Source organism: Lolium rigidum, chromosome 1 (assembly GCF_022539505.1).
Source record: "Lolium rigidum isolate FL_2022 chromosome 1, APGP_CSIRO_Lrig_0.1, whole genome shotgun sequence".
NCBI classification, from domain to species: Eukaryota; Viridiplantae; Streptophyta; class Magnoliopsida; order Poales; family Poaceae; genus Lolium; species Lolium rigidum.
The window spans coordinates 266,142,595-266,214,683 of record NC_061508.1 but is presented as its reverse complement, the minus strand read 5'-3'; the positions used below and the strand labels follow the sequence as shown (position 1 = coordinate 266,214,683).

Genomic DNA, 72,089 nt, shown 5'->3' with positions numbered 1-72,089 from the left:
AATTTAAGATGTTTAGTATCCTGTTTAGAGCAACAGTTTATATCATGGCGTTTAAGCAAGATTTTAGCAATTGTATTCAGTTTTTCTATCACAACACTCATAACTTTTCCCGTTCTTGATTCTCTATAATTATTATATAATTCTATAAGCTCCAAATAGGTTGTAGGTTCTCCCATAATAGCAGTTTTTAATTTTTTGGTTTTTCAAATTTTTATGGATTTTTGGGTATATAGGGAAAATAAAACAAGACAAAAAGAAACTAGACAAAAATAAACTAAGGAAAATGATACTAGACAGAAATAAACTAAGCACAAATAAACTAAACAAAAGTAAACTAAGCAAAACAAAATAAAATAAAATAGAGAGAGAGGTGGAGTGTACTCCCCAGGTGAACTTATGAGTAGAGCTATGCCTCCCCGGCAACGGCGCCAGAAAATAGTCTTGATGACCCACAAGTATAGGGGATCGCAATAGTCTTCGAGGGAAGTAAAACCCAAATTTATTGATTCGACACAAGGGGAGGTAAAGAATACTTATAAGCCTTAACAACTGAGTTGTCAATTCAGCTGCACCTGGAAAAGCACTAGTAACAGGGGTGATGTGAAAGCAACTAGTAATATGAGAGCAGTAGTAACGAGTAACACAGACAGCGATAGCAGTAATATGAGAGCAATGGCACCAGAAAATAGTTGATACTACTTCCAATGGCATATAGAAACGAGTATATGATGATGAGAGATGGACCGGGGTTCCCAGTTATCTACACTAGTGGTAACTCTCCAATAACAAGTGTTGGGTGAACAAATTACAGTTGGGCAATTGATAGGATTGAAATAGCATTAAGACAGAACATCAAGATTATTAATCATGTAGGCATGTTTTCCATATATAGTCATACGTGCTCGCAATGAGAAACCTGTACAACCTCTTTTGTCCTACCAGCCGGTGGCAGCCGGGCCTCGAGGGAATCTAATGGAAATTAAGGTACTCCTTTTAATAGAGCACCAGAGCAAAGCATTAACACTCCGTGAAAACATGTGATCCTCATATCTAAGCCTTCCCCTCCAGTTGTCCCAATTTCTGTCACTTTGGGGCCTTTGGTTCCGGACATAGACATGTGCATACAACTTGTAGATACAATATAAGCAATAAGTATAGAGCTTAAATCTAAGATCATGCCACTCGGGCCCTAGTGACAAGCATTAAACACAACAAGATTGTAGCAACAATTACTTCACAAACTTTATAGATAGACAATCATAATGTAACAATCCATCGGATCCCGACAAACACAACACCGATTACATCAGATGAATCTCAATCATGTAAGGCAGCTCATGAGATCATTGTATTGAAGTACATGGGGGAGAGAATACCAACTAGCTATAGCTAGAACCCGTAGTCCATGGGGGAACTACTCACGGAGCATGATGGAGGCGGTGGCGTTGATGGAGATGGCTTCCGGGGGCACTTCCCCGTCCCGGCAGGGTGTCGGAACAGAGACTTCTGTCCCCCGAAATGGAGTTTCGCGATGGTGGCGGCGCCCCTGGAGTCTTTCTGGAGTTTCGTCAATTGGTCTCGCGTTTTTAGGTCTCCAGGGCTTAAATAGGCGAAGAGTCGGAGTCGGAGGGGCCACGGGGCCACCTCACACTAGGGCGGCGCGCCCCCCTCCTGGGCCGCGCCGGCCACACGTGTGGGGCCCCCAGGGCTCCCCTCTGGTCCCCCTTTGACTTTCTGGAAGGTTGCGCGCCGGCCACACGTGTGGGGCCCCCAGGGCTCCCCTCTGGTCCCCCTTTGACTTTCTGGAAGGTTCCGGGAAAAATAAGATGCTAGGTCTTCGTTTCGTCGAATTCCGAGAATATTGCCCGAACAGCCTTTACGGAACCAAAAACAACGAAAACAGCAAGCTGGCCCTTCGGCATCTCGTTAATAGGTTAGTTCCGGAAAACGCATAAAAACATTATAAAGTGCAAGCAAAACATGTAAGTATTGTCATAAAACAAGCATGGAACATCAGAAATTATAGGTACGTTGGAGACGTATCAGACACCGCCTTTCCTGGACTACCTCATCGATCAGAAGTTGCCAGAGGACGAGGTCCTCGCACGACAGATCATCAGACGAGCAAGATCCTATACAATTGTTGACGGACAGCTCTACAAACGAAGTGCAACCGGAGTATTTCTCAAATGCGTCTCCAATCAAGATGGCATTGAAATCCTCAGAGAGATCCACGCAGGGGATTGCGGGCATCACGCCGCCCCCAGGTCCCTCGTTGCCAAAGCTTTCCGGCTTGGATTTTACTGGCTCACAGCTAAAGAAGATGCTGACAAGCTGGTAAAAACCTGCCGAGGTTGCCAGTACTACGCTACTCAACCAAACGCTCCAGCTCAAGAGCTGAAGACCATACCTATCACCTGGCCATTTGCGGTCTGGGGGCTCGATATGGTTGGTAAACTAAAGAAATCATCTCCTGGCGGTTTTGAGTACCTCCTGGTCGCTGTTGATAAACTCAGCAAGTGGATCGAGGCCAAGCCTGTGAGAAAAGCCGACGGTGCTACGGCACTAAAATTCGTCTGCAGCCTCGTGATGAGATTCGGCATCCCACACAGCATAATCACAGATAATGGCACAAACTTCGCACAAGGAGAATTGAAGGATTATTGCTATGACGTAGGGATCCGGCTTGACCTTGCATCTGTGGCTCATCCACAGTCCAACGGTCTGGTCGAAAGAGCCAACGGACTCATCCTATCCGGAATTAAGCCACGCCTTGAAGAACCACTGCGTCGTGCAGCCGGAGCTTGGGCTGAGGAGTTAGATTCCGTCCTGTGGAGTTTACGAACTACCCCTAACAGGTCAACCGGATTCACCCCATTCTTCCTGGTATACGGATCCGAAGCTGTGCTCCCCTCCGACATCATCCACGATTCACCGCGAGTTTCCGCCTACAATGAAGAAACTGCTGACGAGGCCAGACAGCTATCTGTGGACCTGATCGAAGAAGCTCGGAATTTAGCAGACCAACGTTCCACCATCTACCAGCAGAAGCTCCGACGTTATCACAGTCGTCGAGTCCGGAATCGCTCGTTCATGGCCGGAGACTTGGTCCTCCGTCTTCGCCAGGTTAAAGACCATAAGTTGCAATCTCCATGGGAAGGACCCTTCGTCGTTAGCAAAGTGCTTCACAACGGATCATACTACCTTGTCGATTTCCGAGAGCTAAAGGATAGACCTGCTAACTGGTACCGGAAACGCAAGCGAGAGGACCCGGATGACATATACGATGAAACAGAACGTCCTTGGAACATTGCACAGCTACGTCCTTTCCACACTTAGCATAGAATTACATACCTTGTAATAGTTATACATGATCAATGAAATAAAGCATTTGGTTCACTCTTTGAGTCTTTTACCTCCTTTACTTGTTCATTTTTAGATCATGTATGTTTTTTCCAACTAAAACCGCAGAGCTGGATGTTTCCGCCTAGGCGCGTATGAAAGTTGTGATTTTCCAAAATCGTCCTTTAGGACGTAAGTTTAAGTTTTCTGGCGGAAATATCTTCTGTTGCAAACTCATGGATTCCTGGTAGCGACTTCCGGCACCTGGGCTGGGGGCTTGTTTCCGCGGTTATTGACGGACTGCCACTGGGCTTCGTCGCCGCTGGCGAGCGTTTCCGGCTAGAGGTTTTCCGGCTCGTGGAAGGTCAAATGGACAAGCCGGAAAATATAAAACCAGCACTTGCTTTTCATAAACGAAACATGCAAAATAATATTTAAACGGATAGCAGGATAAGTGTTTTCCGCCCATGCATAAGTGTTTCGTCCCTAGCTACTTAAGAATTTAAGTTATGTTACAAACCCACTCCGGGGCCAAAATGATACATCTGTTCCATTGTTCTACAGGGTTCATTCGGAGGATTGATCCTCATCTGAAGCAACGTAGGCGGAGCCATCGCCAGAGTCGTCGCCGGAGTTCTCCTCGAAATGATCAGCACTTGACCCGGAGCCCTCCCCGTCGCCCTCCTCAGCAGATTCTTCTTCTTCATCCTCCGCGTCAGTGAAACCCTCGGGAAGATCGTGCTTGTTGTACTAGAACGAGTGGTTAACTCGTCCGACAAATAGCCGCTCATATCCTTGGGTCTCCGCGAGAAGAGTTCGCATGTTGGTGCCCTTGGGTGCTCCGCGTGCAACATTGATGGCGTGTACAGCACACGTCCGTTGGGAACCCCAAGAGGAAGGTATGATGCGCACAGTAGCAAGTTTTCCCTCAGAAAGAAACCAAGGTTTATCGAACCAGGAGGAGCCAAGAAGCACGTTGAAGGTTGATGGCGGCGAGATGTAGTGCGGCGCAACACCGGGGATTCCGGCGCCAACGTGGAACCTGCACAACACAACCAAAGTACTTTGCCCCAACGAAACGGTGAGGTTGTCAATCTCACCGGCTTGCTTTGTAACAAAGGATTAGATGTATAGTGTGGATGATGATTGTTTGCGAGAAAACGGTAGAACAAGTATTGCAGCAGGTTGTATTTGATATAAAAGAATGGACCGGGGTCCACGGTTCACTAGAGGTGTCTCTCCCATAAGATAAATAGCATGTTGGGTGAACAAATTACAGTCGGGCAATTGACAAATAGAGAGGGCATGACCATGCACATACATGATATGAAAAGTATAGTGAGATTTAATTGGGCATTACGACAAAGTACATAGACCGCTATCCAGCATGCATCTATGCCTAAAAAGTCCACCTTCAGGTTATCATCCGAACCCCTTCCGGTATTAAGTTGTAAACAACGGACAATTGCATTAAGTATGGTGCGTAATGTAATCAATAACTACATCCTTAGACATAGCATCAATGTTTTATCCCTAGTGGCAACGGCACATCCACAACCTTAGAACTTTACGTCCATTGTCCCGGATTTAATGGAGGCATGAACCCACTATCGAGCATAAATACTCCCTCTTGGAGTTAAGAGCAAAAACTTGGCCAGAGCCTCTACTAATAACGGAGAGCATGCAAGATCATAAACAACACATAGGTAATAGATTGATAATCAACATAACATAGTATTCTCTATCCATCGGATCCCGACAAACACAACATATAGCATTACGGATAGATGATCTTGATCATGTTAGGCAGCTCACAAGATCCAACAATGAAGCACATAAGGAGAAGACAACCATCTAGCTACTGCTATGGACCCATAGTCCGAGGGGTGAACTACTCACTCATCACTCCGGAGGCGACCATGGCGGTGAAGAGTCCTCCGGGAGACGATTCCCCTCTCCGGCGAGGTGCGGAGGCGATCTCCCAGAATCCCCAGAGATGGGATTGGCGGCGGCGGCGTCTCAGTAAGGTTTTCCGTATCGTGGCTCTCGGTACTGGGGGTTTCGCGACGAAGGCTTTAAGTAGGCGGAAGGGCAACGCGGGGGGCCACACGAGGGCCCCACACGCCTGGGCCGCGCTGCCAGCTCCTGGGCCGCGCCGCCCTGCTGTGGTGGCGCCTCATGGCCCCACTTCCTTTCCCCCTCGGTCTTCTGGAAGCTTCGTGCAAAAATAGGACCCTGGGCGTTGATTTCGTCCAATTCCGAGAATATTTCCTTACTAGGATTTCTGAAACCAAAAACAGCGAGAAAACGACAGCTGGCTCTTCGGCATCTCGTTAATAGGTTAGTGCCGGAAAATGCATAAATACGACATATAATGTGTATAAAACATGTAGATATCATCAATAATGTGGCATGGAACATAAGAAATTATCGATACGTCGGAGACGTATCAGCATCCCCAAGCTTAGTTCCTGCTCGTCCCGAGCAGGTAAACGATAACAAAGATAATTTGAGTGACATGCCATCATAACCTTGATCATACTATTGTAAGCATATGTAATGAATGCAGCGATCAAAACAATGGTAATGACATGAGTAAACAAATGAATCATAAAGCAAAGACTTTTCATGAATAGTACTTCAAGACGAGCATCAATAAGTCTTGCATAAGAGTTAACTCATAAAGCAATAAATCAAAGTAAAGGTATTGAAGCAACACAAAGGAAGATTAAGTTTCAGCGGTTGCTTTCAACTTATAACATGTATATCTCATGGATATTGTCAATGTAAAGTAATATAACAAGTGCAATATGCAAATATGTAGGAATCAATGCACAGTTCACACAAGTGTTTGCTTCTTGAGGTGGAGAGGAATAGGTGAACTGACTCAACATAAAAGTAAAAGAATGGTCCTTCAAAGAGGAAAGCATCGATTGCTATATTTGTGCTAGAGCTTTGGTTTTGAAAACTGAAACAATTTTGTCAACGGTAGTAATAAAGCATATGTATCATGTAAATTATATCTTACAAGTTGCAAGCCTCATGCATAGTATACTAATAGTGCCCGCACCTTGTCCTAATTAGCTTGGATTACCGGGATTATCATTGCAATACACATGTTTTAACCAAGTGTCACAAAGGGGTACCTCTATGCCGCTTTGTACAAAGGTCTAAGGAGAAAGCTCACATTTGGATTTCTCGCTTTTGATTATTCTCAACTTAGACATCCATACCGGGACAACATAGACAACAGATAATGGACTCCTCTTTTATGCATAAGCATGTAGCAACAATTAATGTTCTCATATGAGATTGAGGATATTTGTCCAAAGCTGAAACTTCCACCATGATTCATGGCTTTAGTTAGCGGCCCAATGTTCTTCTCTAACAATATGCATGCTCTAACCATTTAAATGAGTGGTAAATCTCCCTTACTTCAGACAAGACGGACATGCATAGCAACTCACATGATATTCAACAAAGAGTAGTTGATGGCGTCCCCAGAAACATGGTTATCGCACAACAAGCAACTTAATAAGAGATAAAGTGCATAAGTACATATTCAATACCACAATAGTTTTTAAGCTATTTGTCCCATGAGCTATATATTGCAAATTCGAATGATGGAAATTTTAAAGATAGCACTCAAGCAATTTACTTTGGAATGGCGGAGAAATACCATGTAGTAGGTAGGTATGGTGGACACAAATGGCATAGTGGTTGGCTCAAGGATTTTGGATGCATGAGAAGTATTCCCTCTCGATACAAGGTTTATGCTAGCAAGGTTATTTGAAACAAACACAAGGATGAACCGGTGCAGCAAAACTCACATAAAAGACATATTGTAAACATTATAAGACTCTACACCATCTTCCTTGTTGTTCAAAACTCAATACTAGAAATTATCTAGACTTTAGAGAGACCAAATATGCAAACCAAATTTTAGCAAGCTCTATGTATTTCTTCATTAACAGGTGCAAAGTATATGATGCAAGAGCTTAAACATGAGCACAACAATTGCTAAGTATCAAATTATTCAAGACATTTTAGAATTACTACATGTAGCATTTCCCAATTCCAACCATATAACAATTTAACGAAGAAGATTCAACCTTCGCCATGAATACTATGAGTAAAGCCTAAGGACATATTTGTCCATATGCAACAGCGGAGCGTGTCTCTCTCCCACACAATGAATGCTAGGATCCATTTTATTCAAACAAAAACAAAAACAAAAATAAACCGACGCTCCAAGCAAAGTACATAAGATGTGATGGAATAAAAATATAGTTTCGGGGGAGGAACCCGATAATGTTGTCGATGAAGAAGGGGATGCCTTGGGCATCCCCAAGTTTAGACGCTTGAGTCTTCTTAATATATGCAGGGGTGAACCACCGGGGCATCCCCAAGCTTAGAGCTTTCACTCTCCTTGATCATATTGCATCATTTCCCTCTCTTGATCCTTGAAAACTTCCTCCACACCAAACTCGAAACAACTCATTAGAGGGTTAGTGCATAATAAAAATTTATATGTTCAGAGGTGACATAATCATTCTTAACACTTCTGGACATTGCATAAAGCTACTTGGACATTAATGGATCAAAGAAATTCATCCAACATAGCAAAAGAGGCAATGCGAAATAAAAGGCAGAATCTGTCAAAACAGAACAGTTCGTAAAGACGAATTTTAAAATGGCACCAGACTTGCTCAAATGAAAATGCCCAAATTGAATGAAAGTTGCGTACATATCTGAGGATCACGCACGTAAATTGGCATATTTTTCTGAGCTACCTACAGAGAGGCAGGTCGAAATTCGTGACAGCAAAGAAATCTGTTACTGCGCAGTAATCCAAATCTAGTATGAACCTTACTATCAAAGACTTTACTTGGCACAACAATGCATAAAACTAAGATAAGGAGAGGTTGCTACAGTAGTAAACAACTTCCAAGACTCAAATATAAAATAAAGGTACTGTAGTAAAAACATGGGTTGTCTCCCATAAGCGCTTTTCTTTAACGCCTTTCAGCTAGGCGCAGAAAGTGTGTATCAAGTATTATCAAGAGATGAAACATCAACATCATAACCAGGGGTGTTGGGAGTTTTCTCAACTATACATTGTATCTTATCTATGTAAGTTTCAGAGGCTCCCTTTTCATTAGTCTTAGGCTTGCTATTCTCATCAAACAAATTTTCGGGAACAAGCCAAGCATAATTATTTTCTAGTGCCTCGCACATTCCTAAGAGTTTGCACGGTATTGAGGTTTTAATATCCCCCTCATAATTAACTTGATTAGTATACTTTTATCTATCTTTTTCCATTTTTTCAAGGGTACTGGCAAAATTGGTATAAGAGCCTAGCATATTATATTTAGTGAAGACTTTTCTAGCTTCTCTTGCTACTCCCCCAAATTCTTTAAGAAGGGTTTCTAATACAAAATCTTTCTTTTCCCCTTCTTCCATATCACCAAGCGTGAGAAACATGTGTTGGATTATAGGATTAAGATTAACAAATTTAGTTTCCAACATGTGAACTAAAGAAGCAACAGCAATTTCATAAGTAGGAGGAAGTTCTACCAAGTGTCTATCTTCAAAATCTTCAGTGGTACTAACATGAGTGAAAAAATCTTCTATATTATCTTTTCCAATTATAGACCCTTGTCCCACAGGTATATCTTTTGCAGTAAAATTAAAAGGAAACATGTTGAAATAAACTAAAGGAAAATAAAGTAAATGCAAGTAACTAATTTTTTTGTGTTTTTGATATAGAGTGCAAGACAGTAAATAAAGTAAAACTAGCAACTAATTTTTTTGTGTTTTGATTTAGTGCAGCAAACAAAGTAGTAAATAAAATAAAGCAAGACAAAAACAAAGTAAAGAGATTGGATTGTGGAGACTCCCCTTGCAGCGTGTCTTGATCTCCCCGGCAACGGCGCCAGAAAATATGCTGTTGCCGTGGGAGTTGGCAATTTCCGTGGTGTAGCTTTTCTTCAGTTCCCTGGCAACGGCGCCAGAAAAAATGCTTGATGGCGTGTACAGCACACGTCCGTTGGGAACCCCAAGAGGAAGGTATGATGCGCACAGTAGCAAGTTTTCCCTCAGAAAGAAACCAATGTTTATCGAACCGGGAGGAGCCAAGAAGCACGTTGAAGGTTGATGGCGGCGAGATGTAGTGCGGCGCAACACCAGGGATTCCGGCGCCAACGTGGAACCTGCACAACACAACCAAAGTACTTTGCCCCAACGAAACAGTGAGGTTGTCAATCTCACCGGCTTGCTGTAACAAAGGATTAGATGTATAGTGTGGATGATGATTGTTTGCGAGAAAACAGTAGAACAAGTATTGCAGCGAGATTGTATTTGATATAAAAGAATGGACCGGGGTCCACAGTTCACTAGAGGTGTCTCTCCCATAAGATAAATAGCATGTTGGGTGAACAAATTACAGTCGGGCAATTGACAAATAGAGAGGGCATGACCATGCACATACATGATATGAAAAGTATAGTGAGATTTAATTGGGTATTACGACAAAGTACATAGACCGCTATCCAGCATGCATCTATGCCTAAAAAGTCCACCTTCAGGTTATCATCCGAACCCCTTCCAGTATTAAGTTGTAAACAACAGATAATTGCATTAAGTATGGTGCGTAATGTAATCAATAACTACATCCTTAGACATAGCATCAATGTTTTATCCCTAGTGGCAACAACACATCCACAACCTTAGAACTTTACTGTCATCTGTCCCAGATTTAATGGAGGCATGAACCCACTATCGAGCATAAATACTCCCTCTTGGAGTTAAGAGCAAAAACTTGGCCAGAGCCTCTACTAATAACGGAGAGCATGCAAGATCATAAACAACACATAGGTAATAGATTGATAATCAACATAACATAGTATTCTCTATCCATCGGATCCCGACAAACACAACATATAGCATTACGGATAGATGATCTTGATCATGTTAGGCAGCTCACAAGATCCAACAATGAAGCACATAAGGAGAAGACAACCATCTAGCTACTGCTATGGACCCATAGTACAGGGGTGAACTACTCACTCATCACTCCGGAGGCGACCATGGCGGTGAAGAGTCCTCCGGGAGACGATTCCCCTCTCCGGCAGGGTGCCGGAGGCGATCTCCAGAATCCCCCAAGATGGGATTGGCGGCAGCGGCGTCTCGGTGGGTTTTCCGTATCGTGGCTCTCGGTGCCGGGGGTTTCGCGACGAAGGCTTTAAGTAGGCGGAAGGGCAACGCGGGGGCCACACGAGGGCCCCACACGCCAGGGCCACGCGGCCAGCTCCGGGCCGCGCCGCCTCGCTGTGGCGGCGCCTCGTGGCCCCACTTCCTTTCCCCTCGGTCTTCGGAAGCTTCGTGCAAAAATAGGACCACAGGCGTTGATTTCGTCCAATTCCGAGAATATTTCCTTACTAGGATTTCTGAAACCAAAAACAGCGAGAAAACGACAAGCGGCTCTTCGGCATCTCGTTAATAGGTTAGTGCCAGAAAATGCATAAATACGACATATAATGTGTATAAAATATGTAGATATCATCAATAATGTGGCATGGAACATAAGAAATTATCGATACGTCGGAGACGTATCAAACATCTGCAAAGTTCATGGTTGGGAAGCGCGCTTTGCACGTCGCCAACACAAGGGAGGCAACTCCCCGGGCGGAAGACTCCTGCCAATCCTTGATGAGCTCTGGCACCTGCTTTATAAGCTTGGTCATGGTGTCCATCACCGCAGTTCCGGCTCTCTTCAGGGAAAGCGATTTGGCGACCCCACGACATGCCTCGAAGAGGTTATCAATGGAACTCTGCACCTCCTCATATGCTTCAGTTCTTTTGAGGGTCGACTCTTTGGTCCACTCGAAGCCAAGGCTCGCTGTGAAGAGCATCATCAGTTTCTTCCGCAGACAAAAGCAAAGTATGAGGAAGCCGGAGTCAAAACAAAGTAAAGGTCCTTACAGAAAATCATCTTGTCGATAGCCGCTGCCTCCGCCTCATAACTTTTGTTCTTTGACGCCAAGGTCTGAATCCTCTGTTGGCTCTTCTTGAGTTTCTCAGCAAGATCCGCCAGTTCTTGGGCATGCTTCTCCAAGAGCTCCTTCTTCTTCTTGGCATCTTCCTCGGAGGATTGCTTCAGAAAATTCTTGAGAGATTCATTTTCAGCCTCTAGAACCTCGATCTTGGCGGAAAGGTTGTCGATGGCGGGGCGCTTGGCAATTTCTTCTGTAAAGACAAAAATACACCAACACAATTAGATAATGGTTACATTGCCAATTCTGGGGGCTCAGCCGGAGTTATCACCTTTAAGGCGGGTCTCCAGCAGTGCGATGGCCTTCTGATTATCCGCGTCCCTTGTTTGAAGCAGTTCAATTTCTTTCTTTTGCTCCAACACATGGGTGCGCAGGTCTTCATGCAGCTTCCGCGTGTTCTGTGCAGCAGTCCAAAGTTAGACGGAAATTCAAACTTGTGGGGGCTGGGCGTGAAGTTAAAATCTTTAGTGTGTGAAAACTTTGATTTTCCGCTAAAGTCTACAGTTCAAGACATTGGCTCATACATGTTACTCGAAATAATGCATCAACCAATGCCTGGGGGCTGGTGTTACCTGGCGCACATTCTTGTGCTTGGCGAACAAAACCTTGATACCGCTCTCAAGTTCGGTCAGCTCCTCCTCTTCCGTGTTCGCAGGCCCCCACACTTGGTCCATCATGGCGGAGATTTCCGCGTGGCGCTGTGAGAGGGGGACCTTTTGCAGAATCGGGAAGAAGTGAGGGTGAGTCTGGGGCGTGCCAGTGGCACCGCTTAAGGTTAACTTTTTTCTCAATTTTATCAGCCGGAGCTTCAGCTGAGGTAACAGTGGGCTGGTCAGGCGGAGGTGCAGATGAGGACGCGCCCTTGCCAGAATCGCCTTTGCCAGATTCAGCAGTTGGGTCCTCCGGGAGATCATCAATATTGATGATATCCTTGGGATCCGGCTTGGCGGATGAGGTGGGCTTGGGCGGAACCTCCACTTCCGGTGTGACGGGGACAGAAGCCGGAGAGGGCTTCGCTCTCTTCTTGGAGGTCTTGGGCGCCTGGCTTCCGGAGCTTTTGCTGCAAGATAAAAAAGACATAACAGTTAGCGCGTGTTGATTCATAGCAGCAAAAGGATCTTCGGACGGAAACCAGGCGCTTACCCAGATGACATAAAGAATTGGTGGATGTTGGGCTGAGCTCGGTTGCTGGTGTCGATAAGTTTGTGGCGCTTCTTTTCCGCCTCCGCTTTCCGGGTAGCCGCGGTGCTAGGCACTTCGCGTGCGCGTTTAGCAGCAGGGCCGGAGGAAGCACCCCTTTTCCTTTCGGAAGGACCCGGAGCCTCGGGAACCTCCACGTCGGATGCGACCTCCGGGTCGGTGTTGCCCGCGTGAGGGACTCGGAGGAGAGTTCCGAGATCATTCTCCTCAAGGGCCTCGAGCTGAGTTGCACAGCAGACACTTAGACAAAATACAACAGAAAAATTTAAAGGGAATTTGCAGTTGAGTCAAATAAATGTACCGCGGTTCCGGAGCCATTAGTGTGAATATCCATATTGCACACATGGATCTTCAGCTCGCGCGGAATCTTGATCAGTACCCGGAGGCGCTTGTCCAAGGCGTCGGCGGAGAGGTTGTCTTTTGAGGCGCGCATATTGTCTTCACGCCCCGTGTATTCGAATAGCAGGCGGTCCCGATGTTGTAGGGGCTGGATCCGCTTGGTAAACCAGGACATGGTCAGGTCCTTCCCCGTCAAGCCCTCGTCCGTTAGCTTGTGAATCTGCCTGATCGCCCGAGTCAGAAGAGGTGACTTGGAGAGATGGGGACATTGAGTCCTAGCCGGAGTCTCATTGGGGGGGCCGTCCTTGAACTCAGGCAGTACCTTTGGAGATGCCGGATCCGACACATCCTTCAGGTAAAAGAAGTTGCCGGACCAGTACCGCACAGATTCATGGCGATCTGTAGGCGGGTACGTACGCCCGGGGCGGAGCTTGAAGGTGACGCCACCGCAAGTGGCCAGAGTGGAGGTCTGCGAAACTTTCTCCTTTTTCACGGAGAAGTAATATTGGAAGAGGGGAAGATCCGGGGTTATCCGGAGGTGGCCCTCACACAACGCTACGTGGTTGCTGATGGCCAGAATGCTGTTCGGAGCAATGTGGTGAGGCTGGAGTTCGTACGCCTTCAGGATCTCGGAGAAGAAATCGCTGGGCAGGAAAGAGAATCCGCGCTCGACAAGCGCCTTGGTCACCACCCATTCTCCGGCTTCGGGAGCGGGATTCAGTTCGCCGGAGATCCTCCGCCAGGATCCGGGTTTTATGAAACCCTCCGCCTCGAGGTTGCGGAGCTCGATCTCCGTGGTGAAATAGGGCCACCACTTTCCTTTGGCTTCGCTATCTCGCTTGTGAGCCTTAGATTTCTTAGCGGCAGCTTCTTCCGCCTTCTTCTCCATTTGTTCTGCCTCCACGGTGTTTTCCGGGTTGGCAGACGTTCCTTCAATGCTTTTGCCGGAATCCTTTGAGGGCTCCAGCTGCACTGGGATAAATGGTGGAGGGGCGGAGGAAATTGGTGTTGCCATGATCGGCTCTGTGGAGGGAGGCGGAGTCGACGAAGACATCTACAAAATCAATGAGCGAAGGAGACTGAGACTTAGCCGGATCCAATGTAACAAATACCCTGTTCATCCCTACCAACTACGGCGAGAAGGAAGAGCGTGAGTGCTTACCGGAATGGCTTCCGCGGTGGTTGAGGTCGCCGACGGCGAGGTTTCGCTGCGGTGGATCGCCGTACTTAAGAACACGAAGAACAGCACGCGGCGGCGATGGTGCTCCGGCGAACTTCCGGCGGACTCCGGTGCGGCGGAGGAAGAGCTCGGAGGCGGCGCTGTGCTGGGAGGTGAAAAGGGGGCGAATGGGGTGATTAGGGGTGAACGGCGGATATTTATAGGCCGAGGAGAGGAGATTCGTGCTCCGCATCCTGTGGTCGGAACGCAAGCGTCGCACCGTTAGATGATCGACACGTGTCCGAAACCCTAACGGTAAAAATGGCTAAGGATAAGTTACCGCTCAAATCGCCCGAAAATGGCGCCAAGATTGGCGGAACCGTTTGGACCCTTTGTAGGTTCCGGGTAGCAGTTTGAAAAACTGTGAACTCTTGTCCACGCAGGGGATTAACCCGGAGGCATGTTACAATCATACTGTCGATGGATGAAGTCCCGCGGGATGAAGATATTTTCCGACCAAGAGTTGGGAAAGAAGAAAAATATGAAGTTGGAGTTCTTCAAGTTTCCCCGTGTTACCGAGATTGCCAGAAGACATGAAGCACTGGGCAAGGCGGAAACAAGAGGTGAATCTCGGAGAACTCTGGGGGCTACTGTTGTGGGTATACTTCATGGATGTACCATCGACAGTGCCTAGATCCGGCAAGCCCGGGTGGCCCATAGACGGTGATGTGGCATGTGGCCCATCGGGCGGCCCAGTTGCTGTTGATCATGAAGGATGAAGTCCAGCCCAGGGTCAGTAAGCCGGATCCTAACCAACCTTCGGAGGAAGCCGGATCCGTGGAGGCCCACCAGGAACCCGGATCCAGTACGGCGTAGATGGAAGGCGGATCCTTGACGTACACGGCAAGATATTGTACCGTAGTTAGGCAACCTGTAATCCGGCTAGAACTCTCCATGTAAACCCTAGATTCGTGCGCCTTTATAAGCCGGATCCCGGGAGCCCTAGAGGCACAACCACAACTCATTGTAACAACGCGAAAGCGCCCAGATAATTCCAGACAAGCAGCAGTAGGCCCTGTCCTCGTGCAGGTGTTCCGAAGCTGGGTAAATCGCGTACCACCGTCCCGTGTGCACTCCGCCCTATGGCCCCTACTTCTTCTCCCCCTCGTGAGGATCCCTCCTCCGAGGTACCGTTGATTAGGCAACGACACAACCAATCTGAATCACAATGTATGAACTGTTGGATTCAGACGTGAGATGCATCGCAGATTCCACTTCATCAGCGATTTTTCGCAAAGATTTGTGCGTGCATATTTTTAGATGTTCCTCCTATCTTTGTGCATGCAAACAAAGTTCAGCAATAAATGGAGCGGGCACCTATTCTGCCACAACGTTGCTATGCCTAGTAAATTTTGTACGGCTTATTTATCATTTAACTACTACTACACACTAGTAGAAAAAAGACCTTCCATCCCAACCTATTAGTCCCCAAATAGTTTGACCCGGGAGTAATGGGGTCTTTAGTCCCGGTTCAGCTGGTGAACCGAGACTAATGCTCGGGCAATCGGGACTAAAGGGCTACGGTGGGCTGTGGCCAGGACAGGAAGCTTTAGTCCCGGTTGGGGACACCAACCGGGATTAAAGGGCACCCTTTAGTCCCGGTTGGTGTCCCCAACCGGGACTAAAGCTTTTTTCAGGTTTTTTACTCCCCACGCACCCTTCACACCCCCAGTGGATCACCTTTTTTGACACTGTAAAATAGAAAAGAAAATGATAGAAAATTCAAAAAATAAAATGTTTTCAGATTCTTGTATGTTATGCAACCTACTATTAGGGAAAATTAACAAATTTGAATTTTCACTTTTTTTGCAAAAAAGTTTTAAAAAATGGTAAAACCGCAATAACTTTTGCATACGACGTCGAAAAAAAACGTATAATATATCAAAATCATTGTGGGAAAAAGTTACATCCGAATTCACCTGGGTTTACCCGGTTAGCCAATTTTTAGATTCTCAAAATTCCAAATGAAAATACGAAAGGAGGAAGATTTTAGTTTTTGCTATAAATTCTGGATTTTATATTTTTTTATTTTTAAAAAATTAAAATTAATAATTGTATCATGCATAAAGATTACTATTACTTTTACCCTTTTAGATTTTCAAATTTTTAGGTTTGGCAAAAAAAATTAATTTTTTTTAAAAAAAATAAAAAATAAGACAAATTAAAAATTTAATGTTTATTTATTTATTCAAGATTATTATTACATCATTACTTTTATTTATTAAAAGAATTATTTGAAATTCAAAAAATAAATAAATGTGACATCGACCAACATATGTTAATAGGATTGATATGATACTTCGGGGCGGAGGACCTTTAGTCGCGGTTCTCCTGGCCAACCGCGACTAAAGCCCCCCCCCCCTAAATCTGGTTTCTTTTTAATTTGTATTGTTTTATTTCTTTTATATTTTATTTTGTGTTTTATTTTAATTTTGAAGAAGTTTCAGTACACATATTCTACGATACTATATACATGCATATGAATGTACAATTTCAAACAAATTTGAAATTATAACCAAGAAGAATTCAAGAGGAATATACAATATATATTCAATATCGGATGACCATATACAATTTTGAACAAGTTTCCATACATAATTTACGGCATCAGAAGTTCTATGTCCTTGTAATAGTGTTCTCCTTTAGGATGGAGGACTTCCCTCATGAAAAATCCTGCTAGTTCCTCTTGAATTGGTCGGAAGCGAGCTTCTGGACTAAGCGTCTTTCAGAAGTTATTCCTCTTGACGTTGTTATCCGACGGCTTCCGCTCAGAGGTGTATCTCCTGATGAACTCACAAACATAGTATCCACATAGATTGGTCCCCGGTGGCTGAATATCCCCAGTCAGTGACCTTCTAAAGTCTAGCACTTTTTGGAATTCACCGACCGTTTCATCTGTGAACCGTCTCCAAACCCTACGAGGCAAAGAAAATTAAATGAACAAGAGAGTTATTAGTTACTTGATATTAGGAAATGAATGAAAGAGACCGATCGATATAGAGCGCAAATGAATGAAAATAATTACTTTTGCAGCATTCTTCTCATGTTGACCCAAAGCTTTGGATCCATATTTAAAGAGTCCAGGATGAGAACTCTGGAGGTGTGAAATTCAATTACTAGCAGAATCCAGTGAAACCTGCGGACACGATACATGCACAGTCATGCATAACTCATCGATTAGACATACCATGCATGGAGTAAACAAAAGAGAATGTGCTCAAGACAGAAACACTCACCCAAAATGGTAAGGAAATAGAATTTCACTTTTGAGTTGCTGCTTTGTAAGAAAAAGCCACAGGTCTTGCTCCACGTCGGCGGGGTGTCTTCATTCTACATAATAGCGTACGCAACAATATAGTTAGGATAATATATATATATAGGACATATTCATACTACACCCGGGTGTAGTTACACCCACGCGTGTTTCTCATAATCTAGAGAGTATCTATCATACCGGATAGTATGTACATGTAGTATGAAGTATATAAAACTATTTTGGAAGTATATATACTACTTTGCAGGCAGTATGTACATTTTTTTACGTAGACTCATTTTATACGTATACATATGCATGTATTTCGGATATATAGTGCAAACTATGGGTTCACTTGCATTTTTTTCACAAAACATTATTTAGAGTATCTTAGATATAGTATACGAACATACTCAAACCGATAAAGTATCATAAATACTTCCGTATGGTAGTATATTAGACATGGGTGTAACTACACCCAGGGGTAGGAAGTATTTATCCTATATATATATATATATATATATATATATATATATAGAGCTGGACTATTCTCGAACCCCCCTTAAGAGGGGTTCTAGAATAGCTATTCTCGAACCCCCTATTCCCGCTTACTAACTTATCCCGAACACATCCCATCTGAACGCCCGAGGAGAAATCGCCCCCAACAAGATCAAAAAAAAAAAAAAACGCCCCAGACCACCCCGACCCTCCTGCTCGTATCCGATCCCCACCCTTCGCCGGCGGGCAACGCCCAGGCTCCTCCCCGGCTTCCCGCACCGCCCGACGCCGCCCCCACCACCTGTCGAACGCACGGCCGGCGCCGACCCACCATCTGCCGCGCGCACGGCCGGCGCCGCCTCCACCATCTGCCGCGCGCCCATCCGCCGCCACCCCTTGCCGCGCGCACGGCCGCCGCCGCCCCCAACCACCTTCCGCGCGCCCCATCCGCTGCCACCCCTTGCCGTGCGCACGGCCGCCGCCGCCCCCAACCACCTGCCGCACGCCCATCCGCCGCCACCCCCTGCCGTTCGCACGGCCGCCGCCGCCCCCAACCACCTGCCTCGCGCTCATCCGCCGCGGCCGCCCCACAACCTGACGCGCGCACGGCCGGATCCGCCACTTTCTTCCCCTGCTGCGCGATTGGCTGGCGCAGGGGACGCCCGACCCCCTGACCTGTATCTTGACCATCTCCGGCCAACATCGCCAGATGCCCACTATGTTGTGCCCTCTTCAGAACTCCGGCGGAGCTGAACCCGGTTCGCCGCGCCTCCATCGACACTCCAGTGCGTGGTGCCGGGGAGTCCACCCACTCATCCCCTGTTAGTCCGGTGCGGTGTGCACTGCAACTGTTGGTGACCAGCAGTGCCGCCTCTCCCGTGTTCCTCTTACCAGCAACAAGCAGACAAGCACCGTTGAGAGATGAACTTGTGAAGTTCACTCCATCGCCAGCAGCAGGCCGCTTGGGGGCTTTGGGGTGCCAAGATGGTATGGCTCTGCAGGAAGAGGCTTGTGTTTACCAACAACCAGGGGGTGGTCGTCAAGGGTGTGTATGTACAACATTCTCATCACAATCCCTGTTCTTTTCTTTTTCGTTGATAACTAGCGCTTATTGAATTGGTTCGTTAATAACTAATTACAGAAACATTAGGAGAGATAAAATGGGTTTAAAACTGATTGATTATGAGGCGCTATTCTAGTCTGCTGGGAAATTGATGAATGAAATATGTGTACAAGTGACCATTATGTGGTCATCCTTTTGCTTTGCATTCCCAGATTGACTAGGATGAGCACGGATATGAAGAATTACCCGAGCGTATGAGAATATTTTGAGAGTTCAGATTAAATTGGACTACTCATTTGTCCCTGATGTGGAAAATGGATATTACATGTGTATCTTAATTGTTCATTTCAGTTTGAATGCCCCCGAAGTTCAATATGAACGCATTCGTAGTTCAGCTTGTCTCACTGAAAAATCATCTTATTGTCGAGCAGTTCATTTAAATATACAGAAAGTTCAATTGTGCAACGCATGAAAGTTCATTTCATTTTTATTTGGAATACTTCACGTTTGGCATTGGTGCAGTTTACTGTTAGCCATGGTGCAGCTCAGTTTATCGCTGTTTCTCACAAGTACGCTGCCTCCTTTAAGCTTCTATAATGTTGCAACATTTTTTCTTTACGAAAATAACTACAACATTTCAGTGTTTTTCACATATAATCCATGTTGTGTGTCATTGGAAAATTCACTTTTATTTGTTTTCAGGGGAGTTCACTTCAGCCGAAGGCAAAAATTAAGTTTTTTCAGCGGAAGGGTTTGATTCATAATCAGCTAGCTATTTTATTAATCAGCTAGTTATTCATTTATCGGAACAAAGATGCACACAGGGACAAGGTAATGTTGAAACACTTCCAGGGTTTATTTTGACAAACATAATAAACTAGCTATTCAAAGTCCACTTTGTTTGTTGCGGAAGTCCACCCCTTTTGTCGAGAAGTTTATATTTACCTTCGTCTGTTCAGAGTAGTTTTTTTAAATGTGTTGAGAGTAGTTAACATTGAAGTTCACTTGGTTCGCACGGGCAATTCACTTTGAATGTTTATTTCATCCATGATTGAATTCACTTTTACTTTTTTTGTTTGTGCGCTTCACACTGCCATGTTATTAATTGCTCTAGTTTCTCGAAATATAAGAATTGATTCACTGTGATTTTGTCTGAACCATGCTTAAAATAGGAAGTGCACCCTCCCTTGGCTCCGCCATGCTCGGAACAGCCACAGGAGTCCACCCGTCGCTGCCCAGGAGTCCACTAGCGCGGGATCAATTAGCTGCACCCATCCCCTTCCCTGGCTCGAGCCTCCCCTTGGAGTCGCCATGCGCCACCGGGGAGTCCACCCCACGCCTACCCCCAGCAGTCTTGTGTGTGCGGCCAGGAGCCAACATGAGGCGCTGGGAGCGCTGTCCCTGCACCAGCGTGGCCTCCTGCTGTTCCAGGGTGACGGCGACATGATGGGCTACAGTTTCCAGGTCGTGCGCCGTCCTGTTCAAGGTATACGTTTCCTGCTGACTGGTTTGTGAACTTGCTCGATGACCTGCACAACTCTGAACTGCCTGATGCTGATCTAGAATTACTCTACTTAACCAGATTTAACAATTGAAGTCCACTCTGTGCAATATAAATGATATTTAAGCAGTTCACTAATTTGACATAGATAGTTCGCTTGGCAAAATAAGAAAAAAGAAAAAGGTTGTAGTTCAGTGTTTGCGCATTACTTGAGCGGCTGCAGAATGCCAACGATGTTCTCTCATGAGCAATGCCAGGATGAGTGCACTATGGGTGAAGTTAACTTCTTCTAATCCGTGTAGTCCACTTCTCCAAATTCATGAAGTTTGCATCTTCTTGCTACTTGTGCAGGTCTGAACGTACATATATAGTTGTTCAAATAGCAAGTTCGTATTTTATTTTCAACGAGTTCTTTTTGTCTGCTTTGTGGTTTAAAGAAACGAAGAAGGCGTGGAAGTTAACCTTTATTTTCCTGAGAAGTTCATTTTCTCTTGTGATTGTGAATTTGAGTAGATGTTGCACTCCAATGATATGATCTGTAAAAGTTAACTCCCAATGATATGCCAAAATCTGTGTTTGGTGGTTTACTCTGTGTCCTTGAGAAGTTCATTGTTGGCGTATTGGTAGTCATGCCAAAATCTGTATTTTTGCTCGTTTTGTCCACCTGGCAGTGCAGTGAAGTCATTTGGCTCAGTTTATTTGTCTGAGAAGTTCTGTTCTACCAGCGCGGGGATTCACTCTTTTTTTAGTCACGAGTTCACTTTTTTAATCCTAGGAGTTTGAATCGTTTTTAGTTGACTTTTTTCTCTACTGCTTCTGAACTCTCCAATTTCAAATACATGAGTTTGGTTCAAACTCGCAACACGTTCACCTCGAAAAATATGCATATTTTCTGGATCTTGGTTGGATCTTACTTTTGATACATATATTGTTGATGTGTGGTTCATTAACTAGAAGAAAGAAGTTCACACTACTGAATTTTTCATAGCATATCCTACGGTATTGTAAGATCATTCTAACTGAGCAACACTGCAGTATATCCTGTGGCATGCATGTTATTGGTGTTTTCTAATGGCATTTCTTTCCTTTTACCACTTCTGATGCGTAGTGATAATAAAAAATAGTTCCATGGGGTAAAATAAATGATATTTAAGCAGTTCACTAATTCGACATAGGTAGTTCACTCGGCAAAATAAGAAAAAAAAAGAAAAAGGTCGTAATTCAGCGTTTGCGCATTACTTGAGCGGCTACAGAATGCCGACGATGTTCTCTCAGGAGCATTGCCAGGATGTGTGCACTATTGGTGAAGTTAACTTCTTCTAATCCGTGTAGTTCACTTCTCCAAATTCATGAAGTTTACATCTCTTGCTACTTGTTTTTTTTTTGGACAGTGAAAATGTTCAGATGGGTAGGAAGTGCTATTTGATTGGGTCAAATTTACTTTGATTGGGCTAGGATTTCACCATAGAAAGTTCACATAAACATGTCGCAATTCATAATTTTAGTTGGGGAGTTCACTTCGAACAGCCCCGAAGTTCCCTCTATATGGCGTTGAAATTCTTGGGGAGTCCGCATAATCGTGAACTTCTGCACAGGTTTGATGCTTACCAGAGAAATCTTTTCAGCTACACAACTAGCCAGCAGAATTTATAATGAACCACAAGTCCACATTTTTTGTGCTGATAGATCTTGCTGGTGTGTACCTTTCCTCATTGATTTGCCAGTAGCAATTTGGAAGTTCACAATTCGCTTGTTACGAAGTTCATTCTGCAAAAACGTGATGTTTCATGAAAAAATTACTGCAAAAAAAAGCATAAAGGAAATTGAAAATCACTCTTCGAATTTCGGAAGTTCGCTTTGTAAAACCTTGATGTATAAGATTCTTCGTATAGCTTTCTCGCTGTTTTTACATACCTAATACTGTTGCCAAACTCATTTAGTTTCTCACTTTGTGCTAGTATCATCTTTCATATCCCTAATGCCACACTAATTCAGTTTCCCTCTTTGTGCCAGTATCCCAAACCTGACATGGACAGGGAGATTCATTCATGTAAGTTCGATTTTTCTTTTACACGTGTCCAGTAGTGTCCATGTCCACAAGTTCTTTTCTTACAGATTGCGTGTATTTTTGTTAGGAGTTGTATTGAGAAAATACATAGAATGGAAAACTTTCGCCTAGGGAAGTGCACATTTATCAGTATTTGCTAGCAGTACATTACTCTGTGTCAGGGAAGTTCGCTTCGTGCATCCGGGATGTTAAAAATGTTTGTTCTCTTCAACTTCACTCCGAACATGCCAGGCGTTTGATTTGTCATTCTAGAAGTTCATTTCATTTTCTTGAGTCTGAAACTGCCGACTGCTGTTTATGTCGATTGTGAACTGCAAGCTGCAGCTAGGATACTAGTTCTGTAATTAATAAAGATCACAAGAAATCCAAGTATTCTGCCGAATTTGAAACTTTGAATTACTCTAGCTTGGCTGGTTGTTTTGGTAGTTTTGCATGTGATTCTTGAAAATAAAGTTCAGAAATTAAGCTTAAAAAAACTTCACAAATGGTAGCTGTAACACATGTTCTGAAGTTCACTTTTACTTGTTGCGGAGTTCGTTTCATGGGTGCTGCTATTACTGATGTGTGGCTGATGGGAAAAAATAATAGAAGTTCACATTTCTCTATTGACAAGTTCACTCTATATTTTTAGGAGCTCGAGGAAAGCACCAGGCCGCTCTCTTTCGTTGTCTCGTCCGATGGAGTCCATGAGAAGTTCGGATGCAGGGGCCCCCGCATCCAAGGTAGTTGAGACCCGGGTCGGCTCGTTCATCTTGATAATACCCTACTTATCTTCGTATTTTGTTTGAACTACGGAATTTGTCATCCGATTACCCTAGTCACACTATCTATCTTATTGCTCATAATTGCATGATGAGTCACGAGCATCAAACGATAACTATCTGCACATAACCTGTTGTTGCCTTGTGTATTTTACCATCTCAGAGTCCTTAAATATGGTTCTCTAGTTGCTTCCAGTCAGCATAATCTTGTAATAAGATAACCGGACATGCTGCAAACATATACCTATGCCAGGAGGAATCTAATTTTAAAGTGTTTCTCCATTCGTTGCCCCTTTCCTTGCTAATCTAAAAAGTAAACATGTACGGGTACATGCCTTATATTGTCACGAAGTTCACTTTTACGCTCTGTGAAAGTTCACCTTATATTGTCACGAAGTTCAGTTCGTCAATTACAAGGTGAAAACCCACCGGAGGTGCAACATATTAGCTGGAAATTGATTTTTACCTCTTTCTTTGATCTATAATTTCTATTTTCTCTGCCTGTCTTTGCTTTACTAAAAATCTTTGTAAAAATTGCCTAGAAGCAGTTTGTGAATTTGTGAACCGCTGGAGATTTTTACATTTTTCTTTTCAGCGAGGTTTTGTCAACTCCTTGAAATGCATCGATGGAGACTTAATGCTATGTATTTTCTTGTTCTAATTGATTTGCTGGTTGGTTGGTAGCTCGCGACTTTTATTGATAAGAATGGATTTATTTTAGAAGTTCAGAAACTTTTAAATCCGAAGTCCAGTTCTACTCATGCTATGAGTTTGTGTTGTCCTTTCCAGGAAGTTCACTTGTCATGCCCTAGGGCTCTCGTCTCACAGTAACAGCCAACAGGGGATGCCCGGGTAGAGGTCGGTGCCCTTATCTGAACTTCTTCCTTGCTCCTTATTCAGAACATTGCAATAGTTCCGATCTACTTTGAGGATGTATGCTATTATAGGAGTAGACGCCTTGTTAAAAATGTTCTCTTGGCGTGTATGAAAAAGTTCATTTCTTTCATAGGGATTTTACAGCATCGAGCGGTTCACTTGTTAACTTTGAGTAGTTCAATTAGGCTACAAAGAAGTTCCCGGTCCTGTAGAAAAAAAACAATGTTTGAGTAGTTAACCTGCATCGATGCGAGTCCGGCGATGCCCAACCCGGGAGTTCACATGCATATCCACGGGATTTCACACACGCGCCCGCCCTCCATCGACCAATTTTTGAGATGTAAATTTTTCTCTTCTTGTTCTTGAATAGTGGTCAGATTTATATAGCTAAAAAATCATAGTGATGTGCTTGCAGATTGTGTGTTAGATTTTTATTTGGGCAAAATATTCTGGGTACTTGCACTTCGCCCGTAATAATTTCACTCTTTGATTTTCTACTAAATGCACTTCACATGTTGTTGTCAAGTTCCCTTCTATGATTCAAGTTTTTTTTTGTCAGGGAGTTCACTTTTCTCTCTTGAGATTCACTCCGTTTACTTTTATAAAAAGGAAGTCCACCTATTAAGATAGAGTGGTTCGCTTAAAAAATAAATGATATTCCACTTCTAAAGGGAATACCACGAAAACAGATATTGTTTTCTCTAGTTCTCCATTGGAATGTAAATGATAGAGTTAGTTTCGTGTATATTTCACTTTTGTTGGACAGTTCACTTTGCACATAAGTGGAAGCTCATGTACATCGTGAATGTTCATTTCATTCATCTATGAAACAAACTAAATGGTCATAGTGAGTTCATTTGGTGTAAAAGGGAAGTTCACTCTGCAAATAAAATGAATTTCATTTGAACAAAATGCATGTTACTGAAATGGAGGCGCTCGGAGCAATCTTGTTTTGCTATATAAAAGCATTATCTACTATTTCTTTTCCTCTTGACCATCTATCACTGTTTACTAGTATCCTTATGCTGTCTTTTTTCTGTATAGTAGAGGAACACTACTTGATCGAGCCTCCTATGCTATATCTAAGATGTGGAATGATGATCTGGTAATACTCCATGGGGATTTGAATGCTAAACTTAAGATAATTATCTAGTAAACTATGCACATGCATTCATGATTCTGTACTAGTTCCCTATTCTTATGTTGTCATACTCATTCTTAACACTAAGAAAGATCTATATGTTGCCCAGAGCCCTCTATACAAATTGATATCAGAGAAAAAATGTAGAACAAGTTTACATTTTTTTCTGCAACAAATTGAGCATTACTGATCTCAAAATTAGCTGAAACCTAAAAAGCTTCACAAGTGTGCACTTGATTTTGTTAGGCTTGAAATAAATAATATATCAGGGCAGACAACTAGTAGTTCAGAAAGCTTCACAAGCGTGCACTTATCCAGAAGCATTCTTTATCCTTTGTGTCAATGACTTATAGGTGTTTGTTATAATGCCTAAGTGATCTGATACAAGCTTAATAATTATGTAATTGGAATAGATGAAACAGCAGTTCCAAAATTCTCTTATGTGAGCAACTATTTGCTAACCAGCATTGATGTTTGTATACTAGTAATCAGCCTGATGTAGTTCTTTTTATATTGCAGTTTAATGTGCGATGGTGCTAGCTTGGGAGAATAAAGGGGTCTAGTGTCCACTGTCCAGTAAGCATTCAGCCGCTGCATCAACCAGGTGCCGCCGCAAGCTCGACCAAGCGTACTCTGCCCTTTCTTTAGAGCTCATCAGTTCACATTTTACAGATCATCAGTTCACGCTGTGCAGCAGTTCACTGAGGCGTTGCCCTCAACGCTGGAGCTGTGCAGCCCTGGGAGACAGAATTGTGAAGTCGGGAAAGCTATAGCTTTGAAGTTCATAGATATCTCAATTTATAGTTTTGGTTGAGAAATTGAATAAGTGATGTGAACCAGATTTGTCTTTCTATTGTTTTGTTTCTCTCGCTTTGTTAATGGTTTAGTGTTGAGACCGAATGGATGCGGTTCATTGTATGAATTTTACGAGTTCACTTTTTAAGTACCAAAAAGTACACCGTGTATACTGAAAGTTTTGTTTTTCTTGGATGATTATTTATTCACTATGTATCTTCAAGTTCACTGTTATTCTCTTGGCAGTTCATTCTTTTTTTGTAAATTGTGTTGCAGCACACAGGCACTATATTTGCATTGATTGGTTCACTGGCTTCAAATAGAAAAAGAAGTTCACCTCGTCCCCATATGAAGTTAGCTTATTTTTATTTTGGAAGTTTGTTTTGTATATTGATATTTTGTATTTTGTGATGCTGCTAGCTATTTGTTTTGTATATTGATATTATTCTGTGAAGTTCCTCTTTATTTGTTAAGAACTTCGGTTTGCATGTATGTGAAGATCCCTTATTATTAAGATTTTTGTCGAATTTGTTTCTGGAAGCTCACTTTATATATGTGTGAAAGTTCAGTATGTACGTATGTCAGTCTACTACGCATCCTGTTACCATGTGATTCATCTGAAAATATCTAATGTAAAGCACATGTATATTTTTCCTATAAATGTTAAAAACAAATGAAGTTCACTGTTTAGGCTTCCGCGGTTTGATATACAAAACATCGAAATCCACTAAGAGAAATAGAACAAAAACAAAGAAGTTCGAAAATTCCATACTTTAGTATATTTTGAACTGCTCCTAAACCATAACTTTTTTGGAAATATTCTATATGAAAATCTGCACTTTTTCATAACTTTCCAGCGATGTATAATTTGTATCATTTTGATTGAAAGTTTGAAAACTATCACAAAAGCTGAAAACAAAACCGACAATTTACATACTCCGTCAGGAAGTTCACTAGCATGTCCTGAGAAGTTCACTCTCATATTCAGGGCAGTTCAACTAGTCTGCATTTTCTGGGCGGAAATCATATGCATGAAAATCTTGTGTACAGCCTCCGGTTTCCCAAATCGACCGCCACCCCATGCAATTGGCAATGATATGACTCTATTCATACTCCAGGGTGGTGACATGCCACACTTAATCAATCTAAGTGAGACAATTTTAAAATGTTCCGAGTCGGCGTTGCATCCGATTGTGGGTATTTCTGAAATTAATTATAAACAGTTTGGAATTTTGAAAAATGTTCAACATGAAAAAGTTTCGCTTAATCAATATCTATCCAACGACATATCAGTTGTAATAATCCGACAAGCGGTTAAAAATTACAACCTAAGAAACCGTTAAAAAAACGTGAAGTTTGGAAAAATAGGAACAACCATTTTCAAATCTGCTCTTAAACCGTGACGAATTTGGGAAAATGTTCAACATGAAAAAGTTTCGCCTACTTAATAGCTTTCCAACGACATATCACTTCCATCAATCCGACAAACGGTTTAAAAACCAGAGCCAAACAAGTTCAGTAAAATCGAGAAATCCGTGAAAACATAGTTTGGCATATTTAAAATTAGTTTTAAATCATACATAATTTCGAAAACAAATAGAAACAAAAAAGATGCGAAATTTGTATATCTTTCCAACGCCATATCATATGCGTCATTCTGATAAGAGGTTCAAAAATTGGCCGCAAAATACTGTCCGCCAAAACACATGAAAATCTGGTGTTCCGCCAGGAAGTTCACTTCCCTGCAGCGGGAAGTTCAGAAAGGGTTCGAGAATAGTTATTCTCGAACTGGTTCGAGAATAGCAGACCTATATATATATATATATATATATATATATATATATATATATCGACGCGGATTTGCTACCATGGTGGCTAGCTATGCACCCATCACTGGCCATTGGATATAGTGTGCAAGAAAATCAAGGGATCAAGATTTCAATGACTACCAGTGGAATCACCTAACGGAATATGTTGGGGCGTTTCCAGCCGTTAGCATGCTGGCAAGAATTGATAGCTGTATTCTACAATGTAGAATCTGAGCAAATGTTGCTCCAACCTCGACTGTAATACAAATTAATCTACGTTATAGAATACACATGATGAAGCAACGTTTGGAAATACACATGATGAATCTACGTTTGAGAATACAGGTACATGATGTCTGCGTTTGTTTCTACACTCTCCTCAGTGAGGATTGGCAAAAATGGTGAACCATGCGTGTGGTTCATACAAACTGCATGTGCTATGGACCACGGGATTAACAAAAAAGCATAGTACAACGGTCGAGTACTATGGATTACTCGGTATACACATTGTTATGGTTCAGTCCGATGGTTGAGCTGCCAGTCATGATTTATGCAATATCAGTGTGCCAGCCACTGCCGCTGATTGTAGTCCGGCGATAATAGACGAAGATCTGCTGGCGCGACGCACGTACACACGAACCTCTATTGCGTCGCGATTTGCACGTACGCTCGATTCAGCTAGCACCTAATTAAGCAGCTACACAAGCAGGTCGATCGATTTCAGCTAGTTTTTCCTGTATGCACGTACCAAGCTAGCTAGTACTAGTCGATTGATTTCAGCTGGCTCATGTTGCTGCTTGGTTGGCTTGTTAAAATATGACTAGCAATGAGAGGCGCGGCACGCCGCGCAATATGGTAGCTCGTTGATGGTACTTTTTGGCGGTGGCAAACGTTTATGTGTTTTAGTTGTTTTTTTTTGTTCTTGTAGGGTGTTCCAGTTTTTTTTATGTTCAGTTGCTATGCCGTCTTATTTTTTATGGCAGCTATATATATATTGTTATTGGGTTGTGGATGGTGGTGGTGAGTGTCTTGGTAACGTTTGGTTCATAGAAAAATAAAATTATTAATTGACAACCCCTGCAAACCAATCACTCCAAAATTATGAGTCTAGAATTCACAGTTCTAGACCGTGAGTGTATTCAGAGTGATGCCGTCTTATTTATCTTCTTCTTTGTTTCAGAGGCCCGGGGTTCAACCTTCTTTTAGAAAAAATATCATTTTCCTATCGCCCCATGCGATAGATGATAGTTCTTACTTAGTTAATTTATTGATGTATATGTCTAAAAATAACAAGTCAACGTACCCAATATGAGTTTCCTGCTCCGCCACTGCATTGACGGCGACAACCATGTGAGGAAAACACATCGACGGCTATGGAGAAGCCCGACAATAGAGGCAGATGACAACCTAACAACCTGGTTGTGGCGACCTGGTGACAGTAGTGGCAACGACATAGCAACGACTCGAACGGTTGGTGCAGGTGCTTCAGTGCTTGGCAGACTTTTTCCCAAATTGCGCTTCCAGGATCTTTCGAAGTGTTCCCAGGTGGTAGCATTGAGAAAATTCAATATGTATTGAATAAATTTCAGTAAAATAGTACAATGCACACTCTTCTCAATGATATTCCCGTGAGAAGTTTAACTTGCACATTCTGCGTCATCAAGCGGGGATTCAGATGTGACAGTAAATATGGTATCAAGAATTTTTGTTCTCTCCTAAGAATGGGTCCATCGATGTTGCTATGTATTATTATGGCAACAAATGATCAGACTGAGTATGTATAAACTAAGTATGGAACGATCCTTTATCGAAAAAAAGTATGGAACGATCAGCCTGAGCATATGTAAAGTATGGAACAGAAATGTAAGCAGGCAAAGCATTGCTGATAATACATATAATTCGATTTGCAAGACACACATTGTGTGTTTACATGGTAGATCAGCACAGCGATATAGTCTTACTGTGGTTTATTACATAGATAGAAAACGCACAATAACATGGATTACTACGGTAGTGCTGAGGGATTTGTAGCATGAAAATTTGATTCATTACTAATATCATTCAAACTAAATATCAAGGAAAAATAAGAATAACATATAGATTTTAACTGACGGTGTGATTTCACATAAGAGTAACGTTACTACACATTAAAGCAAACTATGAACTTCTCATTCAAAAAGACATGGATCGGCAATCTCTTAGAAGTGATAGGAAGGAAAATAAAAATGTTCTCGCATGAAGTTACATCATCTTGATCCATTTCCGAGAAAGTATTCACTAATTAGCCATTTAAACAATGATTGCGACAAAGCCTTTCAACCAGGGTGTCCTTAAATTGCTACACCGCCTGTTGGATTCACCTGCAAAATATAATTATGTGTAACAGCATTAGTTAGAAAACTAAACCTAATAGTTCTTGATTAGTATATTACATTTTTAGAATGAGACAGTTGGACATGCAACATGAACCTCAAACACCAGCAAAAGAAATGATGTTATTATATGTATGTGTAGAAGCACATTAGAGTCATTGTGAATGACAAAGCACAGTTCGATGTCACACTTGTACCATCTAAAAAGCAACATAGTAGACATGTAAATAAAAATGCGTCAATGAAGAAAACCCCAGATGTTAAGCAACATAGCTAAAAATATATCTACACCAAAATGTATGCACCGCCGAGAAGAACAATATTTATGCAGCTCGACATATTTGAGTTTTTTTTGTTTCCAATCACCAACTGACGGTTCGAACAGGTAGACGTTTTCTGTTATAGAGAGAGAGAGAGAGGCCTCCACTCACCGATAAACCTTTTTAAATTGCTTAGCCAATACCCGCAACTTTTTGATTAACTATACCTGATGTAGCTAGCAATTAACATCCATAGAAGCGACATGCAATACAACAAATCTGTTGAGTATCTTTAACAAATTGATTTATTTTGAAAGATTAATTCTTAATTTAATAGTAAGGAAATCTATTCACTAATTGAACGCCTTAAGTTGATTATCTCGGACAAAAAAAAGGAGGACATCTTGATACATAAACAGGTTGCCTTAATTCCTCAAGCAATCAAATAAATTTGACTCTGTATACTTGGTTGAATTGTTGCAGTACATACCTTTAACAGGAAGCTGTGTGCATTTCGAAGTTTGCCATTTTGAAAGATACTTTATGTGCATGCTATCACTGTAGGACCCTGAAAAACCGAAACCACCACTCGTGCATCTTTCAGTAATACATCAAATGGTTTATGTGCCAGTGAAGTTGCGGGAATTAGATCTGAAAGAAAAAAACACGAAGGACTGTATCACAAAAGGAACTAATAGATGAAGAATCAGAAAAAAAATGGCTACCTCAAGTTTAAATCTGGAGGAACTGCTTGTGAGTCATGCTAGTCATGATTCAGATGTGTAGATGAACGCGTTAACTCAGTCAAGCAAGTATTCAGTTTAGGATGCATGTATTCACTCAAGCCAATAGGAAGTCCCGAGTTTTTGTTAGATGCAAAGAGATGTACCAGATTTGGCTACATGGTGTCATAGCAGTCCACACATTTAACCATCTATACACATGCTCTTGACTCCTGAGAGATTTGGCAGAATAATCAAGAGCTCATCTGCAGGATATTGTAGTGGTAAAGAACTCATACTATTTTTAGTTATATAGAATACTCTAAATCATGAAGAAGTTAGTTAATATTTGCAGTAATACATCCCTGTTCTGTTGCAGTAAGGACATGTAATCAGGTTATTTAACATAGCAATCTTTATATGATGTATAATGGATTGATAGGGAGCAGTAAATACCCATCGTTCTCTCACATAGCTATTTCTGTAGCTCTTCCTAGGAATTATTTCTTAGCAGATATTTCTGCACTATTGGTATGAAGAATTAGACTCAGAACAACTTGTGCCTTTATATAATATACTGACCAATCTGTTTGAGCAGATCCCAAGCTGCGTTTAGTAAGAACAAAAACTAATAACAATGATTTTGTTCATGTGACTAAGGCCGGACTGAGATGTTGATGAAAAATCTTCAACTGAAATTTAAGAATGAATAAGACAAACCTGCAAGAGAAATATCTATAAGCCTCAAAACTTCAGTGGAAAGATGATAACGATTTAATGTTCAGAAAAATAGGTCAATGAGTTCTTAATGTGAAAATTTTATCAATCAATTTGGAATAAACCCTCCAGAAAGTAATTCTCTCGTATTCAATGGGTACAAAGAGAAAATATATATGTTGGAAAATTGCACAGTCCCATGTATTACAAAGGTCTGATCACAATTGAGAAAGATAAAATAACCTTATTGTTGACAAAGGAAGCTAAAATAACCAAATCGGAGAATTTTGGTGTATGACCATTAAGGAATAAGCTAACATTCAGGACAATGGATCGACTTCCGGCCATCACATGGATGCAGTAGGAGAGTTCAAAAATGGCACTTAGTGCAGATATTTGTTTAACAGGGACTCATATATGATTATAAACTCAAGCGATTAGAATTAGCCAATATTCTTACAATCATTAATGATAAAATCCGTATGCGGGCTGTCAGGTCGTTACTCAACACATATCAGAGATGGAGATGCATTGAATTAGTAATCAAAATAAGAACATCCCGGTAAAATATACATGCATACGGAATCAATCCATCTATGTCTCAAAAAGATGTTTTTTTTCTTCTAAAGATGGATAGCCCTCTATATTTTTGTCACCTCTGAACATTTGTATAAGAACCACTGCACATAAAATGTATGTAGAGTCCATTGGCTGAACTCCAGCAGTTCACATGAACCAAAACTATATCTACGCAGAATACTATGAGAATGCTAAAACTACACCTTCTATTCATCTTAACTTCTGAATTCGAGGCACAGCTTTACTCAATCAACTTCCTAATTAAATGCAGAGCCAACCATTTATCTAGCAAGGAAAAAGATACCTTAACCTTCCTCGTGATTGCAACTTTGTAACTGCCTCCAATTGGATCTTCCCTGTCTATTGTTCTCTGAAAAATTGCAAATTAATATGCACATATTCAGACTAATTGCAAGATCAACTCTCCATCCATGATACTAAATTTGAAATGAACTTATTAGAATCCTAAAAAATGTCGTATATACATTATTAGTAAATAAAGGGAGATATCTTCCTATTACTAATTCTTTCTTGCTTTTTCTATTGCCATTTTCACAATAACTACAGCAGTACACATACCCAAAGCCATCACCCCTGAAACAGTTAAGACATTGCTAAGATTTCAAAAGAAAAAAATTGGTTTGCATGATTGAGTGGCTCAAATGTAGCAATCATGTTGCACAATCTGTTGTATCTCGTATGCACCGTATCACAACCACACTGGAAAGTAGTATCATTGTAAGATGAAACATGCCATTTAGCAAAGTAGCTTCTATGAATAGCCTCCTACTATATCTTTTTGGCTGTCCTCATTGCTCAATCCTCTTTGGACCGTTCCGAGACCCTGCTTGTGGGACTCCAAACCCCTGCTGAACTGCATCCACTTCTGACAAATCCTAACTGAGTTAGAGTTCAGGGGGCTACAACGTACATTGCAGCACCACGCGGCTGGCTCCCGTGGTCGTCGCCTCCAAGCCCTGCTCGCCACGACTTAAGCCGCAAAACCATTGCTCCTTTCTCCCTCCAAGTCAACCACCTTCAGAAGCCCCTCAACCCCGGCGGTATGTCTACCAAACATACACCACTCCTGCAGACGGCGCTCTTGCTGACAAGGTATCAACTTGTCAATGCCTATGAATTGTAGGCTAGGGTTTAGTTAGAAGTAGAGGGCAAGTAGATCTCGAAGGTTTCAGCCGAAAAGTACTCGACGATTATGAAAATTAGGGTTTGTAGACAATGATTCGATGATCTCTTCGTCCCTCGACTCCCCCTTTATATAGGAGGCGGAGCCGAGGGTTTCGTTTTGTACAAGTTACAGAGTCCGGGACGGTTTCTAACTTATCCCGCCAGATTACAAATAGCACTTCCTATTACAACTCTAACTTTCCTTAATATATCTTGGACTCCCGAATCTTCTTATTCTTCGGGTAGTGGGCCTTCAGTAAACCCCGGGTACTATCTTCGGCAAGCCCATTTGGGATGCCTATGTCAGTAGCCCCCGAGATTTTGCTTGAATCGTAGAGTCAGGGAAAATCTCCACTGTTTATTTTTATTCGAGAGCTTTAACTTTTTTTATATTTCTTCATATAAAATTCTATATTGTACAGGGATAATGGTAATTGGGGCTAGTTCATCTGACGGATCAGGTACTAGTTAACTGCTCTAGTGGCAATCCGCAAAAACCTACTTCAAGATCACGTCCCTGGACATGATCTCGGGATACTTGGTGCAAACTTCGACGAGTGCCGCTTAAGGTCTTACCATTCTGCCGAGTCCCAGTCAAATTTATCGAGTACCTAACGCGTCCGTTAGGATTTTTCTTCGTATCTGTTGATACGGATAAAAGTAGCAGAGCGCAGTCTTCGGCGATGCCACGCCCAGCAGAACGGATCTGGGGTCTTACCTTCGCAAATTTGCGGCATTCAGAAATTGATCGCAACTTTGGCGTTCTGAGAATATATTGTCGAGTGCTTTTCCGGTTGTTGGAATGGCACATTTTATCGAGTCAAATATGACTTATATTGCTCTCCCGATGGGAGTATATGTAGAGTTAATTATAACTCGAAATATACTCTCTTGCTTTTCGATCTTTTTTCTTTTTTAATTTCATCGGGCACGCGAACAGCGTTCCCGATGGGAGTAGCCCCCGAGGCTACAGCCAAGAACTTGTGCTTGGTTGTAGGCTCAACATTTTAGTCCACCTTGTCGCTATATTGTCATTATTTCCCGATATAATTTTCTGTTCATCTCTCGGGTGCGCGAACAGCGCTCCCGATGGGAGTAGCCCCCCACAATTTCTACATTGCCATACTCGAAATTTTACTTTTATCAAAGTAGCCCCCGAGCATTTGGGCAAAAACTTGTATTTGACCAAAGGCTCCCGAAGTATTCAAATAACTTCTCCTGTCGCCAATCTTCTTTTATTTTTCTTGTCGGCACGCTTCCCTTAGTCAAATTCACTTCATCTCTATTAATAGTCGGGATTTTTCTGCCTTGTAGGTCCATTGTTTCCACCACGTTGACACGTCGTGCAAGTGGGGGACACACGTCCTCCGCTTTTCCTGGCGCACGTACGGTAACGCCTGTTTTATTCCATCTCAGTAAAAATACCTTTTTATCCTTTTATCTACAAGATCTTTTTTCACCACACGATTTCTTCATCCAACGGTGCATTGCTTCGCCCGATTCCTATATAAACCTTTCTTCAACCTCGGTTCACTCCTTCGCTTGCGCCGCACATCTGTTCCTCTTTGCAAAAACTTCCCCTGCGCCCAACTCTCTTTAATCTTCCGCACGCACGAACGTTGCTTTTCCAGTGCCGTTGATGCCACCGCGCACGCGACTCACTCGCCACAGTACTCCAGAGTCCAAGATGGCCGCTGAAGATCTTGAGTGGGAGAGATCTAAAATCTCCAACCAAGACATCAACATGCTGAAGAGGCTTGGCCTGATGAAGAAAGAGGACGCCATCCGCTTTCCCAGCGAAGAAAGCTACCCAAACCCTCCAATGGAGTACCGGGTTAGTTTCGTTGATCACCTCATCCGCGGCCTTTCTGCCCCAATTCACGATTTCCTCCGCGGCCTTCTTTTTGTTTATGGGATTCAACTGCACCGCGTGACCCCCAATTCCATCCTCCATATTTCTATTTTTATCACGCGTCGTGCGAAATGCTTCCTTGGAATCCCTCCTAAGCTGGGCTCTGTGGAAACGCATTTTCTGCCTCCGTCGCAATGGCTCCCACAACGCCACCTATAACATAGGCGGCGTTGTTATCTGTGTCCGAACTGACGTTGATTACTTCGACGTCAAATTTCCTGACTCCGTCCAAGGATGGCGCAAAAGGTGGCTCTACATACACGAAGAAAGTGCCAATTCTGTAGAACACAACATAATCCCTTTCGACGGAAGTGCCAAAATTCAACGCCACCGCTCCTGGGATGTTGAAGCTTCCGAAGAAGAGAAAAAGGCGACAGAAGCACTTATGTCTCGTATTCATCAGCTTCAAAATACTCGAGGCAAAGAGCTGTCTGGTGTTCAAATCACTGCCTACTTTCTTAGGATTAGAGTGCAACCTCTTCAGGCTCGCAAAAATCCCCTCTGGACGTATGCTGGTAAAAATGACGCCAATAGGCTCTCCAATGATCTTTCTGTGAAGGACTTGGAGAAGCTGATTCGAAGAATTTCCTCGCTGAGCAAGAGGGATCCTATTCCCTCCTCTTGCCGCGTGGAACCATACAGCTCCGCCAATCCTCTCCCCGAGGTAGTTTGTCTTCTCGAATTTTTATCTTGTTCCGAACTTTCCCTGCATCTCATTGTATTTGATATCTCTCTAATTTTTCTTTTGTCGCTATTTTTCTGCAGAACCATCCTACTATGGCTTCCCTTCCTCCTCTTCCTGAGGATGGAGATGTCGAGGAAAGAGCCGTTGTTGCCGATGACAACCAGGAGGCCCTCTCTTTTGTGAATGAACCCGCAGATTCTCGAAAATCTGCGGGATCTATTGAAAAGGATGCTGCCTCTGAAGGTACTACATCAGCACAATCTCCTCCTCCTGCTGTTTCTCCAAAGAACAAAAGGAAAAGGAGTGATGTCGAAGATTCCGGGACCTCCAAACCCGAAGAAGCTGCTCCTTCACCGCAAAAGGCAGCTTATGATCCATATCTCGAGAGTCTCATCAGTTCGTGAGTTCCCTGTCTCTCTTTTTATTTTTCTACTCGAAGAATTTTTGTCTGTCTTGCTTTTTATGCTGCCACCCTTTTACCACAGTGATGATGATGAAGAAACACCAACTTTGGATGTGGCTGCTCGAACGAGTACGTCACATACTCTAGTTGTTTCGGAACCGCCAGTTGACGGAGAGGAATCCTCGCCTCCTCAACAAAACGTCGGCGCGTCTACTCCTCCTTCAAGCCCCCTTGTTCCTTCGCCAAAAAGAGCAAGGACTGAAATGATTCCGGAACCGAGTCTCCAATTGAGTAGCTCTTCTAACCCTCTCTTGGATGATGTAAGTTCTCAATACTCTTGTCACTATGTACTTCCTCTGTTTGCTTCTGTATGCCATTATATTTTCCTCATACCGAAATTTTCTTTCTTTGTCCCCTTCTTTTCTTAACAGCCCATGATCAAAGAGCTTATTCGCATCGGTGCTCAATTCATTGGGTACCGTGAGTATGCCAACAGAACTGAAGGTAACAACCTTTATACTTACCGTTCTTTCTGACTTTTGCTCCTGTTGTTTGTCGCAATTTTTTGATCTTTCCTTCTTTTTTTTTTATCTCGACAGAGAAACTTGCAGAGGCCAATAAACGTGCCGACGCACTTGCTCAAAAACTGGAGCAAAGTGAGGCGGCTCGCAAGAAAGCCGAACTTGTTGCTAGCGAAGCTAAATCCGAGGCTGATAAAGCCAGAGCAAAAGCTGCTAGTGTCGAGGAACTGCAGAAAAGACTTGAGGGTGCTGAATCTGCTTTAAACGAGCATAAAGCTGCACAAGCTGCTCGTGAGCAGGGGATCCTCAAGCGTCTGAAATCACAAAGTCGACGTATTGCAAGTAATATTATCGATCCCTTCTATTTTTTAGTGGACTTCTTGTTTCTTGTTTTTTGATTAATGTTTTGTTTCCTGTGGCAGCTCAAACAAACCAAGATTTTGATCTGGAGAATCCCGACAATGACCCTCTCCTTGACGCACTTTCTTATCTGGAGCTTCATGGGTCCGAAATTCGTGAAGGCGTGGCAAATGCTAGTGCAGGATTGTCGTCGCTGTTCCCCTACTTCTTCCCGAAGAAAGAGGAACCCCCGACTTTCCTTGCCCTTGCCAAGAGCTTCAATTCATCAGAAGACCTTGGACTGAAGGTGCGTCAGGAAAACATGAAGATTGCTGTCGAGAGCACCTTGTTGCCTCGGTTGCTGACGGTCAACGAGGCTCGTTGATTGGATGAAAGTTGGCGACACCGATCAAATAGAGCAATCGAGATGGAGGTCGCTGATTAAGGCAGCCAAGCCCAACGCGAAGAAAATCTTGGCATATCTCGGGGTCAAGCCAGCTTCGACTCCTAACTCATCGAGGCCGGAGGTCTAGTTGCATGCCTCCTTGTTTTTTCTTTCTCGTTTCTTTTGCTCTTGTCGCCAAAGTAGTTAGTTGGCGATACGTACTTCTTTAGCTCCACTGTAAGGTCTTTGTAACTATCCCGAAAGATTAATGAAAACTCTATCTTTGCTTGTTGATTAATATTGTCTTGTTTTATTAAATTTCAGTTGGTATTTGATAACTATACTCCATCTTCCGCTCCTTCCAATATTTCGCCTTCTTCTTCTCGCTCAAGGAGAGCTCTTGCTGATACTACACCTGTCCAAGATTCCTTGCCGCAAGAATTGGATGAACTTCGGCAGCAACTTCAGTATGCGAAGAAGCAAACACTTGCGATGATGGAAAAGTCTCGTAAGTTATCTGAAGCCGAAAAAATTGCACTTCAGCAAGCTCGCGAGGCCGTGGCTGCTAGGGAAATTGCTGCTTCCGAGGCTGAAAAGTCGACTGGTCGAGAAAATTTCATGCTCGAGTTAATGAATGAGGCCAGTGCGGATATGTCGGGTATGCTTGTTTCATCCTCAATATCTTCCGTCTTCATTCTACGTCTCTTAAAGTTTTCTGCTCCTTTATTTAAATAGGTTCCTTTACTGATGTTGTTGCCGAAGAAGAGAGGGTAAATACTAGGACAAACCTCCTTGTTAACCTTTCCCTTGATCATGGTTCTCTGTTTTGGGCTACCCCAGAGAGGACCCGCCAGATTGTCAGATTTCAGGATCGCGCCTCTCAAACTCGCGACTTCCTTGACTTCTGTACCAAGACCCTGTCTATGGTTTATAACTCCATGTTTCCTCGGAACGTTCCACCAAAAACTCTTCCCGAGTTAATGGAGAAATTTAAGGATGCCCGCAGGATCCATGACTTTGTCAGAGCTCAATTGGTAGCTGGCGCCAGATTTGCCCTTATCATGCTTCATATCTGCCACTCAAAGCTGGACCTGACCCAAGTTGTTGCGAAGGTTCACGAGAAGGTACGGCGCCGAAGAGTTGGTGTCGATCGTATTAACACGAAGGTTTCGCCTATAGCTGAAGAAATGATTGAAGACCTTCTTCGGATGGATGCCGATTTTTTTGCAGATGGTCATTATGCTGATTTTCTTGGCGCTGCTCCTGAAGAAAACAGAATTACCCTTGATGATATACTGAATCATGACTAATTATTTTCCTTTGGTAGATAATTCTTCTTTGTAAATCATGATTGTGATTATATTGTGAAGCAAACATCACATTTCTATATTTGTCTAGCCCCCGAGTGTTTTCGGTGGCTATTCACTGTATTTGTATAATGCGAGGTTTTGAACCAAGGCATTTATTCAATATGTAGTTTTGGCGAATATCAGTCCCCGAGCTTCTTTGTTGAGTACTATTTTGTATTGTTATTGACTCACGAGGTATTTTAATACCAAGGCAAGGTTTTTCTTTTTTCGAGGAACTATATTGAAATTCGTCGGGTTGGGGATTTTGAGCATGTCGATGAGGAAAAAGCTATATTGACACTATCTTTATTATATTGCAGCACCGCGAGCCCGCCTCATTAAAAACCTTTCCCGGCCCCACTCGGTGCCCCGAAAAAGGAAAAGAGTGCGTCTGAAAACTCGCGGGCGTTTCAGTACATTGAAGTTTTACAAGGACTATTTTTTAACTCTAGGCGTAGAACCGCCTGAGTTGCGCCACGTTCCAGGGATTTTGCTCCTCCACCCCTGTCTTCTTGTCCTTTATCCTGTACGCTCCTCCTCCGATTACTTCCGTGACAATGTAAGGGCCAAGCCATGGTGACTCGAGTTTTTCATGACTTTTTTGCGTGAGCCGAAGAACTAGGTCTCCCACCTGAAAAGATCTTGGCCGCAAACGTCGACTGTGGTAATTCTTCAAGTCCTGTTGATATTTGGTTACCCTTGATAATACTTCGTCTCGAGCTTCGTCGAGTGCGTCTACGTCGTCTTCCAATGCTATCTTGGAAGTTTCTTCATTATACTCTGTGACTCTGGGGGAGTCGTGCTCTATTTCTATTGGTAGTACTGCCTCTGCTCCATGGACCAGGAAAAACGGGGTCTCCTGTGTCACTGTATTTGGTGTTGTTCGGATGCTCCACAATACACTTGGTAATTCTTCTGGCCAGGTATGTCGAGCTTTTTCCAGTGGTCCTAACAGGCGTTTCTTGATGCCATTGCAGATGATGCCATTGGCTTTCTCGACTTGCCCATTGGTTTGAGGATGTGCAACTGACGCAAAGTGCAACTTGATACCCACTTCTTTGCAATAATCTTTGAATTCGTGGGATGTGAAGTTACTGCCATTGTCCGTGACGATGTTGTGGGGCACTCCAAATCTGAAGACGAGGTCTTTTATGAATTTTCTCGCGGATGCTCCGTCCGGTGAATTTATCGGCTTCGCTTCTATCCACTTTGTAAATTTGTCGACGACTACTAGCATGTATTCCTTTCCTCCTGGCCATGATTTGTGTAACTTGCCCACCATATCGAGTCCCCATTGTGCAAAGGGCCACGACAATGGTATTGGTGTTAGTTCTGCTGCTGGAGAGTGAGGTTTTGCGGCAAACCTTTGACACGCATCGCAAGTCCTTACTATTTCTTTGGCGTCCTCGATCGCTGTCAACCAGTAGAATCCTGCCCGAAAAACCTTGGCTGCAATGGCTCGACTGCTCGCGTGGTGACCGCATATTCCTTCGTGTACATCCTTCAGAATTATTCTTCCTTCTTCGGGTGTGACACACCTTTGCAGGACTCCTGAAATACTTCGCTTGTACAATTCTCCTTTGATCACCGTGAAAGCTTTAGAGCGTCGAATTATTCGCCTTGCCTCAACTGGATCATTGGGTATTTCTTTCCTCGGGATGTATGATATATATGCTTGCATCCAAGGAACCTGTACCATCATCACAAGCCCTTGTTCCTCTTCATCCTCCATGATTTCTGTGAGCGGTGTCGAAGTTTTCTCTTCTTTTGCTTTTTTCTGCACCTTTTTTGGCTTTGTAGATCTCTCCGCTATTTCTTCCCAAAATACTCCTGGCGGGATTGGGAGGCATTGCGACCCGATGTTTGCGAGGACGTCAGCTTCATCGTTGCTCAATCTATCGATGTGATTTACCTCGCATCCATCAAATAGTTTCTCGAGTTCATTATACACCTCCTTGTATGCTACCATGCTATCATTGACTGCGTCACATTGGTTCATAACTTGCTGAGCCACCAATTGTGAGTCGCCAAAGATTTTTAGTCGAGTTGCACCGCAAGCCTTCGCCATCTTCATCCCGTGTATGAGGGCTTCGTATTCTGCTTCATTGTTAGATGCGTTAGGGAACGTCATCCGAAGGATGTACTTCAACTTGTCGCCTTCAGGTGATATCAGTACTACTCCTGCGCCAGCTCCTTCTACTCTCTTGGACCCGTCGAAATTCATGGTCCAGGTTCTTGATAAGTCTGGGGGTCCTGTGTTTTGCAGCTCCATCCACTCTGCGATGAAGTACGGCGGAACTTGCGACTTGATTGCTTTTCTTTTTTCATACGTGATGTCCCGAGGGAAAAGTTCTATTCCCCAAAGGGAGACACGACCCGTAGCTTCTGGATTATTTAGTATATTTGACAAGGGAGCTTCATTGACCACTATGATCGGGTGTGCCGAAAAATAGTGGCGCAATTTTCTTGCTGTTGTAATTACTCCATATGCAAGTTTCTGGTACTGTGGGTACCGCTGTTTGGAAGGCGATAAAACTTCACTAATGAAATATACCGGCCTTTGCACTCCATGGAGTTTTCCTTCTTCTTCTCTTTCGACAACTAGCACCGTGCTAACCACTTGGGGTGTGGCTGCGATGTACAACAGGAGAGGTTCATTTTCCTTTGGCGCTACCAGGACTAGTGGTGTCGAGATTTTGCGTTTCAGATCCTCGAAAGCTCTATCGGCTTCTTCGTTCCACTGGAATTTCTCCCCTTGTTTTATCAAGGCGTAGAACGGTAGTGCTTTTTCTCCCAACCTGGCGACGAATCTGCTCAAAGCTGCGACTCGCCCAGTTAATTGCTGTATTTCTTTTAACTTGGTTGGCTTCCTCATCGTTACGATGGCTTGTATTTTGTCGGGATTTGCTTCAATCCCTCTTGCTGAAACTAAGAACCCAAGAAGTTCTCCTGCTGGGACGCCGAAAGAGCATTTCGTCGGGTTGAGCTTGAGGCAGAATTTGTCGAGGTTGTCGAAGGTTTCCTTCAAGTCCTCAATTAATGTTGCCCCCTTTTTTGATGTGATGACAACGTCGTCGATGTATACTTGCACATTTTTCCCAATCTGTGTTGCCAAGCACTTCTGCATCATCCGTTGATATGTTGCTCCCGCGTTTTTCAACCCGAAGGGCATTGTTTTATAACAAAATACGCCATACGGTGTGATGAACGCTGTTTTGGCTTCGTCGTCTTCTTTCAATCTGATCTGGTTATAACCAGAGTATGCATCCAGGAAGGAAAGACGTTCGCATCCTGCCGTGGAGTCGATGATTTGATCGATCCTTGGGAGGGGAAAGTGATCCTTAGGACAATGTTTATTGAGACACGTAAAGTCGACGCACATGCGAAGGACTGTCGTGTGTTTCTTCGGCACCATCACTGGGTTAGCTACCCACGTGGCTTCTGTAGATATCTCTTTGATAAAACCAGCATCTTTGAGTCGATTGATTTCTGACAGCATAGCTTTGCGGTTTGGTTCCGAAAAACGCCGCAAAGGTTGTTTGATTGGTCTCGCTAATGGATCCAAGTTTAGGTGGTGCTCGGCAAGTTCCATGGGTACTCCTGGCATGTCAGGCTGGACACCATGCGAAGATTTTCCGAGTTCTCACGGAGGAACTCGACGAGCGCGCTTTCCTATGCGATATCCATGTCGTTTGCGATAGATGTCGTCTTTTTCGGGTCTGTCGGGTGAATCCGCACCTCCTTAGAATTTTTCTCGGTATTGAAAGTTGATTCTTTATTTGGCCTTCCAACGTCCGGCAATACGTCATAATCGGTCATACTTTTTGACGCCAAATACTCAGCTTGCATCCCGAAAGTTTACGATAACCGATGAAAATCCTTGTCGCACTTATCGGCTAAGGCGAAGCTTCCTTTAACCGTGATTGGTCCCTTTGGTCCGGGCAATCTCCACAACGGTATGTATAGTGTGGTACTGCCATAAATCTAGCATATGCTTGGTCGTCCCAACAAAGCGTGGTATTGCGATGGAAAATCCACGACTTCAAATTCCAACTTCTCGATTCTATAATTTTCTCGAGTTCCAAAGCGAACGTCGAGATTGATCTTCCCCAATGGATAACTTGGTTTCTCCGGTGTGATGCCGTGGAACCTTGTGTCCGTTGGCTTCAAGTTTGCTAAGGATATGTTCATCTTCCTCAATGTATCCGCATACATAAGGTTTAAGCTGCTGCCGCCATCTATGAACACTCGAGAAACATCAAATCCCGCAATAACTGCCGCGAGAATAAGTGCTGGCCGCCACTGGTCGAGGAACTTGCTTGCGGATGATGCGCTATGGTGAAGCCAATGTCTTGTCTCGACCAATTAAGATACTCAACTTGTTGGTGGAGGCATTTTCTCTGCCATAAACACTGTCGTGAGATTACTTTCTGAGCTCTATTGGACGGCCTTCCCTTCGAATCATCGACACCGCTCCATTTGAGTTAGGATCGACATAAGGTGGTGGTGGAGGTGCTGCCGCTATTCTGAGCTGATGCCGATTGTCGTCTGTAATCGCGGGAGGTGGTGGCAGGTGAATCTCGCTCCTGGGCTCCCGAGGATTTCTCTGTGCTGCTCGAGCGTTAGCGTTCTCTGCATATCTAAACATTGCCTGAAAATTTCGACAGTCTTTTCGCGAGTGCCCCGACTCGTCTTTTCCGTTCGTTGTCGAGGAAAAAATGCATCTGGCACGGTCCGTTCATCATTTCTTCGGGGGACACGAAAGGCCTTGGGAACCTAGGCCCGCTATTTTGCTTGTTGCAAGAGTCGTCCCTGTTATCGCCTCGCTGCTCCATTGCTTCTGCGATAATCATCTCTATTGTTTCCTCCTGTGTTTGCCCGAAAACCTGTCGAAATTTGCCCTGGGGCGTCATAGTTCGAATGCTGCCGAGGAAATCGTCGCCTCGGTTGGTAATTTCGACCACGGTCCTCCTCGCGGCGACTGTGTCGTTTGTTGTGGACAGCATCTTCTCCATCTGCCCATCTCGTTTGCTATCTCCATTAACGCGGATACTTGTCTTTGGATTGGTCCTTCCCAAGTCCTCGACAAAATCTCCACGCCGATTCCTGCGACAAACGCATCTATTGCTCTCTCGTCGGATATATTTTCTCGCAGAGTTTTTGATGATGTTCCACCTTTGGATGTACTTTCTCATTGGCTCATCTGGCTTTTGTCGACATGCTCTTAACTCTTCTAACGACGCAGGTTTTTTGCACGTGGATCTGAAGTTCTTGATGAATACGTCCTCAAAACTTTCCTAGCTGTCGATAGATCCCGGAGTGAGTTTCTTTATCCAAGATCGTGCGGCTCCACTCAAATGCACCTGGATGCTTTGCATAGCTGTTGCCCTGGTTCCTCCTGTGAGCTTCACTGTCTCGAGATAATCAACTAGCCAATCCTCTGGATCTTGAAGGCCGTCAAACTTCTTGAAGTTGTCGGGTAACTTGAATCCTGAAGGGACTCGAGTTTTTCGGACTCTCCTCGTGAAGCATGGTAAGCCGCACATATCTTCGTCGTTAAGCTCCGGAGATTGCCGATGATCCCTTCTGCTTTGCCGCGCTCTATCGACCCTTGCTTGTGCTTCTTGTGTCTCTTGCTCCGCTTGGTCCTTCAGGGGCTGCCGCCGTTGTTGCTGCAGGTCGTGGACTATTTTGCCTTGCCGCTCCTTCGGGAGGCGTTGATACAAACGCTGTCCCCATAGCTCCAACCCCTGCTATCGCCATATTGTATAGTGTTTCCCTTGGATCACCTGGAGGTGGTTTAGATGCGAGGATGAAAGCCTGTGTCGCCATATACCCAGCTTCTGGTGTTTTAGGGATAATGTTTCCTCTTGTATCTATCGACATAAAGGACATGTCGAGGTTTTGAACCAAGTGCTCTCTTTCCGCTTCGGGTATGTGTTGTAACCTTGATCTTCCTCTGTTCCGAGCCTCCCTGTGGCTATCACCCGAAGTTCTAGATTGTTGACTTAGATCTGCCCTTCTCCTGCTGGATGCAGAAGCTGCCTCCTTTCTCCTGTTCAACTCAGGTTGTCTGTTTTTCCAATTCTACGGCAGCTCGTGCGAGCCTATATTGATAAGCTTGCGGTTCTTGGATCATAGCTGATTGTCGTCATTGGCTCCGAACCATCTAAAGCTTTTGCAGCTCTATCCCAGGCTGTTTGTGGAAGTTGAACTCTGATGCGTGGTGTGGGCCCGATATATTTAGTGCCCATACCTCTCCTTAGATCTGAGGGATCGACATAGGGATTGCCCAAATCGTCGAAGGCCTCTGATGTTTCCTCTTGATCCTCAATGGCATAAATCTGATGATATTTTGTACTCAGATCTGCGTTGGGTTTGGTGACATCATCGTTGAGATTGATGAAGACCTTGCCCACTGTGACAGATTTGTCGATGAAGTCGTAATGCGTCGCCATCGCTTGAGCCATCGCTTATATATGAGTCCGCAGATGACTCAAACGACATGTCGCTGAAGATCTTGGCGAGTTTCTCTCTTGTTCTGGTGCTGACGTAACGTGTTGTCGAAGTTTCTTCTTCTACTGACTCGGTTGACGATGTATAGCTTGAAAAATCGGAATCGACCGCCGACGATCCCGACGAAATCGGAATTTCGACACGATACGATCCTTCCTTCTCGACGCGAAAGTGAAACCTTCCGAACGTCATCTCCATGGGCTCCGCCGGATACGCATATGCATCCAAACGGGAGGGTGGGTGAGGAACAAAATCGACGGGACCAGCGAGCGATCCGTTTACCTCGATCCATTGCGTTGCTTGCGGTTGACGATGTCGAAGATCTTGAACGTGCCATCGAGATCGGATCCTTACGCCTCTAATTCCCACAGACGGCGCCAATTGACAAGGTATCAACTTGTCAATGCCTATGAATTGTAGGCTAGGGTTTAGTTAGAAGTAGAGGGCAAGTAGATCTCGAAGGTTTCAGCCGAAAAGTACTCGACGATTATGAAAATTAGGGTTTGTAGACAATGATTCGATGATCTCTTCGTCCCTCGACTCCCCCTTTATATAGGAGGCGGAGCCGAGGGTTTCGTTTTGTACAAGTTACAGAGTCCGGGACGGTTTCTAACTTATCCCGCCAGATTACAAATAGCACTTCCTATTACAACTCTAACTTTCCTTAATATATCTTGGACTCCCGAATCTTCTTATTCTTCGGGTAGTGGGCCTTCAGTAAACCCCGGGTACTATCTTCGGCAAGCCCATTTGGGATGCCTATGTCACTTGCCGACTTGACCCCGAGGTACATCGCTCGGACCAAGTAACATCAACATATCAGTATAGGGAAAATAAACAAACATCAAGCAGGCGGAGAAATAACATAGGAGGACTGAGTAACTTGTTGGAATGATCGCTCCGGCTCTGGTCCGGGTGGTCTTCGGGACATACCTTGAGGCGGATTTGCATTAGAGTGCGGCGATATACTCATGGAGGGCCTCGACGACAGTCCGAGGAATAGCTACCCTTGTCGAGCTCATTCTTGTCGAGGACAGCCTTGATGGCGCCGCACCGGAGGATGGTGGAAGAGGACCTTCCAGGAGACGGCCTTCCGCTTCGGCCTCCGCCTCCTCCTTCCCAACAGCGCATCCCATCTCCACCCTCCGGATATCCGCCGCCGCCGCTCGACCTACTGTTACAGTGTGCCCCAATCTTGAAGAATCCGATCTCCCGAGTTTCGCCCAGACGTTGACTGTGCCCCGCGACCGGGCCGTGGCGGCGGCAGCCCTACCTGGAGCGGCAGCAGCAGCCCTCCGGGTGCGCCGCCCTCTGGGGCTTGACGGTTCATGTGGTGGAGGAGGCGCAGGACAACGAAGTGAGGTGGAGGGGAGGGGGGAGGGGGCACAGTAGGCTCGCCGGGGCAGATCACGATGGCTCGCCGGAGAAGCTCGTCGGTGGGGACTCGGGAGGCTGCGCCTGACACCACGGAAGAAAATAGGAGAAGAAAGAGGCCAGACTGGTTTCGGTCAAGTTCGGGAGAAGGACACGCGGAAAGGTTAACCAATCAAAGCGGTGTGTGTGGACAGTACCGACAAGTTGTGCAAATCGTGCCCACTACTGTCCCAACCAAATTATGGCTATGGCCACACATTGAGGAAACACCAAGCAGCCATCCCGCTGAAGCACCATAGAAATCAAACTTTCCCCTAAAACGCTACAGAGTGCCAAATGCTACACAGTAGAAAATCAGTAGTTAACAAACTATCTGAAACAACACGTGTCACCGTGAGGTTAACTTCCAAAGAGTCTCAAAATTCTGAGAAAAAAGAAGTTTATTGCCAAATAGTATAGTACTTACTAGACGGAGCTGTATTTGTCTAAAACTGGCCTCCAGAATCATATAATAGCGCGTGAAAACAAGGATAGATGCCACACGCCGATCGGAATGGAAATCTGAATGCATGACATGTGGATTGGTATTTTGGTTGGTACGATTGGTTTGGTTGTTGTGCTAATCGATGCAAATTGCAACTGAAACTGTACTCCATTGGGCAGTACGTTTGGCGTTTCAACGGAACTGCAACTGAAACTGCAATGGAGAGTGTATTGTAGAATTTGTTGAGGATTCAATTTTTGAAAGCCGTGCTTTCGATATGGTGTCAGCTAGACGGTGTTATTGAGTTCTGTTTGGAGAGTGTGCTCCCGCATGAAGATTAAATGTACTATAGAGGATATCGGACGGCTGCTAGGGTATGCATAGCTAGCCACCATGGTAGCCCACTATTTTGCATATATATATATATAGTGCAGGCAATGAACGAGATGAGGTAGAAATAAATCACTTACAGAACGTAGCAACTGATGATAGATTTGTCGAGCTCGCGCAGATTGAACAGCTGGAACAATTCACTCATATGAATTGTTACATAGTAATGTTTGAAGTGATGCTCATATCTAACTTCCGCATAAATATATTCTTTGCCGGCGTTAGTTTTTATGTAACCCTTGTACCAACGTAGCAGATTTTTCATTTGTGGAGGTAGACCCTCTTCCTGCGCAGGCTCGACGAGAGGCCCACTCGGTATATATGTAATTGCTACCTCACTTATTGGCGCCTCCTCAAGGCCTAACACTGCACGAAGAGTCATACCGATCTGGGCCGCTTGTTCTCTGGCACCCGTTACAGTCATTCCATGTGCTGTCGCAGCTGCTATGATTGTGGGGTCCATTAGTTCAGCATCCGGACCGGCGGTTTTCACTATGAGCGGGGGGTCGATTGTTTACTTTGTTCCCCGAGCTGGGCAAATTGTTTCCCGCTTTTTTTACTTTCCAATTCTTTCTCAGCCTCCTCCAAGGCTTTCTTCTCCTGCTTCTCCGCCAAGTCTTTCTTCTCTTTCAACATGAGTGCTTGCCTACGAAGTTCACGTGCATAGTCGTCAAGCATATTCTTCTCGGCTTGGGACGGTGTGCTCAAAAATGACTTAGCCCACTTCTTTTCCTTCTCAGAAAATACTGGCTTGGGCTCAGGCTCTCTTTTCGCCTTCACATCCGCCTTCTATTTTTCATGCTGAGCAGCCGCGGCCGCTTCGACTTCCTCGGCACTACATTCCCAAGGCCTTGTGGGGAGAGGCTTCAGTGATGGCTCCGGTACCTTTGTGGTTTTAGGTACATAAGGGTTCGGGTTAATAGTCCAGGACTGCTTCTGCTTCTTCGCCGGAGGTGGATTGGGGGGCGGCATCTGCTTACCCGCCCGAGGCGGACTGGGGGGCGGCGTCTGCTTACCCGCCGGAGGTGGATTGGGGGGCGGCGTCGGCTGACGTGAAGGAGGTGTAGGTGAACCACCACCACCACCACCACCACCACCACCACCACCACCACCGGAGGGGGGTGGACTTGTTAGCCTTGGCGCCTCGCCTGAAAACACTATGTACTTCTTTTGCCATAGAATGAACTGGCGCTTGACATCTCCAAGTCTTCTCTCCCCTTCGGGTGTAGCAATGTCAATCTGCAGGTCCTCAAACCCTTGGACTATGTCCTCCACCGTGACACGAGCATAACCATCTTGAATGGGGTTGTTGTGGTGGAGTGCTCCAGGTAAACATGGTAAAGCACTGCCGATGGCTACCTTCATGGAAATGTTCCCCATTGGATAATGCAGATGACATTCTTTCATCTCCTTTACATCGTCCACGGGGCAGCGAGGAGGCTCCGGTGCAGTAATATCGATCGTCGGTGCATTAGCACCAGCCGGCGGGGCCTCCGTGGAAGCCACGGCTGCTTCTCCGCTCGCTGGCTTCCGATATCCGTTGGATGATCTTCATGCGTCCCAGCTGCCGATCTTTCTTGTACTAGTACATTCGGGGTTTTCTTCATCTCATCGAATTCCGATGCCAACCGCGCCACAATATCTGCATCCCGATCCGCCTTTCTCTTACGGCTACGTAGCTGTAGGGGTCATTTTCCTGGGAAAACCCTACTTTCCACGGAATGGCCCCCATGCCTCGTACACGTCCTCCGTGTTCAGGATTCCCGAGGGCTTTTGTCAGCGCGTCATTCTCTCTGTTGAACTTGATCTTCCCCTCTTGAGCATCCCTCATTGCGTCAATAAGGGCTTGGGTGGGTTTAAACATTGTCTGTCGGTGAACACACTCCCCTGTCACCGGGTCTAGCATTCCCCCTTGCCCGTACCACAAGCTTTTGGCCCTTGGGTCCCATCCCTCTGTACCTAGAGGGATTCCTCGCGCCCTCAGGTCATCCTCCATCTTCTGCCACTTAGGCTCCGAAAGGCGGTATCCTCCTGGCCCCATAATATGATTGTACACTTTCTTAGCCGCATTTGCCTTATTTTTTTCCGATATGGCCTTGAATTTCTCTGATTTCTTTTGCCTCACAAATTCGGGCCAATCATCTTTCAGCTTCTCATACTATCCGTTGAAATCCGGAGTCTTCCCCTGCTCGACATATTTAGCCGCTAAATTTTTCTTGTAGTTCCGGAATGCTTCGGCCATCTTCTGAAGAGCGAACTCTTTGACTAGCCACCTCCTCTTTCGTCCCTCCGGATTCTCGTTACCGAATTCATGTTTTTTGTTGTATTCCGGAGGTAGAATGAAATGCTCCAGAAGCTTTCTCCAGCATTCCTTTTTCGATCTCTTGCTGACGAAAGTGGAACCAACACGTGCCTTCACTGGCTCATGCCATTCCTGGACGGTGATCGGGATGCTGTCTCTAACAACGACTCCGCATTGGTTGATGAACTTGGTATACGTCGCTTCGGGCTCCAGCGGCCTGCCGGTTGCACTGATAACATCGATGTTATATGTTACTCCTTGTTTCAGCGTCTTGGTTTTGCCACGCTTTGTTTTCAAAGATGTTTTCGACGATCCGTCCGAGGGCTAAAATAAGAAAGAGAGTCGTGTTAATACACATATTTATTCAAATCGGTAATTTGTTTCACCAGAGGCTCAATGTATATATATATACCTCGCCGGAGGTGGTTGCTAATTGCTTATCTCCGTCGTCGTTTGTCGACGGTTGACCTCCATCGACAGTGTCTGTTCCTTCGCCATCACCTTGTTGACGACCTTCGCCTTCACCGTCAAGGTTTAGATAAGAAGAGACATCCTCTTCTTCATCTTCTACGGCCGGCACATAAAGAATGTCGCCGTTTATGATGCCGAAAAGATGTGCCTCAGCTTCCGCATTATAGTTTTCCCTAATCGTGTCGGCTCTATCGTCCGCCATGTCAGTCCTGAAAACATGTAGTAAACACTAATTATATTAAGTAAAGAAGGGCGCGGTGGCGGTGGCGAAAGGGAGGCGGTGGTGAAAGGGCGGTGGCGGTGGCGAAAGGGCGGTGGCGGTGCCGATCCTCTCTCTCGTAAAAAAACAAAAAAACCCGCGCGTAAACGGTGGGGGCGGCGAGGCCTCGCCGCCCCCTCCGTATACATGCGGGGTCGGTGCCGATATTCCAAATTCCAAACTTTGTAATTATTATTTTACTTAACATGCCAATATTCCAAATTCCAAACATGCCAATTAAGTTATTTTTTTCTTAACATTCCAATATTTTTTTTACTTAACATTCCAAATTATTATGTTTTGGTTAAGTAGTTAAAATTAAAAAGACAAAAAAACACAAAAAATAATAATAAAAAAACCGGCCGGGGCCCTTCCCTCCCCTCTCTCTCCTTCCTCCTCTCCCCTAATCTATTCTCTGTACTGGCGCGCGCCGCCCAGCCTGATCTCCCGCGCGTGCGGTGGCCGGCCGGCGGCCGCCCCGGTCTCTCTGACGTCCTTCCCGGCACGGCGCGTGTGGCGGCGGCGGCGCTGCGGCGGCGGTCGTTGGGGTAGGCGAGGCGCTTCCGCACGCGCGCGGCGCGTGAGCAGCCGGCGACCGGGGAAACGGCGAGAGGTGGCGGCGCGGCCTCAGATCGATACGGTTTTGGCGAGCGAGGCGGCGGCGCGGCGAGGGACGTACGGCGAGTCGAGAGACGGCGAGGCGGCGGGCGGCGGCGTCGTTGGCGGCGTCGACGATCGATGGCAGGCGAAGGGAGCGCGCGGGCGTCGAGAGCGAGGAAGAAGAGAACTGAACCGCTCAGGCGCCGCGCGCGTATTTATAGCCCCCCACCTTTAGTCGCGGTTGGTGAGATCAACCGCGACTAAAGGGTACCCTTTAGTCCCGGTTGGTCTCACCAACCGCGACTAAAGTTATTTTCGCCGGAAATTTCGTTCCCGCGTGGAAAGACCCTTTAGTCGCGGTTGGTGACATAGGCATCCCCAATGGGCCTACCAAAGATGGTACCCGGGGTTTACCGAAGGCCCACGAGTCGAAGAATATGAAGTGTAGGAGCCCAAGTTGTATTAAGGAAAGTTAGAGTTGTATTAGGATATATAGACTTGTAATTTTACGAAACGGGTTAGAAACCCTCCCGGACTCTGTAACTTGTGTATTACAAATCCCTTGGCTCCGCCTCCTATATAAGGGGGAGTCGAGGGACAAAGAGAGGATCGATTCATTGTTTCACGCAACCCTAGTTTTCATAATCGTCGAGTACTTTGCGGCTGAAACCTTCGAGATCTACTTGCCCTCTACTTCCGACTAAAACCCTAGTCTACAATACGTAGGCATTGATAAGTTAATCTCTTGTCAATTGGTGCCGTTTGTGGGAATTAGAGGCAACAAGGAGCTGATCTCGATGGCACGTTCAAGATCGTCGACTTCGTCAACTACAAGCAACGCGATGGACAGAGGTAAACATATCGAAACTGGTCTAGTCGATTTTGTTCCTCACGCGCCCTCCCGTTTGGATGCATATGCGTATCTGGAGGAGCCCATGGAGATGACGTTCGGAAAGTTCCACTTCCGCGTCGAGAAGGAAGGATCATATCGTCTCGAAATTCCGATCTCGTCGGGATTATCGGCGGTCGATCCCGATTTTTCGGATTCAACATCGTCAACCGAGTCAGGCGACGAGGACATTTCATCGCCACGCTTCATCAGCACAAGGGCAAGTGAAAAACTCGCCAAGATCTTCAGCGACATGTCTTTCGAGTTATCTGCGGACTCCGATATAAGCGATGACTCGAGCAACATCGACAGCTTCAACTTCATCGATAAATCCACTATTGTTGGAGAGGTCTTCACCAATCTCTATGATGGTGTCACCAAACCCGACAAAGTTCAGAATCCAAAATATCATCAGATCTATGCAATTGGAGAACCAAGCCGATCAGAGCCGGAGACATCAGAGGCTTTCGACAATGCGGGAAACCCATATGTCGATCCCGCTGATCTCAGGCGAGGTTTAGGCACTAAGTATGTTGGGCCTACACCGCGTCTAAGGGTTCAACTCCCACAAGAAGCGTGGGATAGAGCCGCAAGAGCCATGGATGGTACAGAACCAATGACCACAACTGTACTGCAGAAGAATTGCAAGCTTACCAATACAGACTTGCTCGTGTTAGCAGAGAATTAGAAAAACAGACAGCTGCCCTGAATAGAAGAAGGGAGGCGGCTTCCGCGTCAAGTAGGCGAAGGGCGGATTTAAGCCGACATTCAGGAACTTCGGGAGATAGTCACAGAGAAGCTCGGAACAGAGCAAGATCTCGGCTGCAAAACATACCTGAGGCAGACAGAGAAAATTTAGTTCAAAACCTCGACATGTCTTTTATGTCAATCGACACGAGGGGGAATATCATTCCCAAAACACCGGAAGCGGGATACATGGCAACGCAAGCTTTCATCTTAGCGTCCAGGCCACCTCCCGGAGATCCAAGAGAAGCGTTGTATAACATGGCCATGGCAGGATGTGGAGCCATGGGAGCAGCATTCGCAACTACACCTCCCGAAGGAGCTGCAAGGCAAAATAGCCCACGACCTACTGTAGCAGTGCAGGATCCCCCGAGAGCGAGTGGGGTCAGAGATACAGCGACTCAGGCTAGGGTGGATAGAGCACGACAGGATAGAAGGGAACATCGGCATTCACCAGAAATAGATGAAGAGGATATGTGTGGGTTACCGTGCTTTACAAGGAGGGTTCGAAAAACTCGAGTTCCTTCAGGGTTTAAATTACCCGATAATTTCAAAAAATTTGATGGCCTACAAGATCCCGAGGATTGGCTAGTTGATTATCTCGAGACGGTGAAGCTGATAGGTGGAACCAAAGCAACAGCCATGCAGAGCATTCAAGTACACCTGAGTGGAGCCGTACGATCTTGGATAAAGAAGCTTCCTCTACGTTCCATCGACAGCTGGGACAGTTTTGAGGATGTATTCGTCAAAAATTTCCGATCTACTTGTAAAAAACCAGCATCTCTAGAAGAGTTGAGGTCGTGTAGACAAAAGCATGATGAATCAATGAGAAAGTACATCCAGAGGTGGAACATCATTAAAAACTCGGCAGAGAACATATCTGACGAGAGGGCAATAGATGTGTTCGTGGTAGGAATCCGACGAGGAGATTTTGTCGAAGACTTGGGGAGAACAAACCCAAGGACAGTATCAGCATTAATGGAGATAGCAAACAGATGGGCGGATGGAGAAGATGATGTTCACAATAAGCGACATAGGTCACCAGAGGAGGACCGCAGTCGAAACTTCCAAAATAGACGACGATTCTCTCGGCAGTTTTCGAGTTATGACGCTCCTGGCCAAATATCGGCTGGTTTCCGAGGAAATACTGGAGGAAACAGTCGAGATGATTATCAAAGGAGTAGCGAGCAGCGAGGCGACAACAGAGATGATTCCCGTAACAATAGACAGAATAGTGGACCAAGGTTCCAGAGACCATATGTGTCTCCCGAGGATATGATGAATGGACCGTGTCAAATGCATTTTTATCTTGACAGTAACGGGAAGAGATAGTCAGGACATCTGCAGAAGGACTGTCGAAATTTTCAAGCAATGTTGAGATTTGCAGGGCAAGCTAATGCTCAAGCAACGCACAGAAACCCCCAGGGGCCAAGGAGTGAGATCCACCTTCCACCTCCTCCCGCAATTACGGACGAAAATCGGCACCAGCTCAGAATAGCGGCAGCACCACACCCACCTCCATATGTCGATCCTAACTCCAACGGTGCGGTCTCGATGATTCAGAAAGCTAGGCCGTCTAATAGGGCTCAGAAAGTAATCTCACGTCAAGTGTTCATGGCAGAGAAGATGCCTCCACCAACGATTGAGTACCTAAATTGGTCGGGACAGGACATTGGCTTCACAATAGCAGATCACCCGCAGCAAGTTCCTCGACCAGGGCAGTCAGCACTTATCTTACCAGCGGTGATCGTAGGATTCAACGTATCTCGAGTATTCATAGATGGAGGCAGCAGTCTAAACCTTATGTATGCAGATACACTAAGGAAGATGAACATATCCTTGGCAAACTTAAAACCAACTGACACACGTTTCCATGGAATCACGCCAGAGAAGCCAAGTTATCCGCTGGGAAAGATCAATCTCGACGTTCAGTTTGGAACCCGAGAAAATTATAGGATAGAAAGGCTGGAGTTCGAAGTTGTGGATTTCCCGTCGCAATATCACGCTTTGTTGGGACGACCAGCATATGCCAGGTTTATGGCGGTACCACACTACACGTACCTGTTGTGGAGGTTACCAGGACCTAAGGGACCAATTACAGTCAAAGGCAGTTTCGCATTAGCTGATAAATGCGACAACGATTTTCATCGACTGTCAGAGACTTTCGGGATGCAGGCGGAATATATGGCGTCAAGGCTAACAACTGTTATGATGTGTTACCAGATGCAGGAAGGCCACTTAGGGAGCCAACCTTCAACACTACCAAGGATTCGAAGGAGGTGCAGATTCACCCGACAGATCCAAAGAAAACGACGTCCATTGCAACAGACATGGACCTCGCATAGGAAAGCGCGCTCGTCGAGTTCCTCCGTGAGCACTGGAAAATCTTCGCATGGTGTCCAGCTGACATGCCAGGAGTACCCGGGAACTTGCCGAGCACCACCTAAACTTGGATCCAATAGCGAGACCAATTAAGCAACCTTTGCGGCGTTTTTCGGAACCAAACCGCAAAGCCATGCTGTCAGAGATTAATCGACTCAGAGAAGCTGGTTTTATCAAAGAGTTACATACAGAGGCCACGTGGGTAGCTAACCCAGTGCTGGTCCCAAAGAAAAACACGAAAGTCCTTCGCATGTGTGTCGACTTTACGTGTCTCAATAAACACTGTCCAAAGGATCACTTTCCCCTCCCAAGGATCGATCAAATTATCGACTCCACGGCAGGATGTGAACGTCTCTCCTTTTTGGATGCATATTCTGGTTATAACCAGATCAGACTAAAAGAAGATGACGAGGTCAAGACAGCGTTCATAACACCTTATGGCGTGTTTTGCTACAAAACAATGCCTTTTGGTTTGAAAAACGCGGGTGCAACATATCAGCGGATGATGTAGAAGTGTCTGGCAACACAGATTAGAAAAAAACGTACAAGTGTACATTGACGATGTCGTTATAACATCAAAGAAGGGGTCAACATTGATCGAGGATTTAAAAGAAACTTTCGACAACCTTGACAAGTTCTGCCTCAAGCTGAACCCGACAAAGTGCTCTTTCGGCGTCCCTGCGGGAGAACTTCTCGGGTTCCTAGTCTCAGCAAGAGTAATCGAAGCCAATCCAGAGAAAATTCAAGCTATCGTAACAATGAGAAAGCCAACAAAGTTGAAAGAAATACAACAGTTGACCGGGCGAGTCGCAGCTTTAAGCAGATTCGTCGCCAGACTAGGAGAAAAGGCGTTGCCGTTCTACACTTTGATCAAGCAAGGAGAGAAGTTTCAATGGAATGAAGAGGCAGACAGAGCTTTCGAAGGTCTCAAGCGCACAATCTCGACACCACCAATTTTGGTGGCGCCTAAGGAGAAAGAACCCCTTTTGCTATACATTGCAGCCATGCCTCAGGTGGTCAGAACAGCCCTCGTAGTCGAAAGTGAGGAAGAAGGAAAACTCCATGGAGTACAGAGGCCAGTATATTTCATCAGTGAAGTTTTATCTCCCTCAAAACTGCGGTATCCGCAGTACCAAAAGCTAGCATATGGAGTGTTTACAACCGCAAGAAAACTGCGGCACTATTTTTCAGCGCATCCGATAATAGTGGTCAATGAGGCGCCTTTATCCAATATATTAAACAATCCAGAAGCTACGGGTCGTGTCTCCCTGTGGGGAATAGAGCTTTCCCCTCGGGACATCACGTACGAAAAAAGAAAAGCAATAAAGTTGCAAATTTTACCAGACTTCATCGCAGAGTGGATGTAGTTACAAAATACGGGACCCCCGGACTTATCGAGAACCTGGACTATGAACTTCGACGGGTCCAAGAGATTAGAGGGAGCTGGAGCAGGCGTCATACTAATATCACCTGAAGGCGATAAATTAAAATATGTCTCACGGATGACGTTTCCAAACGCGTCTAACAATGAGGCAGAATACAAAGCTCTCATACACGGGATGAAGATGGCAAAGGCTTGTGGCGCAACTCGATTAAAAAAATTTGGCGACTCACAATTGGTGGCTCAGCAGGTCATGAATCAATGTGATGCAGTCAATGATAGTATGATAACATACAAGGAAGTGTATAACGAGCTGGAGAAGCTGTTTGATGGATGCGAAGTAAATCACATCAGCAGGCTAAGCAATGATGAAACCGATGTTCTTGCAAACATTGGGTCACAGTGTCTCGCGATTCACCAGGCGTGTTCTGGGAGGAGATAGCAGAGAGATCTACAAAGCCGAAGAAACCAAAGAAGAAGGAGAAGGATGAGAAACCCTCGGGGGCTACAAAAGCAGCACTGGAAGAAGAAGAGGAACCGGACTTAGTAATGATGGTACAAATTCCATGGATGCAAGCATACATATCATACATCCTAAGAAAAGAAATACCCGACGATCCAGTTGAAGCAAGGCGAGTTATCAGACGTTCTAAAGCCTTTACTGTGGTCAAAGGGGAGCTGTACAAACGAAGTATTTCGGGAGTGTTACAAAGGTGCGTCACACCCGAAGAAGGAAGGTTAATTCTGAAGGATGTACACGAAGGAATATGTGGTCACCATGCAAGCAGCCGAGCTATAGCAGCCAAGGTTTTCAGAGCAGAATTTTATTGGTTGACAGCAATCGAGGATGCGAAAGAAATAGTTCGTACTTGCGACGCGTGCCAGAGATTTGCCGCAAAACCTCACTCTCCGGCAGCAGAATTGATGCCAATACCATTGTCTTGGCCCTTTTCTCAGTGGGGTCTCCATATGGTGGGGAAATTACACAAAGCTTCGCCAGGAGGATACGAGTACATGCTCGTCGCTGTTGACAAATTCAAGAAGTGGATAGAAGCAAAGCCGATAAATTCACCAGATGGAGCATCTGCAATCAAGTTCGTGAAAAGTATCGTTTTTCGGTTTGGAGTACCTCATAGCATCGTCATAGACAATGGTAGCAATTTCAAATCCAAGGAATTCAAGGCATATTGTGCAGAGGTAGGCATCAAACTACACTTTGCATCAGTTGCGCATCCGCAGACCAATGGTCAGGTCGAGAAAGCCAATGGTATCATCTGCAATGGTATCAAGAAGCGCCTGCTAGCACCATTGGAAAAAGCTCGACACACTTGGCCAGAGGAGTTGCCCACTGTGTTATGGAGTATTCGAACAACGCCAAATACAACGACACAGGAAACACCGTTTTTTCTGGTCCATGGAGCTGAGGCAGTCCTGCCAATAGAAATAGAGCATGATTCTCCGAGAGTAACGGAATATGATGAAGAAGCTTCAAGAAAAGCACTGGAGGATGATGTTGATGCACTTGATGAAGCTCGAGACGAAGTGTTATCACGGGTCACTAAGTACCAGCAAGACCTGAAAAACTACCACAGTCGACGATTGCGGCCAAGATCCTTTCAGGTAGGGGACTTAGTTCTTCGGCTCAGACAAAAAAGCCATGAAAAACTCGAGCCGCCGTGGCTTGGTCCTTACATCGTCACAGAAGTAATCGAAGGAGGAGCATACAGGATAAAGGACAAGAGTTTTCAGACGTGAGCCCGCGAGTTTTCAGACGCACTCTTTTCCTTCCAGCGCACCGAGTGGGGCTGAAAGGTTTTTAATGAGGCGGGCTCGCGGTGCTGCAATATAGTAAAAGATATTGGTGATATACATCTTTTTCGTCGATAGGCTTGGGGGCTCATAACCCGCAGTAACAAAATATATATGAACTCCCGCAAAATAGTAAATTTGCCATGGCATAAAAATAGCTCGAGCACCGGCTAAAGGCTCGGGGGCTTTGCAATATAGATTATATTTACAATACACACAACCTCATCATCAAGAAAAATTCGACAAGGAGGGAAAAAAAACTTTCAGTTGCTACCTAGTATATCATCTATGTTTACACCTTCGTTGTTTGCAGCACCAGTTCTATGTAGCATAGCTACCTTTTACAAAGAATTCTGCGTCCATCCGAAGAAGTTCGTCCATCATCTCTTCTGCTACAGGGGTTACAATGTCGTTGATTTTATCAATGTTTCTCTTCCGCCTCGCCTGCTTGGCCAGACACTTGGTGACAATTTGAGTCAGGTCTAACTTCGGGTAGTAGATCTGTATCATAATCATGGCGAATCTTGCCCCAGCAGATAGTTGAGCCCGCACAAATTCATGAATTCGGGGAGCATCTCGGAATTTCTCCATCAGAGCAGGAAGAGTCTCTGGTATTTTGTTGCGTGGAAACATGGTACTATAAACTAGAGATAATGTTCTTGTGCAGAAGTCTAGAAAATCGCGGACCTGACTCGCGCGGTCTTGAAATCTGACAATTTGGCGAGTACGCTCAGGAGTAACCCAGAAATTGGAACCATGTTGAAGGGCAAGCTTGAGAAGCACATTGGTTCGGGTTTCGACACGTTGATCTTCGGCAGCAGTATCCAAAAAAGAACCTGTTTCAGCGGAGGCATCAACGAGGAATAAAAGATAGTAAGAATAACATAAAATATGGCCAAGTTTATGAAGCGTACCTGTCATATCTAAGCTGGAGTCGTTCATCAGTTCAAGCATATAATTTTCTCGGGAAGCAGCTTCAGCAGCCTCAGCAACCGCAGTTTCCTTCAATGCTATGGCTTCTCGAGCTTGTTGAACAGCAAGTTTTTCTTTGTCCGATGATCTTCGAGATTGTTCCATCATCACGAGAGCTTGCTTTTTCATCAACTGCAATTGTTGACGGAGCTCGTCCAAGTCTTCATTTGGTGCAGCACTCGAAGAACCTCCAATACACTCGACAGCAAAGGACCTTTTCGAGCAAGACGTAGTAGGCAAAGCAGCCGAGGAATCAGGCCCAACGGTATAGTTGTCAAAAATCAACTGAAGAGAAATATTTCGATATCAATAACTTGGAAACATAGCTTTTCATTAATAAGGTCAGATATTTACATGGCTATTACAAAAGGAGGGTTCCTACTGAACTAATGAGGCAGTTGTCGCCAAAGCTACTATGGCGACAGCATCAAAAGAGAAACAAAACAAAAGAAGAGACAAGGTGGTCTACTTGACCTCCAGCTTCGATGAACTAGGAGCGGGAGTTGGTTTGCATCCGAGATAGGCGAGGATTTTCTTTGATTTTGGCTTGGCAGCCTTAATCAAAGACTGCCACCTCTTCATCTCCATCTCCTTCACATCGCCAACTTTCGCCCAGTCAATATCTTGTTGGCTGTCAGCAACCAAGGCTATGGTGCCTTCAACACCAACTTTCAAGCCTTCTTGTCGAAGCTTAAGCCCAAGATCTTCTTGAGAATTGAAGTACTTGGCGAGAGCAGTAAAAGTCTCGGGTTCTTCTTTCTTCGTGAAGAAATAGGGAAAAAGCCGCGACATACCTGTTCTAGCGTCAGCAAGGCCTTGGCGTGCTTCATCTCCATGAATCTCAAGAAGGGAGAGCGCGTCGAGAAGGCGATCACCTTCAGGATTTTCTAGATCATAATCCTGCTGCGTTTTCCCTAAATAAGCAAAAAGAAGCTTGTCAAAAAAGCGCGCCATGAAAAATTTGATGACCCGAAGAAATAGCAATGATCTGAGTACTTACTAACAAAACGTCGACTCTGCGACTCCAAGCGAGTGAGGATTTCTTTTTCACGAGCAGACTGCTGAGCTATGTTGTCGCTTAAAGAAGTTTCCGCGTCGTGAAGTCTTTTTCGAAGATCTTCGACAGCGGCAGCATCTGATTCAGCTTTCTTGCGAGCTTTTTCGCTTTGCTCCAACTTAATAGCAAGAGCGTCAGCACGTTTGTTAGCCTCTGCAAGAGTGTCTGGCAAACCAAACGACAGTAAAAGGTCATGACAAAAATAATGAAGGAGTCTATTCAGCAGAAGAGGCAGGAAAAATAGTACCTTCAACCTTCTTGGCATGGTCATGGTACCCGATGAATTGGGTACCGAGACGGATAAATTCCTTCATCAAAGATTGAAGAAAAAACCAATGAAAAAAGAAATCAATATAGGAAGCGAAAGTTTGACAGTACCAAGCAAAAACCAAAGGGGAGTCGAAAGCACTGAAATGTTCGGAACGTAAAAAAAAGAGAGAAAGGAGAAAACTTACATCATCCATTGAAGGAGTCGTGGAACCACCAATTAACAGGGTAGGCTCCTTGACTAGCTCGACCCTAGCTCTCTTTGGTGAAGAGGCACGGGGGCTTGCAACTGGAGTTGGGTGCACGATGTCTTGCTGAGGAGGCGAGGTTTCATCCCCATCAGGTTGAGCTTCAGAGACAACTAAAGTACGAGACGTACTCGTTCGAGCAGTCGCGTCAATAGGTGGATTTTCATCCTCGTCACCACTACAATAAATAAGGCGACAATATAAGAAACAACATAGACAAAATATCGGGAGCAAATAACAAAAAGCAACAAGAACTTACGAGCTGACAAGAGCATCTTCATAAGGGTTGAAAGTTGTCCTTTCAGCATCGGGAACAACTTCTTCGGCAGGAGGTGCGCCGGCTTTGGAGGTGCCGGAATCGGCAACTTCGTCCCTTTTTCTCTTGTTCCTTGGAGAAGCAGCCGAGGGAGGAGAGTGTGTCGATGCGGTAGCCTCGGATTCAACTTCTTTTTCAGAGGATGCCGCGGATTTTTGAGAACCCGCGATTTCACTCTCAGGGCGAGAAGTACCCTGGTTGTCGTCGGTGACAACAGCCCGTTCTTCGACTTCTCCACCTTCAGGAAGGGGAGGAAGAGAAGCTAGAACTGGATGATTCTACAAAGACAAAAAATGTCGACAAGAAGTTACGCAAGGGATGTCAGCAAAATAGTAGTTGACAAATATTAAAAACATCGAGAGGACAAAATAATAGTCAAACAAAAATTACCTCAGGGAGGGCGTTGGTGCCTGTCAACACCCGGAATTTTAAGTCCGGATGCCTATTATGTCATTCATCACAATCCCAGGATAATGTTGTTGCGAGGCATAATAGTCGAATATCACAGTCATCATTTATTACAAACCATATTGTCTTACAACATTGAATCACATGATCCATCTTACACAAATAGTTGATCTATCGATCAACAAACAAACACAAGTTCATACATAGCGGAAGCGTAACGATAAATGGACTCTCTAGTCCACGGGCCAACGTTTTGACGTCAGAAAACTCCTAGTTGTCGTAGGCGTCCTGCTGGTCATCTTCGTGATAGTTCTGTTCATCGTCATACTCTGGCCATTTGAATAGCCAGGGACAAAGCCGTAAGTACTTTAAGTACTTGCAAACTAACACTAATGTAAATGCCAACTCTTTGATTAAAGGTGCTAAGCTCTAGTTTAATTTGCATAAGCCATATTTAGTTCACAAGTATTTGATCATGTGCTAATTAACTCAAGTGGGAACATTAGTGTCATTCCCACAACATTTGTTGTAATTCAACAAGTCACCAAGTCACCATTCATAATCACTAAAGTTTTCGAAATCTGACACCGAAAACTATATGGCCTTTCCAACCGTCCGTAACCATGGACACGGCTATTCGAATAGATTTACACTCTGCAGAGGTTGCACACTTGTGCCACAACATTTCATTTCATCCGTCGGAATAACTCCGAATCATCGTAACACAGTACGCGGATCATCAACCATAACCTTTCACTTACAAATCCTAGTATGAGCACCTCTCCCCATGAGCTTGGCCTCCCGGTGAAAACCAAGCCGTTAACCTGGGAACTGCACAGGGCTTGGCCGTACAATTCACTTCAATTCACATCATTTCTCAACAACGGAGGCAGCCTCGGCATAACCCCTATGATGTGTGTTCAGAGGGAACCCATACTAAAATCTATAAACTTCTAGTTAAGCCCTACCCATAATCAGGTATTGTGGGGGTACTGAAAATTGGAAAGGTATCGTATTCAAACCAATATCAGGTTTTTATCAAAAATCACTATCTTCTCTTGTTCACATTCAACCTCAAATCATTCAATGGAATGTTTTTTCATTCCAAGGTTTCAAATTCAACAAGTCATATGTTCCCATCTAGAGTAGTCAAGTTTTAGTATTTTAGCACTAGCACTAATCATGAAGGGTGCTATATTGCTTTGCTATCTTGAGACTAACTTTGCTACTCTAGTAATCTTCTCTATTTAGACCAAATTGAATTTACTCTTTGAAAACAACAAGTAAAACTTGTATGATGTAAACTTAGGATAGGCTGGTGTTAAGAAAGATAAGAATCATGGTGCCTTGTCCAAAGAGGACTTTGCACTTTGCAAGAGTATTAGCTTGCCTTGGTAGTTCTCTAGGTTTTCTTCTTCCTCTTCTGGGTAGAATCCTTCTTCCTCTTAGTATTCTCCGGTGCTAGCGTCTAAATTTGAATACGAAGTATAATCACTCAACAAGCTCAAGAGCTATACTAAGCACATCATTACTTCACACAAACTATGCTAAGCACACACATAAAATACTTAGGTGCATTGGTTTTCTTTATTAAAGAAAAGTAATTTCCTCTCATTACATATGTACTTAATAATTTCTATTTAGTTCTTGAGAGAAATAATTTCCTCTCATTGAAATCTTCTTAAGATTTAACTTCTCAAATAATCATACATGAATTCATATTGACCTAAGTCAAACATTCATTATCATCGTTTGAGAAAATGATTTAAATGAGATAGATCACCTCATACCATTTTATAATTCCACAAATGATTTAAATCTCCAAGTATTCATATAAGAGTGTTTGACCAGGGGTTCAAACATCACATGAATTCACTTGAGACAAGATTTAAATGAAGTAAAATACTTCATATGATTTACATAATAGTTTTGGACAATATCACTTAACTAAACTAGCCATAATGTCCATTAATTAAACTAGGGCATGATCATGCAAGGTGACCACACCATTTTCTTGCAGAAACAATTAGTGTAAGTCAAATGTGAGCTATTGGAGTTGGAATTAATTAAATATCTATTTTGGTTGATTTCTAATAATTATTTGAATATGAAAAAGTCCCTGCCTTCTTCTTTTTATCATTTTATTTCCACAACAGACCTCGAGGTGACACCAGTGGCATATTGTAGATCTTTTTACTAGCTTTCCAACAATATAAAGTTTGTCAAATTTGGCCAAGCCAAACAGATTCTATGAATTTTCAAAGTTGGGTCCAGTATTGAATTCGAATGAAATTTATTAAACGAGGTTTGAATTAAAAAGGCCGGCGGGAAAACAGAGTGGGCCGAAACAGATTAAAACGGCCCAAGGCCAGCCCACCACGCATCCACGCACGCGTGGGCTGCCTGACAAGGGGCTCCACCCGTCAGCGACACATAATAGCCGAAGCGGTATGGACTAACGTGGGGCGTTGGATTAGAACGCGATCTAACGGTTCACGCGTGTCGTCGTCGATGGCAAGAGAGGAGTTCGCCGGTGGCACAGGTAGGGGGTCGGAGGCTCACCGTGGCTCCAGCTAGGGTTGGCAATGTGCTCGGTGAAGTTGTGGACGACGGCGAAGCTCTTGGTACCGGCGGCAGCTCCAGGGGCGGCTCCAATCGACGGCGATTGCTGCAGAGCTTCCGCGGCTCCGATCTTCCGATTGGGCTTGCTCCGGCGACGAGCGAGGTGGCTAGCAGTGCGAGGCGAAGCGGTAGTGAGAGGTGGTCATGGTGGTGTGCTTGGTTTGGTCCGGGGAGTGCTCTATTTATAGGAGGGAGGGGGTGCTGCGAGGCATGGTGCGGGTCGTCGCGGGCGCGGCGTCTCCGGCGAGCTAGGGAGCTAGGCGATGACGCAGCGACGATCGGGAGGGTACGGCAAATCCGTGAGCGTCCGCGGCGAGTTAATGCGAGGCGTACGGTGGTCGGGACCGTGCGCGTACTGGCGCGACCGTGGCGGGCGCGCTCGTCCTCTCCGGTGACCCGCCAAGGCATGACGCCAGCTTGTCCGGCGAGCTCCGCGTGGCGAGGAGGGTACCAGGGCGCGCGGGGTTGGTCGGGGTACGGCGAACGCCGCGTGGCCGTGTCGCGCGCGTCCGTGCACCGATGACGTCGCCATGCCGCTGGCGGCGTACCTGGGACGTACTGGGCGCGCGTCGTCCGGGTCGTGTCATCGTCCTCTCGGTCAATGGCGTGTACAGGAGATCTTCTGGGATCCAGGGCTACGTGTTTGGCAAGGTGGTGAGTGCTGGCGTGGAGAGAAGAGAGGGGAGGGCGTCGAGGTGGAACATGGCCGGCATGGCCATGGCCACGCCATGTCTGGTCGTGTCCATGTCGATTTCTTGCATGGGCTAGGTAGGGTGAGGTCAGGGGAGCATGGCCAGGTCAAGTGGTGGTCAAGGTTTGGCATGGTTTGATCACATTTTGAAAATTGTGAATCTTGCATATGTTTCAATGTCTCATCTTTACTTGATCATAATTCTTGATCCAAAAAGAATTTGGTATGATGACCTTTACAAAAGTTGTTCATCTTGTTGTGTACTTGGATGACATGCAAAGATTTGAATTTGTTTAGTTTAGAAATCTTGAAATATGAAGGCTCAAAGTGGTGACCAGAATATAAAAGTCAGAAATGACCATTATCTCATGTGATCATATTTTGATTTTTGAATTTGGTTTAAATGGTATTTCTTTGATTCTCCAAGTTGTATTAACTCTTTAATATCATATTACAAAATAATGGTGAAGATCAAATGGGTTTAGAATTAAATTTGCAAAGATGGCATAGGCCATATGTTAGGGTTTTTAGGGTTTTATTTCTATTTGATTTCTTTCTCTTTTTAATTTATTTGGTTGGTGATCTTCACTTGATCACTTTAGGGTTTTAGAGTTTATCACATAAACAATAAAACAATCATCATGGCATATCACTCAAAATGCACAAGTCCTATGCAGGGTGCTATATGCAAATTTAAAAGTTTTTGTTGGTTCTCAAATTTGGATTTCTGGAATTCTTCTTCTTCCTTTTAGTGAAATTTGGGATGTTATAGTGCCACTATATGGCTTCACGCGGCAGGAGGATGGAATAGCATCTTTCTTGCTGAGCGACGAGATTCTTCGGATAAGCTTTTCCAAGTCCTTTACAGGAAGGTCTTTGGAGAGCCTGTTGGCATCTTCTTCGCCAGCATACATCCAAAGGGGATTTTTGCGAGCTTGTAAAGGCTGCACTCTAATCCTAAGGAAGTACGCCGTAATCTGGATACCCGACAATTCCTTGCCACGGGTATTTTGAAGCTCGTGGATACGGGACATCAGTGCCTCTGTCGCCGTTTTTTCTTCTTCGGTGGCTTCAGCGTCCCAGGATCGGCGGCGAAGAATCTTGGCACTTCCATCGAAAGGAGCTATGTTGTACTCCACCGAGTCGGAGATTTCTTCGTGCACATAAAGCCATCTTTTGCGCCACCCTTGAACCGAGTCAGGAAATTTGACGTCGAAATACTCGACATCAGGGCGGACGCAGATAACAACGCCACCTATGTTATAGGCGACGTTGGGGGAGCCATTGCGGCGGAGGAGGAAGATGCGTTCCCATAGAGCCCAGTTAGGGTGGACTCCAAGGAAAGATTCGCAAAGAGTGATGAAGATAGAGATGTGGAGGATGGAGTTAGGAGTAAGATGGTGAAGTTGCAGCCCATAAACAAAAATCAAACCACGCAGAAAATCGTGAATGGGGGCAGAGAGGCCGCGGATGAGATGGTCAACAAAACTGACCCGATATTCGATAGGAGGCGATGGATAGCTTTCCTCGCTGGGGAAGCGCAGCGCATCCTTCTTCTTCATTAACCCGACCTTCTTCATCAGGTTGAGGTCTTGATTCGAAATTTTGGATCTCTCCCACTCCAGATCTTCCTCCGCCATCTTTGACTCAGGAGTACTGTGCCTGGTAAGCCGCGCGCGTGGTGGCATCAACAATGGCATAGGCGACAAGTGCGAGTGTGGCTGAGCTCAGGAAGTGTTGGGCGCAATGGGGGATTTTTGCAGAGGAGAGCAGAGGTGCGGCGCAAGCGAAAGGATGAACGGAGGAAGAAGACGACCTTATATAGAGAATTGGCAAAATGACGCACCGTTGGATGGAATAATTGTGAGATAGATGCTGTCCACGTGGCTAAGGGGTAAAAGTGTATTTTTACTGAGAAGGAACGGAACAGGCGCTACAGTGCGTGCGCCATAAAAAGCGGAGGACGTGTGTCCCCCACTTGCACGACGTGTCAAGTTGATGAGGGTTTTGGGCCCGCAAGACAGAGAGAGAGCAGTGCTCGCGTCTTCCCGATACAGTGATCGTGGCTATCGTCACTAATGATGTCACCTTATCAAGAGAAAATCTCGGCTGTGAAGATTAATGAAATTGGCGACAGGAAAAGACTATTAATTATCTCGAGAGCCTTTGATCAAATACAAAGTTTTTGATCAAATTCTCGGGGGCTACTTTTGAAAAAAGAAATTTCGGGAATGACAAAATAGAAATGGCGAGAGCCTATGATCAAAAGAAAGCATTTGTTCATAGCCTCGGGGGCTATTCCCATCGGGAGCGCTGGTCGCGCACCCGATAGAGATAAAAGCTCGAGAAAGAATAGCAATATAGCGATATAAGGCATTAAAGTTTTGAGCCTACAACCAAGTACAAGTGCTTGGCTGTAGCCTCGGGGGCTACTCCCATTGGGAACGCTGTTCGCGTGCCCGATGAAATTATAAAAAGAAGTGAGCATATTTCGAGTTATACAAATAACTCTACATATACTCCCATCGGGAAGGCAAGATAAGTCATCCGTTGACTCAACAAAATGTGCTATTCCAACAGCCGAAAAAGCACTCGACAATATATTCTTAGAGCGCCAAAGTCGCGAATAATCTCTGAATGCCGCAAAACTCTGCGAAGGTAAGACCCCAGATCCGTTCTGAGCGGCGTGGGACCGTCTCTGACGTCGGTTTGCTACTTTTTTTCCGTATCAACAGATACGAAGAAAAATCCTAACGGACGCGTTAGGTACCCGATAAAACATGACTGGGACTCGACAGAATGGTAAGACCTTAAGCGACACCTGTCGAAGTTAACACCAGTATCCCGAGATCATGTCCAGGGACGTGATCTTGAAGTAGGTTTTTGCGGATTGCCACTAGAGCGGTTAACTAGTACCTGATCCGTCAGATGAACTAGCCCCAATTACCATTATCCCTGTACAATATATAATTGCGTATCCAAAGATATGTGATAAATTCGACAGAGTTATTGGATGATTATAAAGTTGGAGATTTTCCCTGATTCTTCGATTCAAGCAAAATATCGGGGGCTACTGACATAGGCATCCCCAATGGGCCTGCCAAAGATGGTACCCGGGGTTTACCGAAGGCCCACGAGTCGAAGAATATGAAGTGTAGGAGCCCAAGTTGTATTAAGGAAAGTTTGAGTTGTATTAGGAAATATAGACTTGTAATTTTACGGGACGGGTTAGAAACCCTCCCGGACTCTGTAACTTGTGTATTACAAATCCCATGGCTCCGCCTCCTATATAAGGGGGAGTCGGGGGATAAAGAGAGGATCGATTCATTGTTTCACGCAACCCTAGTTTTCATAATCCTTGAGTACTTTTCGGCTGAAACCTTCGAGATCTACTTGCCCTCTACTTCGGACTAAAACCCTAGTCTACAATACGTAGGCATTGATAAGTTAATCCCTTGTCAGTTGGCGAGGCCAACCGCGACTAAAGGTCTTTTCTGAAATTCTTTTCATTTCAAATTCTTAAAAATACAAATAATATATCAAAAAATTCAGAAAAATAAAACTAATTCATTTCAAAATCTTAAAAATACAAATAATATATCAAAAAATTTAGAAAAATAAAACTAATTCATTTCAAAATCATAAAAATACAAATAATACATCAAAAAATTCAGAAAAATAAAACTAATTCATTTCAAAATCTTAAAAATACAAATAATATATCAAAAAATTCAGAAAAATAAAACTAATTCATTTCAAAATCTTAAAAATACAAATAATACATCAAAAAATTCAGAAAAATAAATTTCATCCCGCCTCTATCTTCCCGCCCCCTTCTTCCCACCAGTTCTTCCCGGCCGCCGCCTCTGTCCTCCCACCCCCCTCTTCCCACTAGTTCTTCCCGCCTCTGTCTTTCCGCCCCCCTCTTCCCACCAGTTCTTCCCAACACTGTTAGAGGAGATGGAGTCTTTCACGGGCTTGCAGGAAAATTTTCTCGAGGAGCAACTTCCGAAGATGTCATAGGGCGTGTGCACCGACGACATCTTCGAGAAGGCGCCACGGGAGATTTTCCAACCCTTTACCCAACACTGTTAGAGGAGATGGAGTCTTTCACGGGCTTGCAGGAAAATTTTCCCGAGGAACAACTTCCGAAGTTGTCGTAGGGCGTGTGCACCGACGACATCTTCGAGAAGCTGCGCCACGGGAGATTTTCCAACCCTTTGCCCAACACTGTTAGAGGAGATGGAGTCTTTCACGGGCTTGCCGGAAAATTTTCCCGAGGAGCAACTTCCGAAGATGTCGTAGGGCGTGTGCACCGACGACATCTTCGAGAAGTTGCGCCACGGGAGATTTTCCAACCCTTTACTCCATCCATGGGGATGAAACTCTCCCTACCTGCTAGGTTGGCTTGTTGGTCTGCTTTCCAAGACGTATCGATGCTCCTTTTATAGGCACGGCGCCGCTTCTGCTTTGTCTTGTTCCTCCGACAGGCCGTCGTGCGCTACATGCTTTATCTCATCGAGCAGTGCATCCACCCACGCGTCCTTATCCTGCCGACAGCTTTAGTCACGGTTGCACCCTCCAGCCGGGACTAAAGCTTACCCAAATGTCCTTATCCCACCGACAGTTTTCTTAGATGACACAAAACCACCTTTAGTCCCGGTTGCACCCACCAGCCGGGACTAAAGGTTAGATGACCAGCTCTGGATTCCTCTTCTTCCCGCCATTTCTTCCCTGTCTTCCCGCCTCTTTCTTCCCGCCACTTTCTTCCCGCCTCCTGTCTTCCGGCTCCCATTTTTCCCGCCATTTCTCACTACATATATGTAGCCCGGCTTGGCCAACATTATCACATCTCTACAATCTCTCATCACTCTCTCATGGCTTCTGATACGTCCCAAACGTATCTATAATTTCTTATGTTCCATGCTACTTTTATGATGATACTCACATGTTTATACACATTATATGTCATTATTATGCATTTTCCGGCACTAACCTATTGACGAGATGCCGAAGAGCCAGTTGCTGTTTTCTGCTGTTTTTGGTTTCAGAAATCCTACAAAGGAAATATTCTCGGAATTGGACGAAATCAACGCCTAGGGTCTTATTTTTCCACGAAGCTTCCATAAGAACGAGGGAGAAACGAAGTGGGGCCACGGGGCGCCGCCACACTAGGGCGGCGCGGCCCTAGCTAGCGTGTGGGGCCCCCGTGACTCCTCCGACTCCGCCCTTCCGCCTACTTAAAGCCTTCGTCGCGAAACCCCCAGTACCGAGAGCCACGATACGGAAAACCTTCCAGAGACGCCGCCGCCGCCAATCCCATCTCGGGGGATTTAGGAGATCGCCTCCGGCACCCTGCCGGAGAGGGGAATCATCTCCCGGAGGTCTCTTCATCGCCATGATCGCCTCCGGATCGATGTGTGAGTACTCCACCCCTGGACTATGGGTCCATAGCAGTAGCTAGATGGTTGTCTTCTCCTCATTGTGCTATCATGTTAGATCTTGTGAGCTGCCTATCATGATCAAGATCATCTATTTGTAATGCTACATGTTGTGTTTGTTGGGATCCGATGAATATTTAATACTATGTCAAGTTGATTATCAATCTATCATATATGTTGTTTATGTTCTTGCATGCTCTCCGTTGCTAGTAGAGGCTCGGCCAAGTTGATACTTGTGACTCCAAGAGGGAGTATTTATGCTCGATAGTGGGTTCATGCCTCCATTGAATCCGGGACAATGACAGAAAGTTCTAAGGTTGTGGATGTGCTTGTTGCCACTAGGGATAAAACATCGATGCTTTGTCTAAGGATATTTGTGTTGATTACATTACGCACCATACTTAATGCAATTGTCCGTTGTTTGCAACTTAATACTGGAAGGGGTTCGGATGATAACTCTGAAGGTGGACTTTTTAGGCATAGATGCATGCTTGGATAGCGGTCTATGTACTTTGTCGTAATGCCCTGATTAAATCTCATAGTACTCATCATGATATATGTATGTGCATTGTTATGCCTTCTTTATTTGTCAATTGCCCAACTGTAATTTGTTCACCCAACATGCTATTTATCTTATGGGAGAGACACCACACTAGTGAACTGTGGACCCCGGTCCATTCTTTACATCTGAAATACAATCTCATCGCACTTGTTCTTTACTGTTATTCGCAAACAAACATCATCATCCACACTATACATCTAATCCTTTGTTTACAGCAAGCCGGTGAGATTGACAACCTCGCTGTTACGTTGGGGCAAAGTACTTTGATTGTGTTGTGCAGGTTCCACGTTGGCGCCGGAATCCCTGGTGTTGCGCCGCACTACACTCCGTCACCAACAACCTTCACGTGTTCCTTGACTCCTACTGGTTCGATAACCTTGGTTTCATACTGAGGGAAAACTCGCTGCTGTACGCATCACACCTTCCTCTTGGGGTTCCCAACGGACGTGTGTCAATTGCACGTCAGCAAGGATTTTTCTGGCGCCGTTGCCGGGGAGATCAAGACACGCTGCAAGGGGAGTCTCCCACATCCAATCTCTTTACTTTGTTTTTGTCTT

General features: G+C 44.7%; 1 protein-coding gene and 2 long non-coding RNA genes across 11 annotated transcripts; 2 read left to right on the top strand and 1 right to left on the bottom strand.

Moving 5' to 3' along the window:
* Positions 1-18,527: 18,527 nt before the first annotated feature.
* On the top strand, positions 18,528-23,208 carry LOC124683643. Of its 5 annotated transcripts, XR_006996767.1 has the most exons (6): positions 18,528-18,954; positions 19,491-19,537; positions 19,671-19,799; positions 20,141-20,454; positions 22,483-22,519; positions 23,169-23,208. XR_006996767.1 is itself a non-coding variant. In XM_047218122.1 (4 exons), the coding sequence occupies exons 1-3, from the start codon at positions 18,890-18,892 to the stop codon at positions 22,494-22,496; spliced, it is 393 nt and encodes a 130-aa protein (XP_047074078.1). In that variant the 5' UTR covers positions 18,528-18,889; the 3' UTR covers positions 22,497-22,519; positions 23,169-23,208. The 5 variants fall into 5 exon arrangements, 1 of the variants encoding a protein (XP_047074078.1); XR_006996769.1 differs by lacking the exon at positions 19,491-19,537 and having other exon boundaries at positions 18,528-18,950; XR_006996768.1 differs by lacking the exon at positions 19,491-19,537.
* Positions 23,209-24,006: 798 nt separating this feature from the next.
* On the top strand, positions 24,007-26,288 carry LOC124683642. Of its 3 annotated transcripts, none has more exons than XR_006996763.1 (3): positions 24,007-24,156; positions 25,222-25,279; positions 25,835-26,288. It is a non-coding gene; the product is annotated as an uncharacterized LOC124683642 (long non-coding RNA). The 3 variants fall into 3 exon arrangements; XR_006996764.1 differs by having other exon boundaries at positions 25,219-25,279; XR_006996765.1 differs by lacking the exon at positions 25,222-25,279.
* Positions 26,289-30,065: 3,777 nt separating this feature from the next.
* Positions 30,066-33,668, bottom strand: LOC124693477. Of its 3 annotated transcripts, none has more exons than XR_007000034.1 (4): positions 32,873-33,668; positions 31,276-31,992; positions 31,041-31,201; positions 30,066-30,278 (listed from the first exon to the last, which is right to left on the bottom strand). It is a non-coding gene; the product is annotated as an uncharacterized LOC124693477 (long non-coding RNA). The 3 variants fall into 3 exon arrangements; XR_007000033.1 differs by having other exon boundaries at positions 31,041-31,992; positions 32,873-32,938; positions 33,500-33,668; XR_007000032.1 differs by having other exon boundaries at positions 31,041-31,992.
* Positions 33,669-72,089: the final 38,421 nt, after the last annotated feature.

Excerpts from the sequence above, each read along its gene's own strand:
- LOC124683643 (XM_047218122.1), top strand. The coding sequence starts at position 18,890 with ATGGTATGGCTCTGCAGGAAGAGGCTTGTGTTTACCAACAACCAGGGG. Across the intron at positions 18,955-20,140 it reads GGGGTGGTCGTCAAGGGTGT|GAAGTGCACCCTCCCTTGGC; the intron begins GTATGTACAACA and ends TGCTTAAAATAG.